This window comes from Pithys albifrons, chromosome 2 (genome assembly GCF_047495875.1).
Source record: "Pithys albifrons albifrons isolate INPA30051 chromosome 2, PitAlb_v1, whole genome shotgun sequence".
NCBI classification, from domain to species: domain Eukaryota; kingdom Metazoa; phylum Chordata; class Aves; order Passeriformes; family Thamnophilidae; genus Pithys; species Pithys albifrons.
Genome location: NC_092459.1, coordinates 13966233 through 14038321, shown reverse-complemented (window position 1 = coordinate 14038321; position 72089 = coordinate 13966233). Strand labels below are relative to the sequence as shown.

Below are 72089 nucleotides of genomic sequence, written 5' to 3'. Positions count from 1 at the left end.
ACTGAAGCAAGAGAGAGAAATCCCCAGATTTCCTACTGTGTGTAATTCTGCATAGCGTAAGGTAACCATAACCCCCCCCGAGATACCTCTTGGTTTTAGTCTTAAAATGGACCCAAAAAAGATACACATGCCAAAGAAATGAAAACTACACAAGCTTTAACTTTAAAGCAAGTAAATGCGATGGCCAAAGACATTAGATTTCAGCAACATTTTGTGACTTAAAGTAGCCTTCCAATCCAGAACTGGGAATAAACCTCAGTGCTGACTGCCCAGTTCCTGAGATGGAGTGAGTTACATTTCCTAATGAGTCTTCCTACTGAACAATCAGCTTCTTCAGGGTGAGCAGAGATTTCAACTGAAGGATAAACAGGAAACTGTTAATGACAGCCTTAAAAGGTTAGATAAGAAAACAGGTTCCAAAGTACCTTATATTTATCTACTTGGCTTTCACCTGCAGATACTTGTCACCACTTACTGCCTCCTCGGTGGACTGGTAATGACCCACCATATTGCTTACAGAAGCCTTCACGTAAGTCCTTTGTGTGAAAGAACTGTAAACTCATATTTACTTGTGAAAAAATGAAAATCTTCTCTTAAAGGCAAAGGAAACAGGTTACTTCTCTTACCTATAAATGGTAATTTGTCTCTGCTGAAGCCATTCTCTAGTAATATAAGCCTGTACTTGTCAAAAACAGTGACCTGCATCTTAAACCCAGGAACCCAAAAGTTCGGCACACGTGCTAAACCTTTAACATTGATTTCTAAGGGATAGTGTTTTGTTCACAACATCCAGAAGCTCAGAAAGCTCTCATCATGACATCAGCGCCAATTCAAAACTCAATGCAGACAAAACATATTGATATTGCATCTTGCAGCTTTCCAAACCCTTGTGCCATTTCTGCAGACAGACAAGTAAATCCCGGTCAAAACCAACCTTCGCCCACAACTATGTCAAACTGCAGTTTCAAAGAAAATGCCACCATTTTCCAAAAGTGGGAAAGAGAGGGTATCTGCACAGTGAAAGATTTTCTCAGCCTATATTTCTAAGTACTTATAGCCGTGCTTCTGAAGTCCCCTTCTTCTATCAAGTGGAAAATTTCTGAGATTCCAGAGGCCCACATGTGACTTTGCTAAAAAATGCAAGGCCCAACCTTTTAGCACACAGGCCACCCACATGAAGAGATCACTCACAGGACCAGGGATAAGAAGTTTGAACTCACAAATAAATCAGGAGTTTGATCCTGGGTGGGTTTAGCAGAGCTTAGAATCAAGTCTAGGCAGATGAATGCCACCCTGATGCCCAATCCCATCAGATCTCGGAAGCTAAGCAGGGTCAGCCCCGGTTAGTACTTGGATGGGACACCTCCTGGGAATACTGGGTGCTGCGGGTTCTAGTCCTGAGCACTTCCCTGTCACCGTCCAAGTTCACTCGATTGTGACAGATGAACCTTAGGAGTCAAAGTGTGGAGCCAGTTTCACGCATGCTGTGCCTCACCTAAAAAATCCACTGCGCAGGCTGGAAGGGCACACCCACATGGGAAGAGCCCTTCCCAAATCTTCATTCGTGAAGCTGAGCCATACAGAATCAAATCTAGGGAGTCAAACAGATGTGAATACTGTGGTTCTTTGCTACTAAAGCATCCTGATAGGAGAAGTCAAGGATCAATACTGAAGAATAACTCAGTAACAGGAAGGTAGAGCATTGACAGAGGTACCCTGGAATATTAAATGTTTCAAATTGTTGGGGAAGAGGAGATGGGAAAACATAATTTCTCACCAGAGGAAGGAAAATTAGAACAGAAATTTAAAAAGTAGTGGACAAATAGCACACTCAAATATAACCTGCTGAACTGAGAGGTTCTCCATACCTAAAACATAGAACATAACTAAGGTGTTGTGATAACTTGGTTACCACGTCATTTTCTGGTTGTCTGTGAGTTTACATAGCTGCAAGGCAACCATTTTCCCCAATAAAATCATTCAGCAAGCTGGTTTATAGTGATTCACTCAACTTCTAAAATAAACACTATCACAGCTGATTATAAGCATTTGTCCATGCTGTAACTGCTGTCATGTTCAGATACACAGGAGTACAACACTACCTTCAATAACAATACCAGAAAAGTGACATTCATTTTCTAAGTCAAGCAAGGTCTTACTTTCAGCTCGAGGGCATTCATCTGTCTGCCTGTAATATGGGAACTTTTCAATGTCATCTCCAGGCAAGCCCAATGTTCAGGAGAAGTTCTACAAATCAAAGCACAGACCATATGATTTTGATGACAACCCGTTCACCCAAAGAGAAAAGTGCAGCATGCATGCAATCCCTTGCCTCTCCCCAGTCAAACTAATACCTTTAGTTCCCCCTGCAATGGCTTATGTAATAAAAAGTAAAATAACAATGGCTATTAACCATCTGCTTCTTACCCCATTATAGGCTAAAATGTGGTCAACTGAATAATTTACTTCTTTTTGCTCTGCTTGGGAGATAGGACTGGTGGGAAGGAAAATTGTGTTCCCAGCTCCTAGTACAGAAACAAATAAGGGACCTTAAGAGAGATAAGAAGGAGCCTATTTTCTAGTATCCATGGAAGTGGGAATATGCAAAGTGTGAGAAGGCAAGCCAGCAGCCAGCAGGAATGCATGAAGAAGCAGTAGATGGGAGAGAAGCCTGGAGAGAGCCCACAGAGAAAAAAACATGACACAAGGAGGTCTCAGCTGCAGAATACACAACACACAGTGATTTTCAATAATATTACAATTTTCTGAATGTGGCTAACAGGGTCCCACTGACAGCCTGAGAACTTTTTATGAGCCAGATTTGGTGAAGTGGTTTGAAATTAATTCATGAGACATTGGACTTTCTCTGTGTTGTGAAGAGCACTGGATAGGCAGAAAGAGATGGGGTAGGCAAAGGTGCAGGCTGACTCTCACACCTGGGGACAGCCAAGGATCACAGTGCTGGCCTGCACATACACTGCTGAGGGCTGGTGCCTGATGACAAAGAGGCAGTAGTTTTACCTTAGGGTAGCTAACATGCACACCAGCTACCTTGAGGTAGAAAAATTGTGACGATGAGGCATTACAAATTTTACCATGAGGTGACTTGCCAAGAGTGTTGTACCCTGCCTGGGGTTGACCTGAGGGAGTTTAACTCATGGCAAACTAATGTGTGTTGCCTTTGCTGAGCTTTCTTATTCTAACAGTTGACATGTACCTTTGTTACCCTGAGGAAAAAACACTCAGGTTTTTCTTACAGTGAAAATATGACAATTCACATCTTGGTGTCTTGTTCAAGAAACTGAAACCATTTTGCACTGGCTCTGGATGTCATTAGTAATTTTTCTTCACTTACTTTCACTTAAAAGCATGTAATTTGACCAATACACAGATGCATATGCTCACAAAACAAGCTTCTGCAAATTTTGCAGTGAATTTTTTCATACACCACAAATGTACTTTACTTTATTTTCATTTCTGCACAGAGCCTAAGCATTTCACCATGTCATTTTCTTGCAAATAGTTAAGAAGAAATTAATACAACACAAATTAAAATTTTTACCACAATCACTCTGGAGGAATAATTCATCTTCTTCCTTTAATTAGAATAAACCTTATTGTTCAGCATTTAAAAAAAAATTAAAAGTCAACATGCAGGTGAAAACCCTTTCATGCATACAAACCCCCTGATTATTCTGCTCATGTGCCAGTATCGCAACACACCCAACAAATACATATTAAACTTTTCACAAACATTAATTATTGAGAAGAAAGCTAAATTTTTGCAGGAGTCCCATATTATTAAAACATTATAAGAAGCTTCCACACTAAACACATTGGGGATCAATTTCGTATTCCTTGCATCCCCCCATACATATACTGGGCAATAACTGTAAGCAATTCAGGGCAGGGATGGCCTTTCCTCATTTAAGAAATGGCCAGTACCATATGTAATTTTGCTCCTAGTTCACTGTACACAATGATCAGTGACAATAAGTAGCAATCTTAATGATTTGTAAATACTATATAAAGGATTTTAGAGAAAAGTATTTTAACAAAAGGTCTTTTAATTAAAGCAATCTTGGACTCTCTGCAGAAATATAACACAGAAATTGGATTGATTTTAATGTGCCTCATTCAATCAGTCAAGATAGAACAGGCTGGTCAAGCTTCCTCAGACCCTCTTCCACACTCTCCTGCTCCAGTCAAACGACCTTTCCAATTCCATGGTACCACGAGCAGCTGGCAGATGGATACAACTGGTGGATACCCCCTGTTAGAAAACTCTAAAAGGTTGTTCATCTGCACACAGCAGTCAGAAACACGTGGTGTGCCTGCTATAAGCATTTTGTCAGTGGTAGATAAGCTCTCAGCTGCTACCCCTGGCATTTCCCACAATGATAGCAGAATACTTCTGCAGGCACATCCGACACCTCACCTGCAGTCTGACCTGCATCAAGGGTGCCACCATTTTGCGTGCCTTTGCCCTTTGCATGATCACATTAGGACTTCAAGAATGTGGAAGATCTATGAAGCTACATTAGTCTCCAGGAAGCTTGGTCACATACCAGACAGGAATTAAGCAAGCACACACAAACATCTAGCTTTGGGCTTAGATACTCCTCTCAACCCTCCCAATAGACTAAAGCTTTCTAGGCTTCCAGCTACACGAACACTGAATGCCTATGTAGAAATAGTTTTGTAGTCACAACTACTGCAGCCATGAAAAACACGCTGGTATATCCATCTCCCAGAACACTTCAAGGATCAGAAGCATTTTCCCACTTGTTTAGTTTGTTTTCACTACAGGACAAAGTTCTGGATTACGCAGTTGCTCTGAGTTGGGACATGCAGACAGTATTAGCAACCAATGCCTTATACAATGCAGTAAAAGATGGCCTGGGTTTTCATCTATTTCAGGGGGTTTGATTGTGCTTCCAACCCTTATTTTACTGCTAGAAGGGCTAAAAAATTAGTATCCTACTGAGAGCCAAGATTCTCATGACCATTACCTTTGTCCAGGAGCTAGAAAAGCATCAAATATTGCAAGAATCACAATATAAGTCACAAGGGAAAACAACAGACAACCTAAAGGAAGATCAAATCACCCATGCCACATCAGGCCAACTGCTTCTGTCTAGCAGCCCACTCCTACTGGAGTATTTACTGACTGCCTCAGATTTAGAGAAAGACAATAACCCCATATTGCACCTGACCAATTACAAAATGCTGTATATGGATAAGGGAAAATCCTTCCTGATCCCTACAGAGACTAGCCAGTGTGCTGAAATATAAGATTTAATTAAGCCTGTCTTATTACTTCAAATGCTACCACTGTTTATTAAATTTTATAGGACCTTTTCAGTCCAGCACAGCACTCACACAGCCTTCCGCAGCTCAGAAGTCCACCAGCTCAACCTCACTTTGTGAGGCACCTTCTGTGGATGAATGAAATTTACTGGCCCTTTTGCCTTATTTTCTTCATACAAGATGATACCAGGTAGAAATCTATAGTTTTTCTGATGTCGTCATCTACCTCAGGCAGTCACCTCCAAGTCCACATGAAAGTTGGCCGGATGATAGAGCAGGGAGGGTGAGAGGAGAAAAGGAAGCCAATTGAGGTCCACCAGGACTAGCAATACAGTTCCTTCTCAAGTTTGCCTGAGTTTGACACTCTGAGTTTGCCTGACTGTGCAAAATTAAGATTATATCTATAATGGTGCAATTACTAATAAAACCAATAATTAATTAAATTATTGTTAATTTAGCCTCCCTCCTTGAACATCCTCCCTTCCTGCCTCTGCAATTCCACAAAAATTTACTTTTAACATGTTGAAAGCAGCAGATAAGAGAGAAATGCAAAACCTCAGGTACAATTATAAAGAGAAAAGGAAGGAAGAGGGAAAGCAACAAGTTAATAATTGTTCAGAATCTGAAGTCTGCAGTAAAGAGGGAAATAGTTTTGTTCTACTAAACAAACACCTCACTAATGACAGGGTCTCCTGCCCACTTCCCACAATCCTCTAGATAAATTAAAAAAAAAAAAGGATTTGTAGGTTCAGCCTGTGTCTTACTTAATGTCAGTTCTGAAGAAAATTACTTGGAGGGGGAAGGAAAAAGGAGAACTAAAGGAGAAGTCAATTCAGAGAAGAGAATGTTGTGTTTTTGGAAATTCTCCTCCCTAAAATTACACAGTACTTCATTTTGGAAATTCCAGACTAATGTTTCAGCAGCGCTGGAACTGAGTGAGACCCTTGGCAATGCCAGCTGACAATCTGCCCCAACCGCGGCTGCAACGCTGCAGAGCCAATGCGGCCAGAAGCCCTACAGCCCATTATTTGAACTGGAAAGTTTTCTGCAGGGAAAACTGACATTTCCAATGGAAATTTTTTATTTTGAAGGAAAATCTGTAAATCTTTATGATGGCAAAGCAGCCTATCAATAAACCAGAGTGGCTTCACTAGAACTCCACCAGCATTGGAGCACTTGCCCCATGAGCAGGGGCTGAGGGAGGTGGGCTTGTTCAGCTTGAAGGAGAGATAGCTTTGGGAAGACTAACAGCAGACCCCTAGTGCTTATGATAACCATCCAGGAGGTGGAGGCAGGTTCTACACAGTGGTACATAGTGGGAGAACAGCAAGTGTAAGTTGCAAGTGGGGTTCAGACTGGGTCTGAGGAAAAATATTTTTTCACAATTAAAGCCTTTGAATCAAGCAGAGGAAAAGGTTGCCCGAAGAGGTTGTGCAATTGCCATTGTTGGGGGTTTTCAATACCTACCTGGATAAAGCCTTGAGCAACCTCATCTGAGCTTTTAGCTGACCCAATTTTGGGTAAAAGGTTTCACATGAGGCCTTCAAAGGTCTCTTCTAACCTTAATGATCTCATGATCTTAAAACTCCCAACCTGCTCCACTAAACACAGATTTAAGAACTGAACCATCTGGAGCAGATTAACTCATTCAGGTGCAACCCACACCATCCTTTTCCATCTTCTCTAAATTGTGTTAGAAATCACTCAGCTTATCATCATCATCATCTGCAGTTTGTGTGACTAGAGAGCTTGTCAAGTGCTTCTGTTATCTGACACTTGTTTATAAATCTTTCTACAGCATCACAAATGCTCTGCAAACAGTGCGATATCGATATTGAATCAAGGCTTCTGGAACATCCAGAGCACACCCTGCAGCCACCAACTCCCTATAAGGCTTGGAGAGGCTCCATCCCATCCTTTTTGGCTGTTTCAGTTGTGTATCTTTATGAATGATAACACCTGTGATACAGAGGGGTCTCTTTGCCCTCCAGCATGCTATCACTTGGCTTCACTTTACTGTCGTTACCTATCTAAAAGTTTTGAGGAGCAAGCAGAGTAAATGTAGCAACGTCTTTTAGGTAGTAAAGCTTTCCTTCCTGTTAGCATCATGCTTGTGAAATTTGTGGATATCAAACAAACCACATAGTATCTAATGAAAGACTTTGACAAGCTCTCTTGTCTTGAGATCAGTCTCTGAAATGTGAGGATGTTCAGCACACAACAATAAATACATTGGTCCACATGGGTCCTGAGGTCATTAAAGCCCAACACAAAGTATATGAAGTCACTGCAAAGATTCCAATAAAACTTTACAGGCTTTGGAACAAGCAAACAGGGCAGGATCAGCAGATTGCTATTATTTTGGATTGCTTTGTGATTTCCCCCTGTTTGGCAAAGCAAAATGTCAAGAATGGGAATCCAGGGAACAACAAAAGTACAGACTTCAAACTTTTCACTGTCCTGTACAACCACAGTAATTGAGCACATCATACTCACCAAAGTACTGATCTCTGCAACACCTCTGCAAGGTAAAAACAGCATTCCTGTTTCACAGATGCTGAATGAGGCACTGGAAAACTAAGTGCTATGTTGAAAACCATACAATGAACAGTGAACTGAATCCAGGTCTCACAAATCCCAGGCCAGGGTCTAGACCTCTAGACATTGTTAATATATATTTTCTTGCAAAAATTAGTCTGTTCTCATCCTCAGAACAGGTCTGCAAAGATTTTTGAAAACTTTTCTCCCAATTTACCATGAGTTCAATTTGCCAGAATTTAGACAAACACTTGACTGAAATGCAGCCCAGTAAGTATTCAAACTAGATCACTTTCAAACACGGTGAAATGAAATTACCTTGAAAATTTTAAGTGCTTTTCCTACCTTTATTATTTCCACTTTCGTACAGTAACAAAAAGCCTTTGCTGGTTGAAAGATTCAGAGACTGGGATCGTGGTGGCTAGAAACTACAAGATTAGACAAGTAAAACCTACCACAACACCTGCTGCTCTTCTAGATGCCCCCCACACAGCACTTTTAGCAAAAATTACTGAATCAAGATATACCTAATTAACACTTAGTCCTTGTGCTTTCTGCATCTGACCCAGGTGCAGAAATGAATATGCTAGCTGAAGTTTCAGTTTTCTAGCTTTCTGTTTTTAATGAAAAAAACTCATTTTCTGTCAAGCAACAGTTTTAATGGAAGTTTTTTTGAGCAGTCCCAGTGCCAAGTGCTCTCAATTCACTGAGTAAGGTAAGCGCATTTAGTATCTCTAAGTGCTCAATACTTTTGTACTTGACCCTCTGGGATCAACATAACATGATACTCGGCCAGAAAAGTAGTTCCAAGTAGCACAAAACCTAAAAATGTTGATGCACATTTGCTGGCAGAATTAACTGGGATGGATGAAGCATTTACCGTTGCCAGCTGTCGCCTCTGTCCCTCTGTTGAACCATCCCAGGGAGGATTTAGCAGAACAAGTATCCCCTCTTGAGTCAGCAGGGTTTACAGCCTGAAATCAGCAGGAGCTCAGAAGAGAACAGCAGGCTATCAGCTCCCTGGCTGGGGTGCAGGCGCACACCACATCCCACCGGCTCATGGCAGCGTCCCCAGCAGAGGGTGGGGAGGGAAGAGAGCTGGGAACCATTTCTATTTCAGCTGTCTCTGACTGAACTTTCACCAAGCATGAGTCAACACCCAAGGCCAGTTCGCGGGCTGCTGGTTTTTAAAAGGGAATGACCCTACAAAGCAGGGCTCAAACCTTCAGTCTCCACATCTGCTTTTTGAGACAGACTCTAAGGTCACTTTGAATCACAAAATGAAATGTATGGCTAATGAAATCCAAGAAAAATTACTGCCTTTCCCCTCGTGTCTGAACCTTTATCTGCTCATCTGAACATTTTGCAAAAAAACAACAGAAAACCTGTTACAAAGATTGCTGGTGCATGAAATGATTGAGAAATATTTGCAGTTTGAAAGCAGTTTCACTTCCTGCCTGATACCACAATGAAGCTTTTTAACAAAGTTAACATCACTGTTATTTTTTTTACATCTATGTCCATATGTGTATATTTTAGATTTCTTGAATGCTTCTGATAAAACAAAAAGCCCCCACATCTCCTAAAGTCAGAAGTTCCTGGGTTTTCATTGTAAGCCACATTGCTGATAATGTAATAATGTTTCTAATAATAATACTTTGTGCTTACACTGTAAAGCAGCTTTCATCTAAATATTTCAATGTGTCCTACCAATTTTAACTAAGGTACCTAAATATAAGCAAACCATTTAACAGCTGGGCAGCCTGAAAGATTTTGTGACCCCTCTTTCCACACTCATAAAGGCTGAAAAACTAGGTTATGGAGTCCTGAGTTAAAATGCTCCAGGAACCATTAAACTATACTGTCTGTGCAACACCTATTCACAATAGTTAAGCTCCAGAGCTGATAGAATACTAATTGAATTAATTTTGCAAATGCTTCTGTGCTGCTATTTGTGAGGTTGTGTTCCAATATGCAGACAAGCTGTTAGATAGTCATAAAATATATTTGTGAGTCCTGAAAGTAATGAATTTCAGCATGAATAACTAGTTAAAGAACAACCTACAAAATAGAAAACATAACAAAAAGCTATCGTATGTTCCCTACTATTATTTTTGGTTACTTAAAATGTTTCAGCTACCCACTCAAAAAGCCACGTGAGCAGTATCATAATCTTTCAGGTTCTGTCTCTTTCTAGAAACCACTTGCACTGTGTCCAGAATTAAAAAGCTACATTTGTTCATTACAGTTTTAACCAGTACAGTTAAACACAGACTCAAATATCATTCTGACCCACAAAGGAATTGCCACAGTGAGGGCTGGCCAATTGTTCTTCCTTTTAGTTCAAAAGGAGACTCACCAGCTTTTGTGACAGCGTCCTCCAAAGTAGTGTAATTGGCAGTGGCAGCGTGGCCATTATCCCATTAAAATCACACGGATCAACTTTGCTAATACAGTAATGGTACAGACCATGCTCTGCATTGCCTCAAAGGTGATGTTTCTTGCATCTTCTTCTGAAGCCATCTGGGGGCACCTGTTGGCTGGTGGACTTGCTGGACTCTGGGCCAGTTCTTGCAGGATAATGGACATTCTTACATAACTAAGTAATGTAACAGATATGTGAAAAGCCTTTTTTTAACCATTTTCTTCCTAAGCGGAAAGTTAGACATGTATATTTAAACTAAGGGCTTTTATTTTTATAGGACTAAATGAGCTACAAGACCCACAGCAAAATGTGATTATGGTTAGTGACAAATGTGGGAAAAATGCAGCAAGATATGGTGTGAAGAGCAGGAAGCAATGATGGTGTCTGGGTGATTCATGTGTGCCTCTGTCTTCCATACACAAATAGGATAATCTCTGAGTGAGCTGGTGTGAAACCATCAAAATTAGTATATTCCTCCTGTGTAGCTAAACCTGTGTAATGCAGATCTTTCCAGTGCAGCACACTGGAAGGTTTATGCACCAGGAGCTGAAACAATTGGAAACAGCAGAAAGGCTAGAGAAAAGGGTTTTTCTGATGTGCAGAGGTTTCCTTCCCCTTGGGGAGTCCTGACAGCAGTCCAAGGTGTTTGCTGACCTTGGTCTAAGCTCACACATTGCCCACTGCCCATCATGCACCAGGAAAAAGCTGAACAGCCATTGGGCATGCAGGATTTCCATCAGATGTTTCTGCAGTGGACCTGCAGAATCTCCAGTGCTTTGAAATTCTGCTTTTTTCTTTCTTTCTTTCTTTCTTTCTTTCTTTCTTTCTTTCTTTCTTTCTTTCTTTCTTTCTTTCTTTCTTTCTTTCTTTCTTTCTTTCTTTCTTTCTTTCTTTCTTTCTTTCTTTCTTTCTTTTCTTTCTTTTCTTTCTTTTCTTTTCTTTTTCTTTCTTTTCTCTTTCTTTCTTTCTTTCTTTCTTTCTTTCTTTCTTTCTTTCTTTCTTTCTTTCTTTCTTTCTTTTTTCTTTTCTCTTTCTTTCTTTCTTTCTTTCTTTCTTTTTTCTTTCTTTCTTTTTTTCTTTCTTTCTTTCTTTCTTTCTTTCTTTCTTTCTTTCTTTCTTTCTTTCTTTCTTTCTTTCTTTCTTTCTTTCTTTCTTTCTTTCTTTCTTTCTTTCTTTCTTTCTTTCTTTCTTTCTTTCTTTCTTCATATAATTTCTTTTTTGCTCTCTGATCTGGACCATGCACTCAAAGACACAGAGATCATAGGTCACCAGAGGCAGGACTGGGTTGGCAGTAACCCTCTGTGCATGCAGACCTGTGCACCCCCACACCTGGCAGAATGACCATGTGTCAAGAAAGACCCCAACAGTGGACAACCATTCAAGTGGAATATATGAAAGAAAACTTGGAAATCAGAGAAGAACTTTTTCCTGTTTCAGCAGGAAAAAATAGCGGGGTCAATTTATAACAAGGGACAAGGTTTAATAATGATGGAATTATCACTGTATGATACTTTTTTCTGGTAATTCCCAGCATTTCCAGTGTCTGTGCTAAGCCATCTTCTATACCCATACCGTTATCCTTGCACTGCAACCCACTAACCTTACTCTTTCCCCAGTATCTTCATATCCACCACTCCAGATTCTTCTAACAGTAAAAACTCCATACAAACCTACATTTATGGAACATACAGAACACCTCTACCTATGTTCTTTTTCATTGATAGGAAGAACACTTAGGCAACACTCTCCACTTCTCTGAACCTCCTGTGTTCTTCAAATACTCTTCTCTGTATTACCCAAGATTTAGGACAAAATCTTGTATCTCCTCTTAGAAATAGACATAAGCACAAACTGCAATATTAAGGCTGCTGGGAATTGCATCTCTCCATATCTACTTTCCACTAGACCTGAGTACTTGTCAGTCAGGCTACTGGTCTGGCATCTCTTGTCTGCAGAGAAGTCAGGCTGTATTTGTTTTTCGTGTTTGACTAACATATACAAAATATATTTGCATCCATCACATGAAGAATGGATGTTACTATGTTGATAGGTACTGTAATAAATAACAGGTTACACAATAAAACAAAACAATCACTCATGTCCTAGGAATAACAATTGCTACACATGCTGTCTCCCTTTTTATGGAGCATTTCAGATTTTGCCTGGGTTTTACTACAATGCAAGCAAGATTTGCTTTGTGTTAGTTTACTCTCTTATTCTCTTTTAAAATCAATGGAGATTTGTTCTATAGTTACTGAATTTTTATTATTTTATATACCACTCCGCTATTCATTAAAATGTAGCAGGATCAACTGGTCAAGTGTGACTAAAACAGTCTTGGAAATAACAGGAATAAAGTGATATATTCCCCAGACCTCCCTTGAGCACACAAACAAAAAGTTGCTAAACAGTACAAGCCAGCCAGCATGGAAATCTGCAGCATTGTTCTCTTCTTGATCTTGATTTAAAATGCAGAAAAATTGAAAAATGTGGTGAAAAAAAAGGGATAGACAAGTACAGTTATAAGGACAAAGAGAAATTTTTATGTATGGCATTGTATCATATTTCCAAAGCTTTTTGTAGCATACACAAAACACCTCCTCATTGATTCAGCCAACAGAGAAAATACAGTCTATTGATCCAGTTAGCATAGCTGCAAGTTGTATGTGAGTACACAAACATGTATTAAACACATTTTGGAAATAAAAAGTAATTTTTAGTACATCACCCCTCTCAACATGGCTGTAGCAATGCTGCCAATTGTACTGCAGTTTGATATAGATTTCCTATGGAAATTAATTCCACATGCTGATGGCTTACTAGTTAATGCCTACAAGTTACTAATTTATCTGTTTCCAATTTATTGACTGTCAATGTCATAGAATACCCCCCACCTTCTCTTGTTATGAGACAGTGAATAGTAGCTCCTCATGTTTCCTCTATTCAGTAGTTTCCAAGCCTTATGCTTCTCAAGGAAATTTTACAGTGTATTATATGTGTTTTTATCCAGGCCTCTTAACTAGAATCATTGCACTCTTATTTAGTCTTTTGTTTCATACAACATTTGTAAGGCAATCAAATACCTTTAGTATAATTGGCAAGCTCCTAAATTTGATATTGTTAATATTTTCCTTATAAATCTATTTCTTTGCAGATAAAAAGCAGTTGTTAGGTAAAGACACATAAACATCATTACTGAAACAAGAGAGGATGAGTTGTGTATTTGCTGTCTCCATATGATCTCATGTAGGGCGGACTGAGCATGGTAAGGTTATAGTTTGGTTTGAGATCTAGTTTTGCAAGGAAAGCATTGTTAACCAAGGCTGGATCCTCTTACCCTACTTTTCATTCTACTTTATTCTACTCCAGCACGACTTTACCTGGTAGATTTGCAGCTCAGAAACAGCCTGAAGTCATTGTCTTCTATTAAGGAAGCATATCTAGGGAGACCAATTTCCCTCCATATTATCAGCGCTCTTCTTGTACGTGATAATTATAGGTCAAGACATGATTCTCAGCTTAACACAACAATTGTGAAACTATTAATGTCCAGTGAGTTGCTCCAAATACAAAAGAGATTTCCAAACCCTGCAATCAGTTAAGATAAATATTACTATTTTGTAAAAGCCCTTCTGTGGATCTTGGTGACCATATGCTTGAAATTCTAACATGCATACTGAACATAAACATCAGTACATTATTTTCCAACAAATTGTGAAAGTGGTTTTGTTAAAAGCAACATTTAATAAAAAGTCCTTCAGTGAATTAATTTCTGCACTTAGCAGAAAGCAAGAAAACAATTGTTTCTTGTAATTGGACAGTTTGATTAGAGGCAGGTGGTGAGAAAACTGGAGCCATGAAGCCAATTTTAATGTCAAGTACACTTCCTTTTCTTTAGGATCCAGAAACATAACATGGAAATTGCTTTCCCAAAAAAACCCCATGACTTTTAATTCCTATTTATCATCCCTGTTGGTACTCTATCCATAGTAGAAGTTTGCAGTTTGAAAATAGGTGCATACTTGATGTTCATAATACACAATTTATACAGGGATAAAAAGAACATTGACTTAAGAGAAGAAAAAAAGACAAAACAAAAACAGAAAGACTTTAAGATTTCCTTCAAATGGTAGGCAAGAGATATGGTGTTGTGGCAAGTATCTTTTCAAACTATAGCTTTATTACTTTTATTACCAGTACACTGGAGTCCAGTGATGAACCACTGCACTGGGCAGCATACAAAACAGCACCTTTGACTGCAGTAGAATTAAATTTCCTTCAGCTCTTGCTGAAATTTCAGTTGGTATCAAGCTCAATTACTGCACAAGCAAATAAAATAACCAGGTCTACTCAACCAGCCTCAGCCCACATTAAGCCAGACACCATATCTAATCAAGTTGAAACTAAAGTCCTGCCATGGGATGGGAAAGAGGTTGACCATTTTATACAGCTGATTTAAAGTATACAGAATACCGAACACTAAACAGAGATAGAATTAATTTTCTTCTTCATAGCCCACTTCATATTGATTATTCATAAGAGTATGCTTTAAATAACTGAAGGATAAAAACCCTAGGGACAAATTTGCTGCAGTGTAGACCAGCATACAACTTTGATCAGTATTTGGTGTAAGAAATAAGTCTGAACAAAGGGAACTTCCTCCTCAGAGGATGACAGCACACCAAGAACTGTCAGTGCCACCAACCTCTCTGGAAGCTGACTTCTCATGCGCTGAGATGGGAGATGCTCATCACTCCCGTTCTGACACGGTACAGAGGACGTGACCTCATCCCACCCGCTCCGACCAAGAGGCCGCTGCACATCTTGACAGCAGGCAAGAACAGGAAAAAAACCCTGCGCTGGGCCCTGCGCGTGGGAGGAGGAAGCCGTCTTGGTTAGCTGTCACCCAGCGCAACTGCGAGAGATTGCACACTCCCACTCCCACCACCTGCATCCTACAAGTGAGCTACACATCTGATCTGGACTGAGACGCTGTGTGAGCACAAATTTACCACCCCAGTGCTGCTGGGAAGGGGAAGGGGAAGGCCCGTACAAATGGCAGCACTAAACCACTAAGCGTGGTGAGCAGTGTGGTGAGCAACGCAGTGGCAGGAAGGAGCTGAGCTTCTCAAGTGCATGGCAAAACTTGCAAGGGCCACTTCTAGGCTTGTGAACCTTCTCTATCACACTGCTCACAGCTGAGCCAAATTTCCCCAACTAACCACAAGTACAGGAGTGCCTTTGCGCAAAGTGTCATCCAGAAGCACTGTCTGGTGAAGTACATGAGTGAAATGCACACAGCTTGGATCAGAATCATCATTAGTGGGACCATGGGGACAGCTGACATGGGTGGATGACTTACAGGGTAGAATGAACCTCCCTGGTTGGGGTTTGAATGAGACACAACTGACACATGTGGATATGTTGGTACTATTACAACAGTAATATTTTCACAATAAAGTACTGAACAATATTTTTACTATAGAAGGCACAAACTTAGCTTCAACCAACATCAGCCATTCATGACCTCTTCTCCATCTATTCTTTCCCTCCACAAGGTATTTATTGAAGGCAACACCAGGCCTACTTGTATAGTAAGTGACTTTTTGCGTCAATACCTGCATCTTTTGGATCAGGGTAACATGTTCTATATTACATCTCAAATATTTATAAATTAGGATTAGTAATAACACAAGACTTAGTGACAACAGGTATTCCAAGGGCTTGCTTAATGCCAGAAAAATGCCCTCTGTGAATGAAAGTTACAAATTCTAAGAGTGAGAGAAGTGAGGCTATATGAAATTCAGGAGTATCTATGTGTCTCTAACACATTACACAGTGGTCAGTGCTAGTAACTTGATAGTTGAAGCTCAAAATATCCTGATTTTTAATTAGTTGTCCAGAAATTGGTTTTACTTTGGCCATTAACTCTTCCAGAGCAGTCCAGTCAGGACCCATCAAGATGACTGTGACACCTGTCATTGTTTCAGTTGTGATCAGACAAAAAGATGTGACATAATAGGAACAGTCATTACCAACAACATGGGAAATGAAGCACTTTTTGAACATCTCCTAGAGCTCACACCTTCTTTGGCAGGTCTCCAAGACACCCACTAAGAGGAGAGGGAAAAGATGAGTTCTGAACATAATACTCTGGATGCTGGTCCGAAAGAAGTTTCCTAAAACTAGGAACCTGCTCCTTAGTGCTGAATAAGCTTGATCATCCTCTGTAACATTTGTAATATCCAATTGTTCCACTCTGTTAAGTAAAATTTTAATCACAGTATCAAGCCACCAAAATTCTTTGCATTTCCTCAGAGAAGTCAAACAAAATAAATTCTCTTTGGTAGTCACAGTATTTCTCGGGCAATCATGCTGACTATGGATAATCAAATTGCATTATTCAAGCTGTCTTACTGCACTTCTCTTCAGGTTTTCCAGCCTTCTCCACATGGGTATGTTTGTTTAACATCTTTATGAACTATTTGGATGAGGGGATTGAGTCCATCATTAGAAAATTTGCAGATGACACCGAGTTGGGAGGAAGTGTTGACCTGCTGGAAGGCGGAAGGGCTCTGCAGAGGGACCTTGATAGGCTGGAGAGATGGGCTGATTCCAATGGGATGAAGTTCAATAAGGCCAAGTGCTGGTTCCTGCACTTTGGCCACAACAGCCCCATGCAGCAGTACAGGCTGGGCACAGAGTGGCTGGAGAGTAGCCAGGCAGAAAGGAATCTGGGGGTTTGGATTGACAGAAGGCTGAACATGAGCCAGCAGTGTGCCTGGGTGGCCAAGAAGGCCAATGGCATCCTGGCCTGTATCAAGAATAGTGTGGCCAGCAGGATGAGGGAAGTGATCCTTCCCCTGTACTCAGTGCTAGTGAGGCCACACCTTGAGTATTGTGTTCAGTTCTGGGCCCCTCAGTTCAGGAAAGACATTGAGGTGCTGGAGCGGGTCCAGAGAAGACGAACAAGGCTGGTGAAGGGGCTTGTGCACAAGTCCTATGAGGAAAGGCTGAAGGACCTGGGGTTGTTTAGCCTGGTGAAGAGGATGCTCAGGGGAGACCTTATCACTCTCTACAACTACCTGAAAGGATGCTGTGGCCAGGTGGGGGTTGGTCTCTTCTCTCAGGCGACCAGCAGTAGAACAAGAGGGCAGAGGCTTAAGCTCTGCCAGGGAAGGTTTGGGTTGGATATCAGAAAGAAATTCTTTACAGAGAGAGTGGTCAGGCATTGGAATAGCCTGCCCAGAGAAGTGGTGGATTCACCAATCCTGGAGATTTTTAAGATGAGACTGGATGTGGCACTTAGTGCCATGATCGAGTAATCAAAGTGGGGTTGGATTAAGGGTTGGACTTGATGATCTCGGAAGTCTCTTCCAACCCAGCTGATTCTATGATTCTATGATATTGTCTCTTCACACTACAGTATTTACTTCAGTGATGTAAAGCACAGGGATACACTGTGCAATTGCTAGTTGGACAGAACTCGAATAAAGTCAACACATATTTTAAAGATGTTTAAGCATTTAGCTCCCCTGGCATTAGGAACAAAACATCTCACAAAATCTGATTGTTAGACAGGGGTTGGAACAGAACTGCATTCCTCTGTACAGCTGGAGTCTGATGGTCATGTTTGAAAAGGGTCTTTATCACTGAAGCAGAGAGAAAGCAGGCACAAATCAGCTGGACATAAGGTCAACAGCTTTGCAAGGGAGGAGTAACTCCTGTCCTTATTTTTCTAAATCTCCAGCAATTCCAGTCTAACCAGGCCTCATCCAGGAGGAACTGCTACTGAGAAATGCAGTCTCCTCCCTAACCCACAATCTTCCAGTTCAGGCACAAGCCACATTTCTCAGTGCATCCTGTGGAAAAAAGTATTTTACAATACACATACTAATAACAGCAAAAAAAATGCTTCTGAAACAAGGCCCTCCAAGACACACTGCCTCTCCCACAAGGAGAGGCTGAGAGAGCTAAGACCCCATGGCTGTTATTACTGAAGGTGCTCAGATACTCCAGCAATGAGTGTGATGCAGAAACACACATAAAATAGAAACCACTCAGCTGACAAGGCTCTACTGCACTGTGATTCTCTCTAGGTCATCACTGACATTACACTCTTACCAGTCTTCCAGCACCTCCCCGGTTTTGTGTTGTCCCAATTATCTCAATTCAGAGAAGCTGGTTACCTGGTCATGGGTTATATCGACCTTGAGAAATTGAGTTTTCAGGCATTTCGATTTCATGATCACCTGTGCAGGTCTGATCCTGATCTTCTCTAGTAATTCTCTTTTCTCCCTTGGGAAATTTCTGCCATCTGTTCCCTTATTCATTCCTGAAAATGGACGTAAAAATACAGGTTTTAGCAAGACCCTCAGTAAATGCTTTCACTTTCTCTCATAGGCCCCATCATTCCTTTCAGTAGCCTGTTATTCCAAATGCACTACAAGCAAATACATTTAATTTTATTTTAAAGTGAGCAAAGGTTTCAATTACCAGTTTCATTCTTGTCCAGCTCACATATTTATTTCAAACACTTATGCATGTTTCCTTTCATTCTCCATCTGTCTTTTTTTATTTCCATTCATTCTTTCTGTTGTGAATTGTCATCTAATGTAGAGCATTATAATGGAAGTCAGGTCTTCTAATTCATCTGCTTATCCTTCAAACTCGTGGTGTGACCCTGTGTGTGTCATTAAGCCTTTATAAGCCTCATTTCCTACCTTTAAAAAGGATGTTGTCTATTTGAATCATTATATTACAATTGTTTAATTTGATCAGAGTAGTAATACTTTATAAATGAGTACTATTTCCATTTCATGCCAATCATGCCACCCACGTTAACTCTTTTGTGTTTACTTCTGGGCTGATAATGCCAGAATCTTCTTTCAGGCTCTGGGTCCACAGTGAACAGATAAATTTCACTTTATGGTGATCTGTCTTGCTCCTGAAACATTTGCCTTCTTGCACAACTTTCCTCCAAAGATTATTCTTCATGAAATCATGCAGAGAAAACCTGTTAAAAAAACCCTGAGTTTTTAAGCTGAACAACAAATAATGTAAATACTTTGGTCCCCTACTCTGCTAATTGTTCTCTTTTTTTAGAGGTTTCATTTCAGTAAGAGTACCTGAATGTATGCATTCACCCAAAGCATTTTCAACACAATGCCATCGCATTGAAATGAGGAAGGAAACCCTACTATAGATAACTGAGGGATGGATTCCATCTACTTATTTGCAGCTCAGAGTGGTGCCGAAAGCCCATAACACTCAGATAATGGCAATGAATTGAAAAGTGATACAAAATGTGTTTTGCTTTGGTTTTGGGGGGGGGGTGTTTGAGTTTGGTTTTTTTAAACTTCAGTATGATATTATTCAAAACGATTGACAGAGACAGTTTTGTCTTTGTTTTAGTTTTGAATGGCCTTGTTAATATACACCTCCACAAATTCTAGTTTCTTTAGCAAATCAAAAATATCTTTCCTATGCAGAGCAACTCAAAAAAACCTGATTTGGTTACTGCCACTGGAACCTTTGCAGTGTAAAATCTGGGTGGCCTCTGTGCTTCAGGCAATAATTTGCTAACACATTTTACATGTCAAGCCTCAGCTACATTCCTGACATGCTCAAAACTCCTCAAAACATCACTGGCATGTTAGAATATTCAAGAAATACAGAATCAGACCCAAGGACTGCAGAGCATGTGTTGTACAATTTATTGGGATAGAAACATCTCAATCATCATTTGTCCTTGCTTATAGGAGATTATATTAGCTCTTTAGCTCTGGTTGTTCTAGCAGACAGAATTGTCTATCAGTTGCTTTCTATTATAATGTCAGACAGCTCCTGTTCTGGGCACCTTCAGTAACACACATTGGTGGGAGACAGTTCCTAAGTGGAAAAGTGTGAGGATTTTCATTACTTCTTTGAAGTATGAAGGCTTCATCAATGGCTTGATCCTAGCCATTGAGAGGACTGGAGCAGAGTTGAGTGCCTATTTCATGTCTGATATTTCTCTCCCTCTGATCAGATAAAAAGGAATAGGGAGAAAACACAGTCATCATGCTTTGCCTCAGTAAACCTGTCAGTCAAAATAACTCACAGCAGGAGTGTTCCAAGAAACTTGAAAGCTCTGCAAATCACAACTTCTTCTCCAAGATGCACCTCACCTCTTTTGGTTTTAGTGATTTTTTTAGGGATTCCTGGCTAGTCTGTTACAAAACTCATAGTTTCCATATATTCCTCCACAAGGATGCAGCTACTTTTGTGCCCTGGCCCCTTAGACATTTCCCCTCACCCAAAATTCATTACTTTTGTCTTGCATTTTGCTTTCTAAAACTTTTCTTCTCCCTACAACAACAAAGTTATCTATTCTTTAGGTCACCTGGTGTCTCAAGTGTCCATCACTAGTTTCTCCTTCTCTGATTGTCTAAACCTCCCCAGAGATCTCTGCCCACTAAACACTATAAAAGAGCAGGTAGGGGCTGCAGATGATGACATTTCTGCAACTACTTTATTTGTTCTCAAAGACTAAGTGACTACTATTTTTCATTCATGACCTAAAGAAAATTTTACACATTTACTAGCCAAAAGAGTACTGCTACTCAAATACAAGTGTTAATGTTGTACAGATTGTTACATGTATGCAGGATGAATACCTGTTCCTGCTGTCCTCTGCAAATTCTTTCTTTGACTTCAGGCTTTTTCCTTCTTCCCTACAAAAGGCTATTTCCCCCTGTGCTCTGTTTCACAACAGTACAGCACTTCCCAAAAGATTATTGTCTTGGGTTGAGCTGGCAAAATGCCAACTGCCCAAGACAATTATGAATTTATTTGTCAAGATCAGGCTCTTCCACTCCATCTTTGCCACTGGTTCCTCACCCCTAGAGATCAGTCATCAGCCTGATGTGACTTTTGCCCCACAGGCTGCTCCATCTCCAGTCCACTTAGCTGTCTTCTGCTCCCCACATCTCTACCTGAAAAGAGTTGAGTAGCACAACTTGCTCAAACCTCTCACCTTTGCACTGATGCAGCTTTGGTGGCCTTGTCCCAAGGTATGTTTCCCTGCAGTGCAATACCCATTCCCTTTAGATTCACACCTTGCAAACCAACTCCTCCTCAGAAAAAAAAGGAAAGGGCTTATCTCACCTATAGCCCTCACAGGCCTAGCTGATCCTCTGGTAGAGAAAAACATTTAGAATATGTATTGCTACCATAAACTGTGGGTAGTTAATCCTGTGGAGATATCCGAAATCTAAACTCAGACAGGCACCAATCTAAAATAAACTACAGCTGATGTTTCGGCTTTTATTCTGCTGCCACCAAAGGCAGATGGCACAATTCCCATTGATTCCAATTAAATCGTAGACTAGGTCCTCTTCTTACTCATCTTTCTGTTTCTGATGCCTCTATTTGTCTTTCAGTAGTAAGTTTCCCTGCAATATCATGTAGCTCTCAGGACCATAAAAAATTTCTGAAAGAGCCATACAAGTGCAAATCTTGGTACTATTTTTTAATAACAAAGTAGGTAAGATTTTTTAACTCCCCTAATTAATGGCATGGAAGAAAACACGGCATGGTTTTATGCTAATGGTTTAGTTGGTTTCAGTTTGGTCTATAATCCACCCCAAGAACCAACATACCTTCTGTACATCTCTATATTTAAGGAAAAAAAGTACTCTCTTATGACACAAATGCTCAAACATAACTGTTAACCGTTTTGCAGTGAGATGGATGTCTAACCCTTTTGCATCTAGCTGGACCTTGACATGCCTTATCTGAAAGCAGATCATGCACACACTTGTTTTTATGATGTGCTTCGCACACGTGTGTACAAAGCTGTGGTGACATCAGTGCATTGGTGCTGCCATTCTTGTGGGAGTTGCACTGCCACAAGCCATGCAGCTTTTTGCTTTACTCTCTGTTCTTACAAGGACAGCCAGAGGGTCTCCTGGTTTCCACTTCAATGGTGACAGAGAGCATGACACTGAATCTATGCTGTGAGCAGCTCAGCTGCAGCTGTTTTGAGACACTTGGGGGGTAAAGTTTCAGGGCTGTCAGCTTCTGCACTTTGCTGGGCTGCCTGTCCTCTTTCCTGGAGGTCTGTCCTTGAAACTTTGGCCTTCCTGGTTGCAGAGAAAAGCCTGAAAACATGGAATCTTACAGTATTTTGAAGAGTGACTCATGACTTTTTGCCACGAAGGGCACATACTACTGCCTGCTTTCAACTTCCCTTTGTCTCTTTGCATGCAGCCGCACCTGCAGATGTTCAGGGAGGAGTGCCTGCACTCATCCACCCTAAAAGCAGCTTCTGTGTATGCAAAAGTCAGCACCCGGGTGCACAGGTGTCACTATTCCCAAAGGGCGGGTGCAGAGGTTCTGCTTGACAGGGTCACATGTGTACAAGCAGTTGCCCCTTTGAGCAAACTAGACTCTGAATACCCCATTTTAGCAAAGTAGCAAAGCTTCTTCCATGTGTTCCATCCTCAGCACATTTCTTAAAGTAGTTTTATAGTGTTAGATATACAGATGTCTATCTCAGAATGTTTTTTCCACTTGTACTATCTGACCTTCACAGTTGTTTCACACAAAGCCCAGAGCTCACTTTAACTCAGTTTCCAATGGCTGCTGCTGAGAGTGTTCAGTTCACAGAGGGGGAAGCAGCCCAAAAAAATGACCAGGACAGACAGGCTTAGAAATGCCCATCCTCATTACCAGTGGCCCTCCTCAGCTTCCTCCAGGGCTTGAGGGATGCATGGTCTTGTCCCATAACCAATCTGTCTGGGATGCTGGCAGGCCAGGCAAGGACCACACCACTCTGCCCTGTAGCCCTCTCCCAAAGGAACATCCCTCCTGACTTCACAGCATGCCAGGGTCATGCAGCAACACAGAACCAAAAAACTTTGTAATTTAAATCCATCTTAATACAGATTTTTAAAAGACATACCAACAAAAACATCAAAGAGCTCCATCATTTTGCTTCAAATACAGCAAAAAAGTTTGATCCTTCTCCAAATCAAAAGGCAAGTGCCCGGCCACCCCAGCAGAATTCCATCCCGGGATTCTTACAGCAAAAGACCTTCAAGTTGGCAACAACTTTTTATATCAGACAGAAATAAACTTTTCATATGAAGGCAAATCACTTAAAACCCTTACAGCTTTCAAAGCACGACAGAGGGAGAACAGATCCTTGTTTCTCTTTAAACTTCCTGGATCATTTCATCAAGAAATGACAGTAGATGATGACATTGACACCATGACAGCCCCAGGGGAACCTGTCCAGAATGGCCTCAGCCACCTTCAGCAGAGAGCTGCCCAAAGAAATCATCACTCCAGATACCTTTAATAACAATGCCTATGACTCAGATAGCACTTAGCAGCAAATGTGGAAGGTAGCTGAGCACCATTACCCCATACAGATGGGGAAAACCAGCCCTGCTGGGCTAAGTGATTTGCCTGCAGCCTCACAGCACCTGGCAGACCTCAGAGCAGGAACTAGGGCCAGGGACATGTTGTCCTAATTCACTGCAAAGCCTATGTATCCCACCTGCCTCAGAGGGGTTACAGCCCACTCTGCATGCATGAGGTGAGTGTGACCCCACAAATTCTTCTGTCTGGAGACATGATGAAATATAAATTTAACAGCTTGGTTTTGCTATTAAATGTGTTCCACCAGCCTAGTCCCACCATATTAGTATACATGAATACAAAGCCAAACAGAATGTTAAAAACAAAAGTGTAAGTGGGTGAACTCACTAAGCCAATAGGTGCATTCAACAAAGTAGCGTATTTGTGATTATGGATTTTTGCCAGACACATTTTGAAGATAACATCTTATTTGTACAATGAATGGTTAGGCTAATCAGTGCAAGGGTTTAAATAGTCTTAAGTACATTAGCATAATCACTCATGAAGCACATGTAGTTTATAAATGAATTAACAGCTACAAATTAAAGAAGTGTCTGCTTTTTAAAGCATCTGCCCAATTTTAAGGGAAAAAAATTGGAAAGTTGGGCATTCTGATTTTCAAATGCTCTCAGCCTGTGCACTGTGGAAATGTCTGCTTCCATCCTCCACTCCTCAACTTGCCCAGTCCCACATGGAGCTCCAGGGGCAGCTCAGAGGAGGTAGGACTCCATACATGAATGAAGCTTTGCAGACCCCAGTCCACAACTCTCATCAGTTCTAACTCACTCAAATTCAGGATTTATATTATGTTGGCTTGGGGTTAAACTGTTGTAGGTCTTTAGAGTCCTCAAACTTTCCCAGAATTTCAAAAAGGTGTATTTTTATAAAGAGGAGGATTTTACAGACCTATTGAGCCTGAAGTCAGAAGAATGTATGGTTCCCACTCTGTGATCCCTCATTCCTGCACCTCTTTCACATGTTAAAGAGGATGACTTCCGCTGGCCCCTGAGTTCACATACCTCAGCCAACCTGACTGCCCATTTCTCTTGGAACTGAAGAAAAGTGCCTACATGACTGCTCTGCAGTCAGGGATCATGCCTCCTCTAAGCCTATACTGAAGAAATCCCAGATGGAAAGACACTCTGTAGCCCCGTACCACAGCCTCCATTGAACTTGCAAAGGTGCACACATGATAGGAGTACAGAAGTTTTATTTCCTGGAACAGAAACTGAACAAGTACGGATTCTTGAAAAAAGTGACATATGAAGGGGAATAAGAAATGCTCACTGAGAACAAGGGACGCAAAATAGAAATAAGGTGGCAGAGCCAAAGTGAGGAGAGGTTTATCTCAGCAGAACTGGTAGGTAAATGGAGAACTTTCTGGCGAAAGGACATTGTGAATAATACATAGTTTCAAGATGCAGTTACACAAATTAACTAGACATACATCCATTTGGGTACTAGACAGATACCTCTGTGGCATAGGAAGGCAGGAAATTTATAAGGAAATATTCCTGCTTTTGCCCTGCATACTCTTCCCTGGGCATCCAGTTGCCCATGGTCAAAAGGCAGAGCTGGATCAGCCATTTTATGTTCTCATATTTTTAACTCTGGAGTGGCACAAGTAGAAATTAAGAACTGCATTTTCCAAAAGGCAAAGCACAGGGGAATATTTTATGTGCAGCATTGGAGGGAACGGAGAGGGGTCTCTGCTTTCCCCCTTTGTCGGGGGTGGGGGGGTGGGGGGGGCAGAGAAAGGAAACAGAGACAAGGAGTCCCGGCAAAAAAGCCTTTATTCCAACAATCCCTGAGGTTTTGTTAAGATATCTGGGGGTAGATCCCACACCTGGGGGTGGATTGGGTGAAAACTTAGGAAGGGGCAGGGTCTAAGGTCCATTAACCAATGGATTTAGGACAGGCAGCTGCCCCCCCCCCCCCCCCTCAGCCACGAGGCACAAGCGGTGCCTCACACGGGACCTCCCACCCTGGAACAGCGGGGCAGAGAGGGAAGGGGGCACCTGCTGGCCCTCCGATCCCTGGGGCTTCCCGTGGGGGGAGGCGGCTGTGATGTCCTGGTCCAAGGGAGGGGAGGCTGTTGCCCGGCCTGGGAAGAAACAATAACATGCTCAACCTCAGGTTCGATGGCTTCGTTTGGGGAACAAAGGGCCTCCGGGAGACACGAAGGAGACAGGGAGGGGTAGATACAATACAAGGCGGGGTGTGGTGTAACAGCCCCGCAGGGGAGCTGTAACAAACCCAGAGAGGTGACACAAACTTTGCAACTAAAAAACCCATAGCAAGTAAGAACATAATTTTAAAACTTCAGTAACAAGTCTTTCAGTACGTATTTTCTCAGGTTCGATGTGCTTCTCTAGCGCAGCTCTCCTTGGGATTCATTTCAGCATTTTCTACAATTTTACCCTAAGTAGGCAGGCTGTTCCCTTAGTCTCTTGCACAAGATCACTTGAACAAGCTAATTTACCTCCCATTCCTTAACACCCGACCCACCCACAAAACACACTGGCAGTGGGTGTGTTGGGGCTGTGGTAAACACCTCTTGTCCCCTCACTGCCCACCCCAGACTTCACACAGCCCAAAGGGAGGAAATTAACAGGTTCATTAGTCCTTCTCGTGCTACAATTTCATTGTGGCCAATTGTCAACTACTGCAAGTAGAGCAAAAATTTAGTAAACACATTTATCTTTGGGCTATGCTAGTCCTACTTCTTTTTCCCCTCCCATACTAGAGCATACTTATCCTTTCACACACACTAAGTCTTCAAAGGTGAATTTGCCTTTTATTTTGGGTGGCTTTTTTTTTATCTTCCTGACTGACTAGGAACCACTTTGAGGCAATAATCAGAAGCCTTGCACTAGAAGTCCAACGTTCTGGTTTGACTCCCTAGTAAATGTACTGCTATTTTCATCTTAGGCTGAGGGCAGCCCAGTCTCCACTCACACTGAGAAGTATTAAAAATACAAAATACTTCCCTTGGTTCTCAGAAAGAGAATAATCTAAACTCTTAAACTAACTGAACTGAAAAAGAGAAAAAAAAAAGAAAAGAAAAAGAATAAAAAAGAGGAAGCCTTAGCGTGAAGAGCTATTATTATGTCTTTTCACATTTTGCTGTAGCTAAAAGCATGAGTTGTATATATAACTAATGCACCACCCACCCAAGCAAAAATACTTGCTTGAAAAAGTAAAGGCATGCCTGTCAGAACTCATCCTCTTCCATTCAGTCTCCATTGTGTATTTTTGTTCCTGTGATAAATTAGCCCACTACTTCTCAGGTGATTCTGGCATTTCAAATTTGAACACAGGACATGCTCAAGTAAAATAATCTAGTAACTTCACTGAAGAATGAACTCTCAGGGCAGCTAATACTCAGCAAAGCAAAACTGAAATGTGAAGGTAATGGGGTGAAAGTTTGAGGCCTGCCCTCCACTTGCACTCACACACATTAATGTTTCCATCCTGGCAGCTATAAACACTGTTTACCATTAGACACCTGCAACAAATTTCCAATACTCTCATGCTTTCAGTCTAGGTTAGCATGTAATCTGTTTTGTATGCTAGTGAGCACCAGAAACCTGAGTTTGCCCTGGAGGGTTACAGTTTGTAGGTGGAGCTACCTGGTCACATCTTTCTTCTTAGTGTTCTCATTTCTGTCTTTCTCCTTCAAAGTTCTAAGTCTTCTTCTCTGTGTCAGTACTGACTTAAATTCTTTCTTTCATTAAGCATAGCTAACATCTACATCGATGTAAGCTGCAGTCATTTTCTGGTTTACACAGGCAGACTTTCCAGACAGTGAATAGGAACACAGAAAGGTACACTGACACACCTCTCAGTCAGTAAAATAGCATCTTTGCACCAGCATCTTGCAATTTTAGCTTTTGAATATAGGGAGGAAACCCAAGAAATTTTACTCTGTCTTTTCACAGAAAGATGGTCTGTGACCAGCAATGCTTTTGGAAGGCAGTGGTGAAAAAATCTTGAAATTTCGTTGAATTATAAAACAAGATTGAAAACTTCTAGACAAGACTCCAGACACTCAAAATATTTAGCAACTTTACAGGGAGTTTTACAAGGATATTCCAGTAGATCTTGGGCCTCTGCTCAACACCATTACTAATATCAGGATAGAGAGTAGGTCTTCTCACTAGTTCTGCTGCTTTCAGAATCTCAAAACAAACTGAGGTTCAACATAGCTGGCTCAGCTCCTAACTTTTATGCAAAAGAAAACTATTATCCTGTAACATAATATCCAGGGAAAATCATAATGTCATGGACTAGGTCACCTCTCCAGTCATCATATGTTTCTCCGTCATACCCATATGACGCACCCTAATTCCTCCTTAACAACACACGAAAGAAACCTGGGTAGAGTGGGCTGAGAAGGAATTCTATAATTTCTAGGGCATCTGTTCCTCCAGTACATCTGATATATAGAGCAAGGCTGCATGTGCTTCAAGGAAGAATTTTCATAAGTATCTGAACTTAGTTAGCCAAGGTGCACAACGTGAGAGCAAGATGCTCCAGCAAGTACCATTATGCACATATTTTGCAGCTTGTAGCTGAGGTCAGCATTAACGGGTTGACATACACTGCTGGCATGCAAGGACAGAATAAGACATTCCAGAAGGTCTCTTCTAAGATGAAGTATTTGAGTGTGGTCTCTAAGCACTGCGTGGTGTAATTGCATTCAGGTATTTATGAAGTTCATAAAGTTCAAAGCCATTCCAGACCTTTTCTGGATCACAAACAGTGACAGATGTGATGATACAGTAGAAGAAAACCCTGATCTAAGACTTGTGTACAGGTTTGATCTGAAATCACAGACATAGCTCCACTCAACATGGGAGAAGTCCTTGGGATTTTTCCTGTGTATAGTTTTGCCATAAAGAGCCTGTTTCCTAGCCGTGGGGTGCACAGGAAGGTCTACCTGCTACTGAGCCCTTCTGAAAAGTGGGGTATAGTTTCGCCAGGCTAATATTTCTATGTTTGTTATAAGTTTAAGGATTTTAAATCATGCAAATGTGTCTAGAGATTGCAATGGGTGTGTGTTTGAGAAATCCAAAAATAAAATAATGTAATGCAGCCAAATACTTAATTACCAACATGTGCATCTGTTGTCAAACCATACGCTAAGTGAGTGGCACTGCTCATTAGTTCTGCTTTCAGGAGCTACCAGGCGTTCATGTCATCACTACCAAGAGTCTTCTGAGTCTGAATCATCTCCGGAAAGGACAGATTCTGTCACTCATGCAGTCGCTGTTAACAAGAATGCTGATGGCATAGCAGGTGTTTCCTCCACTTCTCTAAACCTGGAAAGGTTCTGGCACAGCTTCCCTCCAATTTTCCCTCTTCAGAAAGGAAAAACAATCTTTCTCTCCTGGCTCACACAAATAGGCAGGAGGCATGTTCCAATAACTCAGGTATTGGATACAATTGCTCCTATTCACTCCGTTGCTTACAATACTATGTGATTATCGTGCTGTGCTAGGTCCTCAGGAAAGAATGTTAGTTTACCCAGTCCAGTCCTTTTCAAGCAATAAAACTCTGTGCCCAGTGAAACAGAAGGGGGTCTGTGACCCACAGCAGTAAAAAAGGTCCACTCACTATTTAGCTGATACATTAATTTGGCAGTGGGTTTGAAATGCTCTTGCAAAGTCACTGACTAGCCCTTTCAAACTTTTAAGGGCATATGATGTTCTGAAATGGACTTGGAGAACTTCCTGCGCTTTGTCCACAACAAGCAACTGCCAGCTGGGATCTAAAGAAAAGAGAAGAGCATCACTGTCAGCAAAACAGCACACAAGTGCCAAAGAACAGTACGGGGGGAGGAAGAATCTGAGCAAGCCCAAATATGGGTCACAGCCTGATGAAACATTACAGTAAAAACTCTACAAAACTGGCTTCTCCAGTAGAGACTGAATGTAGCTCCTAGGTAGCTCTTGCAGTACTGACAGACTAGAGCTCAGTCTCTCCTTCCTAGAGATTGCACAGAAGTGGGGCCGATCCCCATGGCTCATGCAGTCATTGTAGCCTCCTGTGGTTTTGGGTGGGCTGCAGAAGGGCACTGCTTGCCTCACACCTGATTCTGGCTACTCTACTCTGGCAGCTATCCACCTGCCCTGGTGTGCAAGCGCTGATCCAGCCCACACTGGGGTTGCAGCAGAGAACCAAGGAGCCATAGTTGGGCTTCATCCCAGACAGGGCTTTGCTAGATGCCAGTTACATTTCAGTCCAGTTCCACTGTTTTCTCACACTTTCTCTGAGCCAGTGAGGCACAACTTAGGTCTCTTCCCTCAGCTGTGAAATGCCTTGTGGCCTTTTAGACAGGGCTCTTTACAAAGGGAAAACTCAGCAGTTAGCCAACACTGAAGGTGGCCAAGCCCAGGCTCAGCTGTTGCATTTGCGTGGGCACAGCAATTCCAGGTTGCACTCAGGTGGCTGCTACAGAGCTGGAAAGGGCAGGGATTCTCCCTCCCTCCCTCCCTGTGCCCCCCTTTTCTGTACAACAAAACAGCCAAACCAAATCGTTTTACTTTTCAAACAGCTGAAGATGGCTCAGGCACTCGTTTCCACTCATAATAAAATAAACATTTTCTTTTCAGTACAGTGGCTCCCAAGAGCTAAAGTTCAAGCTGGAACATTGAAACTCACACAGCTTAAATCACCAGTGGGACACCTCTGTACCCAGCCTGGACCTGTTCAGGGTTTGGACAGTACTGTGACTCCATGCTCCAGAGCTTTCCTCTGCAAGCTTTCTTGTCCCTGCCAGCTGCAGCAGCCAACACTGCCTACAGCAAATGTGTCACATATAGGTAGGTCACTAAATATCATGCCCAAATGCAACATAGGACCAGATGCCATTAGGAGGAAAAAAAAAAGAAAAAAGTCATGTTGATGTAAGCACTATGCTTTTACTTCCCCAAGTCTGACAAGCCTCCTACACAGCCAGCAGCAAGTAGCTATTTCCCTTGTAATATCATCAGCCTTCAGTAATGTTCACTTGCCTGTTTTTAATCCCCTCTGCAGCCCTTCCTACCATCCCTTGGTAAATCCTTTCCCCTCTACCATTTCACAACTGGCCAGATCTTTTCCTCTTTTTCCCTACCACATCTGGCTTCTAGACCTTTCTCCACTTCTTTCCATTAACATTTTTGAAGTTCATCTAGGGCTTGGCAGATTTTTTTTCCCTTCTTGGTGGTGGGAGTAGGAGGAGGGGGGACCTGCTACTCAGATGGCTTTGGCAAGCCTGGGCAGCTTTAGCTGAACTCCCCAGCCCTCTGCCAAGAACAGTCTAAATAGAAGCACCAGAAACTTCTTTTAATGCCACTTGTATTAATTTTTTTTGAATTGGGCACACTTGAAATTGCTTTTAAAACATGAAAAAATAGAGAGAAAGATTAGTAACCATGTGAAACTCAAAATGTACCACACACAGTACTGTCATAGGGAGGTGGCGACAACATGATGAGGGTCTAAGCCATTTGTATTAAAGGACTTTTTTCCATTACTTTATTTAATAAAATTGTTCTTAAAACAAGACTGCTCTTAGTTTTTGGACAGAAGAAAGTATTCCTGTCTTTGCTCATCCTAAGCAATGTACAACAGTGTACATAAAAAAAAAACAAACCCTGTTCCCTCAAGGTATATCCAAAAGGAAAAAAAGGCAGACCAGGATGAAAGAGACCTATGTGCCTTTTCACCCTCCAGCTCCTTTCCTTACTCACCTGTTCTCCCTGCCAGGGAAGCAGGGTGGGCCTCTGGAAGGCCCCTGGCTTGCTACCTACTCCCATCATCAGGCCCAAAGAGCTCCTCAGAATTTCAGTCTGTGTGCCTTAACCTTGCTGCTGTAACCATCAGAGATTTCTCTGTACCCACTGAACAAGCAGCTTTAACGTCTTAGAAGATCTGATAAAGGAGCACTAAAGTAGCAGTTTTAAGGGGAGTTATAGCCAGCCAGATTCCTCGCACCTTCCTTCTCAACCTTTGGCTTCAGATGCATGGTAGAGCCAGCACTATGGGATGGACTCAAAAGATCATCTTTCGAGAAGCGCAATTGGGGTTTTAGCCTGGTTTTCTGATAGCCAAAGTGAGTACAGGCTAGGCCATGGGAATTTCAGGTATAAAGGAACTGGAGACACTTCTCGTGCTAGAAGTGGGGCTGGAGAGGGAGAGGGGTTGTTATTTGGACCTAGGACACTGCATAGTTCACAACTTAATGCCACCTTCCCCTTCTTCCTCCCATACACAGTGCAGCACAAAGGCTTCAGCCAGTGCTGCAAGGATGTCACTAAGTATCCCAATGACATAAAATAAATGCTCTCAGTCACAGAGGTCTGCCACTACTATCCTCAGCTTGGGTTTGTGTCTCCAGTATGATCATCCCTATCTCCACGCCTGAACTCCAGTCTGGATACAGCCAGCAGGTCTACTTTGGGATGGTCTCCACAGCAACTTGCAACCACAAGTAAAAAGCCTCCTTACAATAGCAAAACATAGGTTTTGAAGCATGAAAGGAAGCAAAATAATCTGTAGGAGTAATCTAGATATATATGCACACTTTAGGAGGGAAAACAGATAAGAATCTTCCAGGTGAATTAGAGGGCATATACTTGCAGAAGAATAATGCTTCTTGAGTCTACAATCATTTCATGATTAACATCTGGTTCCTTGGCCAAGGAATGCTGGTTTCTGTTTTTCCATAGCCCAACCCTTGTTCCAACTTCTAGATGGACTTTTGCATTTTAGATATCTCAGTAGGAGACATCATATTCAGTCCAGCTCAGTTTGCATATAATAAATTTCTCAGGCTGTTATTTGTCCCCTTAAATATATTCCATCTCATTTAAAAATTACAAGGAATTGAAAATTGCTAGATTTCTGCTAGACTTTTGATATCTCTCAGTTACTATTATCAATATGGATCACAGGACAAATATTCTCATAGGCAGAAGAGAACGAATTATGCATTTCACAATGATTTAGAAGTCCCCTAAAACTTGAAAGAGAACTGTCAAAATCTTTTAAATGTTTTGGCCTCATATTTTCATGTCTCCTTTCTGAGGAGAACCTTTCTGAGGTGCTTGCAAGACTGGAAAGTTTCCTTTTTCTTTCATCACGAACACCTTTCTCTTAAAAACAAAAGTTACCATATAATAAGTGGGGGTTTTTAGCAGGTTGGTTTGGGATGATGTAAAATTTGCCTTTGGCATCTATGACAAAAGGCAGTCCAGTTCTGGAGATAAGTTAAGTATATGCTTCGTTTACATGTGTGACCTGATAATCTACAGTACTGAAAAGCTTTTCTTTCTAGGAAAACAATAAGGTTGTACATTCAGGCCTCTCCTCACACTTCATAGGAACTGGGAGAGCTTAAACATGAGTGAGACAATCTGCAGTTCCCTAGAAAGCAATGGGTTTGAGAGGTTTTTTCATATATATCTGTTATATGCTAGAAGTGACTATCATTTTATATTATATAATATTTTGAGTTGGTTTTGTATGCTGTAAATTCTTTTTTCTGTAAAACAAGATCTGTGCAGGGAATTTGATAAAGTAATTTTATGTTTCCTACTCATTGCTACTGCTTTCACATGCTGACAAATTAAATTCCAGTCATTTGACTCAGCCTCTTATTTTAGATCGTCATCCCATTTTCCCAGTGTTTTGTCAAATAAATACACTTGTATGTGTAACTACACACAGAAACCTACAAAAAATCTACAGGGCACTGTCTCACTTTGCAATTTGGAACAAATTAGTTCTTCTAGAATAAGTTTTTTAGGTTTCATAATCCCTTTCCATCCCACTATTCAAAGCTATAGCATTACCAAACTTCTATTGTCTTCTACATACAGAAGAGATTGTATTAGCTGACACCCACTTCCTTGCTTCAAAGTTTTAACAGACTAAGAGGTTGGCTATGAGTGGGAAATGACAGCTTGGAGAAATGCCCTGTGAATGCATCTGCACCATGGTCTGTACAAGCACTAGTGTATTGAGGCAGGGCACTGACCCTTTTACTCTTCACACACCATCCAGCCAAGCATAGAGCCCTGTGCTTCCCACGGTGCTGAAGGACTGCACATCTCCCTCTGCTCATTAAGCAGCCAGTGATGGGCTGGGTAAGCTGACCCACTCCAGAAGGCAGATCCGATCCCGGCAATGCTGTTCTGAGGCAAACAAATAAAACAAGAATTCAAGCCAAGAATTGCAGGAAGGGCTGAAGGAATGGTAGGATGTGTCCAAGAGTCAGGCATATGGGCTATCTGCACTAGGCAACCAAAGAGGGCCAGGGCATGGGCCCAAGCACTGGCACAGCATCACCATGCTGCTCAACTCTCAGTGCTGTCCTTGGCACAGACTCATCCCAGGCAACCAGCTCTCTCTCACACAATGCCTGGACACTTTCAGCAATAACCAAGGACCATTCCCAATACACTGTTTGGATGGGCCACCCTGTTGGGGTGGGAGAGGAAGAGAATTTATGGTCAAAGCAATGACAATCCAGCTGGCCTTATGGCCAGTGAGCAGTTGCCTGGCCTATTTTTTTTCACTAGTGTAGAAGCGATCTTGAATACCACAAGTCATTCAGCACAGAGAACTTCCCAGAATAGGTACTGCCTCTTACTAGGACTGCCCCAACTACTCCAACATAGCAAACTCAGCCTCTTTGTGTTCTTCTGCTGCCTGAGATATTTCTGTAGAGTGTATTTAATCTCCCCAGTCTTCATGCATTGTCTGGGCTGACTTTTAATTGACGAGAAAATTAGATGACTGCATCTATTAGGCCAGAGCGCTATTTCACCTTGATTTGACCCTCAAACTGAAATTATAGATTGCATATCCAAGCAGCAATCTACTATCTTACAAAACCCTCCTCTCTCATGGTCATTCTGCCCCTGAATCTAAGCTTCTCCTACTGGATTCAATTCCAAATACCTTAAGTACAAACTAAGATCAGCAGAGGTAAGTTATAGGAAAAAGATCCTGTTTAAAAGAAAAACAATTTCTGATTAAGTTAACGCTACTTAACAGTTTCTATTTTCAAAGTGCATTACAAACATGAAATAATCTTAACAATACTCAAGGGAGTTAGGTATGGAAGCATTTTTATGCATCTTTTGTGGATGAGGTAAACAAGAGGAGAAAATCACCTGCTAACTTAGGGTTTCTTCATTTTTTGAGCTGTTCCATTCCAAACAAACCAAAGCATCTCACATTACAGGCTATATTAAAAACACGGCTTTTTTACACTTTTCCATGACACTGTAACACCACTGTCCTGGCAAATGTTTCGACTGCTTGAAAGGCACAGAAAACACAGAACATGTTAGGAAATTGATGTCTTCAAGCTTAATTAGCTGTCCCCAGGCTGAATCTTCCCATCTTTTCTAAATGTAACTGATGTCATCAGATAACTTTTACAAAAGGAATTGATGTAATTTTCAAACTTTTTGTAACTAATGTCATCAGATAACTTCTACAATAGAAGTTGCTTAATAAAGAAAAGAACTTTGTGTTTCAAGCATTGAGTAAGACTACATCACACAAATAAATGTACATTAGGTATGCAGAGAATATGTATCAGCTAGACGGGTTCATATAAATTCTACCGTATAAAAGATGTAATTTTTTACCCCTTGGTGTGCTTGATTTGTGGAAACCTCCACCTTGCAGCCTGCACAAAATAAGCCATATATCCTTTCTAAACTAGGCTCTGTGTCTGTGTTTAGAGAGCTCCTAAAATCAGCTACAAAAGGAACGAGGACAAGACAACAACCAGGACTTGCTGGCACTCAGCCTACAACTCAAACCACTGGACGGCGTTGCTTCTCACAGCTCAAAGAGATTCACAGGTCCAAGGGGAGGAAGGGCAAGTGTGCACAAGAGCAGAAATCTGCCTGCTGTGGTACATCTGCATTAGGTAAAAGAATAGATATGTACAAACAATGAGAAAAGCAACTGGCTGGACAAGCAGTGACTAATAAAGATATGTTTCTGTCAATGCTGTCCAGGTGTTCTTTGAAAAACTGATATAGGGACTTTCTTATAAAATATAAAGGTGGAAGAATGTTCAGCTTATAATGTTTTTTAGGAAATGCAGATCTGTCAGTTTTCCTCCTTGGGTGCTTATCATCTTCCCTCTCTGTGGTTGCAGTGACTCCTTCCACTGCTCTGCTACCTTGTCCCACCTCAGCCCCACAGTTCTGCTTAACTCTGCTGCCCTTATCAGTCCTGGTGCAATATGGTGTTTGTCACCAAATGAAGATGACCAACACAACCAATCTTCCTCCCTTCCCTTCCCTTCCCTTCCCTTCCCTTCCCTTCCCTTCCCTTCCCTTCCCGCACCTTCCCGCACCTTCCCGCACCTTCCCGCACCTTCCCGCACCTTCCCGCACCTTCCCTTCCTGCACCTTCCCTTCCTGCACCTTCCCTTCCCTTCCCGTACCTTCCCTTCCCGCACCGCACCTTCCCTTCCCGCACCGCACCTTCCCTTCCCGCACCTTCCCTTCCCTTCCCGCACCTTCCCTTCCCTTCCCGCACCTTCCCTTCCCGCACCTTCCCGCACCTTCCCGCACCTTCCCTTCCCGCACCTTCCCTTCCCGCACCTTCCCGCACCTTCCCTTCCCTTCCTTTCCCGCACCTTCCCTTCCCTTCCTTTCCCGCACCTTCCCGCACCTTCCCTTCCCGCACCTTCCCGCACCTTCCCTTCCCTTCCTTTCCCGCACCTTCCCTTCACGCACCTTCCCTTCCTGCACCTTCCAGCACCTTCCCTTCCCGCACCTTCCCTTCCTTTCCTGAACCTTCCCTTCCCGCACCTTCCTGAACCCTCCCGAACCTTCCCGAACCTTCCCAAACCTTCCCTTCCCGAACCTTCCCTTCCCGAACCTCCCCGAACCTTCCCGAACCTTCCCGAACTTTCCCGAACCTTCCCTTCCCGCACCTTCCCTTCCCAAACCTTCCCGAACCTTCCCTTCCTGAACCTTCCCTTCCTGAACCTTCCCTTCCCGAACCTTCCCGAACCTTCCTGAACCTTCCCTTCCCGAACCTTCCCTTCCCGAACCTTCCCAAACCTTCCCGAACCTTCCCGCACCTTCCCTTCCCTTCCTTTCCCGCACCTTCCCTTCCCTTCCTTTCCCGCACCTTCCCGCACCTTCCCTTCCCGCACCTTCCCGCACCTTCCCTTCCCTTCCTTTCCCGCACCTTCCCTTCACGCACCTTCCCTTCCTGCACCTTCCAGCACCTTCCCTTCCCGCACCTTCCCTTCCTTTCCTGAACCTTCCCTTCCCGCACCTTCCTGAACCCTCCCGAACCTTCCCGAACCTTCCCAAACCTTCCCTTCCCGAACCTTCCCTTCCCGAACCTCCCCGAACCTTCCCGAACCTTCCCGAACTTTCCCGAACCTTCCCTTCCCGCACCTTCCCTTCCCAAACCTTCCCGAACCTTCCCTTCCTGAACCTTCCCTTCCTGAACCTTCCCTTCCCGAACCTTCCCGAACCTTCCTGAACCTTCCCTTCCCGAACCTTCCCTTCCCGAACCTTCCCAAACCTTCCCGAACCTTCCCGAACCTTCCCTTCCCAAACCTTCCCTTCCCTTCATGAACCTTCCCTTCCCTTTCCTTCCTTTCCTTCCTTACTTTCCTTCCTTCCTTTCCTTCCTTCCTTCCTTCCTTCCTTCCTTCCCAAAGCTGCAACCTTTCCTATGCTTCAGTCTTTTGCTCATCTATGGCTTGAAATCATTATGCACTAGTTGTAAACGGAAGTGAATAAATTAGAGTAATATTCAAATAAAGGGAACTAAAAAAGGAGTAACAGAGAGGGAGACTAGGAAACCAAGGAATAAATGCTAATTAATTCAAATAGATTGATTTGCCCTGTTTGCTCAAAAACTAATTACCAAAAAAAAAAATCATAAATTAAGAATTAAAAGCTCACAATAAGAGGAGCCAAAAGGTTTTCCTCTGGAATCTATTATGAGTATCTGAAAAGGGATTCTGTCTAATTAGACATTATTTTGCATCAAGATGACCTCATATTATAATTAGAGATATGCTAAATTACTTGGAAATAATTACAATGATTGGATATTCTCCATGATTGCCAGTTTGGGAGCTTTCATGTTCACATTGATTCTACCCACCTCAATTTCTTTTGGCTGCAAGTTGGATCTTTAGCAGGTATCAAACATCAGATGTCACCTTTTTTAGACACTTAAAAGGTCAAGAGTAACATGAAATTTTCATGTAATAAAACCATAATCTAAATATGTGGCAGGTACCCAGCATAGTTACTTGCATTCCTTGTATTTCCTAAGCAGGGCACTCACAATGTAAACAAATGTTGTTAATTTTTATCTTTACAACTAATATATCCAGAAACACTTTGGGCTCCTAAACATACTGCTCTGGGACTGAGTTTAATTTTGCATATTGCATATTGCAAAAATATTAGCCCGTGCTCTAACAAGGGTCAGTTGGTATTTCAGTCCTATGTCTGGCTCAGTGAAACAACAAAACTCCAGCTGCTTCAGTGGCTACAAAAAGGGAGGAAAGATGAGTCTAGGATGCTGGGCTGCAGACATGGTTGGTCAATGTGGTAAGAAAATGCTAGTCATGCTAGAAAACATTCACAAAGAAGCTAAGTCAGAAAGGTCAGTGATAAGGTGAGAAACTGGAGTATGCCAGAGAACAGCTACAGCAGATCCTCCTGTATTTTAGCATCTTTCTCATCCACACGGATCAAGATGCAGTGAGCAAAAGACACTGAGATAAACGTGACCCTGCATACCCTGAAGTGCAACCTGAGGAAGGGAACAGCTTCAAAGTTGCCCACTATGCTTTGAAAGGCACAAAGGATAAGGCCTTGCACAGTTACATCAGCCCCTGCATGAGGCCAGCTGAAAATCCAGGTGGACAGAACAAATACAGAGTCTCCTCCAGAAGGAAAGAAAAGACTGCATCAACCTTCACATCATTGTGGCAGTGAAATGGATGATAAGCAACTTCGGTTTTGTGGGAACAGTTAAAGATGTCATAGGGTAAATACAGCTAGTATAACATCTCCAGAAACACAATTACAATATATCTTCCTTATTAGTGTCTGCTTTTGAGCCCATTTCACCAGGCATGCATATGGATCTTCCTCAAGGCCAGCACACAAAGACAGCTGGCTTTAAAAGGAAGGCTTACAGACACTGGCTGTGTTCAGCTGAAGAGAAAGCAAACAGAAATGGTATCACATGAAATAGCTACCTACTGATGTGGCAACGAGGAGGATGCATCTGCTCAGTAGAGGGAGGACTGTGCTCTTCTGTCTGAGAGGCAGCAGCACACCAGGGAAGTGGGAATTACTGAAGCTGTAAGGCAAACCATGACAGAGAGTTAAGAGTAGAGCTCAACACTGGCTTTGAAGTTGAAGGGAGCACAGGAGGACCCTAAAAAGCTCCAGCAAACTAGCACCACCCAAATACTCAGTTAAAGTGTAAGTCCACACAGCTCAGACCTGCAGAGGTACCTGGTCACTTCAATATCCATGCTGTTCTGTGCCTTGCCATTTCAGTATGCAGAGCAAAAGGTGATGAGATTTGTGCAGTTACAAAACATGCTAGCATGTGAGCTGGGATGAAAAGGTCCATTTCCCACATCCAGGCCAACATTTGACAATCACAGGGCTCTGAGTCCCACCACTGACATGTGTTACTGTTGGGACAGCCCATCCACCACAGCCACATTCATTTTTAGAATGGCTCTCTACACCTTGGCTGCTGCAGAGGTTCAGAAACAACGCTTTTAATATTTTGTGATGTTGACTTAGCCATTCATTGTGTAGTGACATTAGCACCCATGAATAATCATAAAATTTTTAAAAAAAGATAATTAATATTTAACTTTGCCAGAGGGATGTACTTAAGGGAGAAACCATGTTTTAGAAAGAGCAGCTGATATTTGTCAGCTGGAGAACAGGGCTAATTGGATGCATCAGGCAGTGGTGACACAAAGTTGAAAAACAGCTTGTCAACTCTGAAATGACTTATAGCAAATGATTATATATAAAGATGCTTTGTTTTATGCTCATACACAGGTGTGTTCCTCATTTTCCAAATACTTCCTGTGCCTTTAATTCCTGTAGTTAAACAGGTGCAAAGCAGATTGCCCACTCACAGATACCCCATAATTATATTTTAGGTAGAGCAGATATGTGGTCCATTTCTTGTGCCTAAACCAATAAGGTGTTGAACACTGAAGCACCCTCAATTCTCACTGATTTCAGTGGAAGATGGTCAACAACTTACAGCATCAAAGGCTTGATGTCTGAACCACATAAGGAAAGTGATGAAGGGGATGAAGCAATGAACCAGGAGGCCAAATTCATGTCTATTGTAATGTTGGTTGACTGCAGCCAGACAGTTCATTGATCATAGCAAAGGATTTGCCCCAGGGTGTTTTAATTTAAAGCAGATTGACATTAATCTGAAGAACAAATCACCCAAATCCTAAACTCTGATCTGATGCAAGTCAGATGCAATATGACAGCAACTCAATCTCCTGGGCAGCAGAGCTGCTAGCTTCAACTTCATACTCATTTCCGAATGGTGTTTGTAAGTTCTTGAATGCTGCTGGAATAGGCCCAGCAAGGAATAATTTATCCCAGGTAGACTACTCATCCTTCAGGACATGCAAAACTACAAGGAGAGTGAAGCTTCAAGGCAGAACAGAGTGCAGGTACTGAGAAGGGGAAGGGGCCATTTTAGCAAGTAAGGGCTTGACTACTGAATGTGCAATGCTAATTCTGAGCAGGCAAAACAGAAGCTTAAATTCTGAGACACCAGTTAAATCTAAATTATGAAGTACTCTGAAAAGCTTATTAAGTTACCTAGGAAATTGAACACAAACTAATTGTTTGGATTGAGCTGCTCAAACAAAAAAAAAAACATTTGAGATGTCCCAGGAATAATTTGTTTAACACAGTATTTGAACTGTCAAAAAATAAAAGACAGTATTTTGGTCCATAACAAAATCACACCAATACACACACTTTGTCACAGAGAAGAATATTTAAGGCTGTACACAGCACCTGTAATATATTGCTTGTATTTATAGCTGGTATATGCTGGTATGGTTGGTTTTTAAAGAAAAATTATGTCCACCGACAGCATGTTTTGTTCCTTCTCATTACTCATATGCAAGAATGAAAGATCTGTTACAACATACTCTTCCTTCTACCTGTTTTGATGAACTGCTTCAAAGCTCTCTGGGGAGACTGCTGCAAAGCCTATGACTTACAACTTAGGCTCAGAAAGCAGATACTGGATTGCAAGAGCAGACTCAAAGGTCAGTTCAGAACAGTCCAGGCAGTAGATTGCAGTTCCATTTCTAAAAGCAAAGGATACCGCTGTGGTACAGGTGATTCCCCTCAAGCCTATGCTCTCACAAAGAAAAATCTTAACAGATCTGCCTTTAGGGACAAATGTAAAAAGTTGAACTTTAACACCTGTTTCACAGAGACTTCTCCAGATTGCATATTATTTTAAAATTGCAGTTACCTCAGCACCATTTCTCACTAAGTCAGTTAATGATTTTTCCTCTGCTCAGTTTTCCAGAGTGTGTTTTGTTATGCTCAGGTCTGTGTTGCATGCCCATCATTGTGATATTTCACCACCTCCCTGCAGTGTGACAACCCACTTCCCTGATGTGCATCTGTCACACATTGATCTTTCTTTTTTTTCTCTTCTCCTCCCATGGAGAAATCTTCATAGATGAAAATAAATATGAATATATGCAGTTCACTTTTCAAAAATAGCTATATAATGCATTTATACTTTCATATATTATATGTAATTTTTTTATAAAATAGTTTTTGATGCCTGCTATTACCTGTACTTTCAGTACTGAAGGCAGAGTTGAAGAAATGCTTCTTAGCAAAGTACTCAGGTTTCCAGTAGGTCATAGATTTTACTGAAATTATTCCACAGATCTGTGTAGGAACCTCAGAAGCAAAAAAAGGGAAATAATTGTTACAAAGCCTCAGACAATCTATTAGGTGTTCAGACAACACATGTTGTAGATAAGCCCTGAAATCTCCAACTGGACATAGCAGATACTCAAATTTAACAGCAAGGAAGATAACATCATGACTAATGGTGAGCTTTGCTCGGCATCAGAGGTGTGACCACCCTGCTTTGTTGATGGCTCTGACCTGGAGAAGCTGATTGCTTTGTCCTTCGTCACATGCCAGGGCACTGCACGGTTACAAACAGAAATTGGGGCATTAGGACAGAGCCTTGTGGTCTAATTATGTGGTAACCAGCCTCTTGCTTACACAGACTTACGTGCCTCTGCAAAGAGAGACGATTGACACACTTCCCATTGCATTTTTTGCAAGCACACATGCAACTGCATCACCAAATGTGCAGCACCTACACGTGGCTTAACCCTTTCAAGCATGCTGCTGTGGTTAATTATAGCTTTAGAGAGAAGCCTATGAAAACACAGCAGTGTATTTCCTAGAGATACAGAGGTTTCAATATACACATCTGCATAGCATTCATCATTTTCCTGAACAGTCCTGTACAAAACAGCATTTCTGTCATTACATTTTTAATGTAACAATTCCCACGGGAAACTGTTGATGAGGACTGGGATACAGATGACGAGAAAGCAGAAAGAGTGAAAGATGAAGGGCTGTTCTCAGCCCACAGATGAGTGATGGTTCTTGTAGGGGCTTATCATTAAATAAAGATGAATGGTAATTTCTCCCATTTTTAGTAAAAAACACTAAAACAAGAGACAGGCTGGATTTGATGCAGGTGTTTTTTAAGTGAAGAACTTTCTTGAGAATAAGAAAATGTTTCAGATTTCAGGTGTGGAAATCATCAAAGTTCATGCATACTTCTGACAACAACCAGAGCCAAACTGGCTCTTTTAGCTCCTTTTCCCATGACTTGATCTGCAGAGCAGATCTTGGAACTCCTACAGGTCAAATCACAGCGGGGAGGACTTTGACACTGGGGACACAGGGCCACCAGCTATCAAAATGCTGTGGTGGCCTAGGAAATCTAGCACAGCCATGGCAAGGCTATCCTAATGCCCCACAACATTGTTTCAGGGCAGTTTGTACTGTCAGGGTCATCATTTGTGAGCAGGAGCACGTATCCTGTGAGTTTTCACACTCCAGCTCACTATTGGTAACTCATTAACTCAAATGCTTGCAACTGTCTGCCCATGACATTATAGTCTGACCTTGGGAAAGCCACTCACACCTGATTCTGTTAATCTATCAATTGCTCCCTAGCAGGTGCTGATCCTCCTTGTCTTTTTCTGAAATGGAGATGTGGTGGATTCAGGTAGCACTGTGCCTCAGATTCTCCATCAGAAAAATGAAGATAGTAACATTTATCTACCTCAGCAAGTAGTTTGGATGCTTAATTAATATTTTCAAAGCTTCGTAAAATATAGATAAGAAGTAAAAAAAAAAACAAAAACAAAAACAAAACTTTTAATATAATTTTCACTGTGTAATTAAAAAAAAAAAGTTGGTTTTTCAATAAATAAGTAGCTGCTTAAAAGAATTCAAATCTTATCAAACTATTCATTACTTTAACACCTGGTAAAAAAGTAAGGCCCTTTGAGTAGTTAATCTGACCTTACATTTAAGTAGAACAAATTCAAAGGCAACAGCTCACTCCTGATTGAATAACATGGTTCCTGCCATTTTTTTTTATGAAGATCAGTCAAATTTCACATTTTGTAGTTAAAGCCTTTGGATACCTGAGACCCTGGGAAGCATCAACCTGTCAACCTCATCTCTGTGCCTGGGAAGATCATGGAACAGATCCTCCCAGTAGCTGTGCTAAGGCACATGGAGGACAGAGGGGATTCCAGACAGTCAATATGGCTTCACCAAGGGCAAGTCCTGCCTGACCAATCCAGTGGCCTTTTACGATGAAGTGACTACATCAGTGGACAAAGGAAGGGCTACAGATGTCACTTACCTGAACTTCTGCAAAGTCTTTGACATGGTCCCCCCAACTCTCTAAAAACTGGAGTGAAATGGATTTGATGGGTGGACCATGATATGGATAAGAAACTGGATGGACAGTCGCATCCAAAAGGTCATGGACAATGGCTCAGAGTCACAATTGACATCAGTAACAAGTGGTGTCCCTCAAGGATCCATATTAGGACCAGTGTTAATTAATTAATTCATTAATATCTTCATTAATTATGTAGGCAAAGGGATCAAGTGCACCCTCAGCAAGTTCGCAGAACACACCAAGCTGAGTGGTGCTGTTGACACATCTGGAAGATGGAATGCCAACCAGAGGGATCTGGACAAGCTTGAAAAGTGGACCTATGGGAATCTCATGAAGTTTAATAAGATCAAGTGCCAAAACGCTGCTCCTGGGTCAGCACAACCCCCGGTATCAATCCAGACTGGGGAATGAACAGATGAAGAGCAGCCCTGCTGAGAAGCACCTGGGGATGCTGGTGGATGAGAGGCTGGACATGAGCTGGCTATTTGTGCTTGCAGCCCAGAAAGCCAAATGTGTCCTGGGCTGCATCAAAAGCACCATGGCCAGAAGGCTGAGGGAGGTGATTCTGTCTCTCTGCATTCACAAGACCCCACCTGGAGGGCTGCATCCAGCTCTGGGGACCCCAGCAGGGGACAGAATGATGGTGACCTATTAGAGTTAGCCCCAAGGAGGGCCACCAAGATGATGATAGGGATGGAGCTCCCCTCCTATGAGGAAAGGCTGAGAGAAGTGGGATTGTTCAACCTGAAGAAGAAAAGGCTTCGGGGTGACCTAATTGCAGCTTTCCAGTACCTGAAGGGAGCCCACAAGAAAGATGGAGAGGGACTTTTTACAAGGCATGTAGTGATGGGACAAAGGGGAATGGCTTCCAACTGAAATTAAGTAGGTTTAGACTAGATATTTGGAAGAAATTCTTTACTGTAAAAGTTTTGAGGCACTGGAACAATCTGCCCAGAGAGGCTGTGGGTGCCCCATCCCTGGAAATGTTCAAGGCCAGGTTGGATGGGTGTCTAAGCAACCTGGTCTAGTGAAAGGTGTTCCTGCTGACAGCAGGGGTTGGAACTGGATGGTCCCTTCTAACCCAAGCCATTCTGTGATTCTGTGAATATAGTTTAACAAGAGCCAGCTCGATGATGACTTGGACAAAAGCTGCCTGCACCAGGAACTGTCACTGAGACATGGTGCTACCAACATTCCCATATAGTATGCAAGATATGATGTGCACCCCGGTGGGATGTCATGGGGGTGGACACATCAATCATTTGGTTAGTCAAATTCAGACAAATTGGTTCAACTGGGATCCACAAGAAGGACTTATGTATGCAAAGGGAGATGGTTACAGGCTGTCTACCCACAGAAAAGGCTGTCATTCAGGTCCATGCCTGAATTGCTCTTCACAGCAATAACTTCCATCCAAGAAGTCTTGGCCACAGTAGGAAGTGCTGAAGGCACACACAAGGTCCTTTGTGTAAGGGTATGTGGGGGGAAGCACAAGAAGGGAGGCCATAATCAGTAGCACTTGCCCTTTGATACCGATAACTTATATAAGGTATTAGTTGTTAATTATTAATATTTAAATATTATTTAACATCTTTAACAGTAACACTTCTATAGGTATAGGGGTGGAACATAGTTAAGATATGAAAGCCTTTGATAAAATTTTGGTTTTATCACACATATACTAGCACAAAGTATGGCTGTGTAAGACTGAATATGAGACAACACTGTAAAAGTTTCAGTTTAAGAGAAAAGATGGCAGGTGACTGTTGTTGGAGTAATAAAGAGGTTTAACCTTGTAGTGCCTTAATGCAATGGTTTGAGTGTTAGCAAACAAGATAAATGTTTTACTACTGTATATCCTCAGGCTCTTTTTCAGTGTATTTATACTCTAAATGTTTGAGCATCCAGCAACTTTGGTGACATTACAATGTGACAGAACTGCATATGTGATGTTCACCAATCATCACTATGTTGATCAAAATACAAGATAAAGCAGCTAAATGATGGCTATAGCAACACAACACCTACAACATTAATGCATTAGGAAGTTCAAGGGGTTTCAGAAATATTTCTGTTTCTTCCATAGGAGCAGCCAGTTTTGTCCACAATAACTTTTACATACCTTAGCAAAGAATTTCAAGCCTGGACTTAACTAACCTAGCTTTGGTTCACATCAAACATCATCTTCATGGTACCTCTCAGTAGGAGAAATCATGAATGAGAGAGGACAAGGAATAGAGCAAACCTTCTCCTTCTTCAGGCATCTATCTCAGATAATCCCATTTCTCCAGCCAGGTACCTGGATTACAGAATCCATTTTGGTTTGGTTTTTTATCAGTAATGTTTCAGCTTAGAATGTCCCATGAATGTTGGGCAGAAAGTTGATAATATAACTGATAAGTGATTAAGGGATGCCTGTATGTGGAAATAAAAGCTCAACCTTAGTTGCAGTAGGAGGGACATGATGCCAATGGGCCCTAAGAAATCTACAACCTGCCCTAGCAGAAGTCGCCCTATGACTTTTTAATCATTTCATACAAGTGCAAAAAAAAAGTAAAAACCTCCTGTTTACATGTAAGTTTTGAAGGTGTAAATGAATCCACAAAGCTTGTGGCACTCAGTACTCATGGCCTATATATTTTTTATTAGCTACTATAATATATAAAAAATATTTTACTTATTTGACAGACTTTATTAGTACGAGGTTAATTGCCTTTCTCTGACACATTTTCACTGCCTACATCTGTGTCACAACATTATTTGCTTCATTAGTTTTTAAAGTGGAACAGCTAAAACTCAGGTTATTGAAATAATAACATGTCTATAACTGTGCTCCTGCACCACACTATCTGCTTGCAATTCAGCTGATGAATCACCTATATTTCAAGCAAAGCTGGCCTTGCATTTGGAGGAATGCCAGGAAAACAGGTCAGTGTTATCAGCTGTAGGCACTGCTACCCCTTTTCATTTCCTTTGCCATCATCCAAAAATAGTTCCTTCCTGTAAGAAGGTATTAAGAGTTAAGATGACAGCAGCTGAAATATTCCTTTCTCTTTATTGTGAAGCTTTATTTCTTATTGCACCTATTTTTCAAGTTTGATTTGTGGTTTTAGCAAAACACAAGATTTGGCTAGAAGTTCTGGTCTTTAGGCCATTACTCAGCGGAGCACATTGGTGCTGACTGAATGATTAAGTAGGAAAAGGATTAGTTGTTTGTGCTGAAAAATCTCCAGAAACCTCAGACACACACCAACACCTACTGAGGAAAGGACAAAACAGAAACATAGGTATCCTGCTGTGAAAATGTCCCTGTTCCAATGGAACATGTCTACCTTGCAGCCCTTGTCCAAAAAACCTGAAGTGCCAGTGTGATAGTCTGTGTGATACTGTCACACCACAGCAAACGAGAGCACAGGACCACTGCTGCCCCAATCCACTAACAATCCAATTAAGGCAGTAACAGAAAGCAGACATACAGAGAGCATAAGAAAACGATGAAGGGACATGGGCATAACACTGCTTTTTTTGTTTTTTTAAGATTGTGCTTGATCAGGAATTACAGGATACGATAGCAGAGACTGAGCACACTGTCCCAGGGGTCTCTTCCTGCCCTCTGTTCCCATGTCAGATGAAGGCAAGAAGTCACGTGCGGTGCAGCTGCTGCCCAACCATGGCTGCGTCTCTTATAAAAGGGATCACTCTCACGCTGTGGATGATTGTGTGAGTCAGCCAGAGCATGTCCTTTCACTTTCTATCCTAAATGTGCCTCTGTGCACAGCTCACTACCTAACTCAGACACACGTTCATTGAGTATAACGTCCCACAAAAAATCGCCCTTCAGCACTGATCATAAAATGCTTTTTAGCACTCCTAACTTTACCACCTTAATGACTTCCTCATCATAGCTTACCTTCCTCCAATAATTTCTTCTTTCTTCTCTTCCTCACTGTGTTCCCTGTTCAATTTAAAAGGGACTCTAGAAACATTTCCTGACTTTTTGTGCTTTCAGTAATGTGGGAGTACAGAAAAAAAACATCTGGAGGAAAGACCAGATGCAAAAGCCTCAAAAAGGTGTTTCCAGACCATCCATGTGGCTTGTTCTGTGCAGGTCCTGGAAATGCCCAGTAACAGCTCTGTCCCAGTCTGCTCACCCCAGGCCTGCATCTGACAGGAGAGCTAACCACAGCTGAGGAGGACAAGTCCCCCCACTCCTACACCCACTCTGTACAGACCCATCTCACTCCAGAGCTATCAGTGCAGATGAAGCAAGCTCACCAGAATGACTTCACTCCCAGCAGCATGGGTGAGTTGGCCTGCTACAGCTCCCTGACCAGATGGGACTTACTCCCTGCTGGTGGTCACAAGGGTGATATGCACAACTTTGAAATGCCACTAGCCAGAATGTCAGTGGTCTCATTCCAACCTATGCCACTGCTTGCATAGGCAGCCCTGAGCTGATTTTGTGCATGCTCACCACGGCACAGCCTGGGAGAATCCCAAAAGAGCAGCAAGGAGCTCACTGCAACCACCTGCCCAGCTTTGTTCCCAGTTCCAAGCAGCTGAGACACAACTACACATTGCTACGGCTACATTGTGTTTGATACCCAGCTCAGGCACAGCTAAAAGCACATCTCCAAATCACAGGATAAAGCCAGAACAAGCTGCCCATCGGCAGTGGCTGCTCCCTGTGCAGCTATTCCCCTGCACATCCTTTCCTCCCCCTTCCATTCACTGCAGAACAAAATCACTGAGTACAGTGCACACAGGCAAGAAACATAATTACACACACACACTATCTTGAGCCCTTCATAATTACATTTTAAATTGGTTTACTCAGAATCCTTGCAGCTAATCATTTTCACCCAAGTCTAATCAACCCTAAGCACTAAAATAAATATATAGCATCTTTACCTGGTGTAGCCCCTCTCTTCTGCCTTAGGCCCTCATGCTCTAGTTTGTTGGGCTTTGGGAATTTGGATTTGGTATGTTTTAGGTTCCACTTTCATTATGAGCAAGCCCCAGACTTTCATTCTAAGCCACCAAAATGCACGGGCAAAATTCACACGTGCAAACTAGTGGCAGCTTCCGCCTCTGTGGAATCCCACAAATATTTTCTTCACTTTCAGTTCCTGTGCCTCTGGATAGCTCATAAATGTATGGCTGAAACAGAATGCAAAATCTTGATGCAAACAGATGCCTGATTCTCATACAGAATCAGTAAGTGGCTTACTTTCCTTCACAACTGAGTCTGAACCAAAGATGGCCAAGCTCGGTCTGCTACAAGGGAAGAACTTCACAGCTTCTTACTTGCTATGCGAATGTTCTTACACACACAACTGTAAAATCTGCATTTTCATGAGCAAGTCAGCATTTCTTTGAGCTGTCTCTGGCCTATACTTGCCTGCATGTAGCTTGCATTCACAGTTTAGGAAAGGAGGCTCAAAAATTCAACCCAAAGCGTCTTCAATTTAACTCACCAGAACTATGTGTTTCCCACACCCTTCTAGCTGCTTCTCTCCCTTACCTTTCTGTGTAAGTCTTGTGTTGGCTGGAGCCAAGCTGCTGGTATAAAACCCTCAGGACTGTGAACGAGAAGGGCAGGGATTTTTCCTCATTTCATACACACCCTTACTAACTCTCAGCACAGCAGTGTGAATCCAGCTCTCAGCAAAGCTTTAATAGCAAAGCTGAAAGTGTGAAGCTTCATTACATTTAAAATATACTGCACAGTTCTGCATGTTCACTGATATACATAATGCTTCATCTTACAGCACAGAGGGCTTTCCAGCCACCAAGCCCAAGCTTTACTCTGACCAAGAAATTAAGTTTCCCAGAACTCTGTAAGACTGGCTGCTATTTTTAGCTTCTCTTTGTGGGTGGTGAGGGAGAAACCAAGAGGTTAACTGCTTTGCTTGAGGGCTTGGCATGGGCATCGTCATCTACCTCCACATGACTGCCAACAACCAAACCCAGCAGGAGTGTCCCAGTCCTTAATGCCAATTACTGAAGTTTCACTTGTCTGGGGGACGTGGGAGGAGAAGTGGATTGCTGTGCTCCTGAGACAGAAAAACATGTCAGTATTTTAATCACTGGACAGAAAAACAAGTAAGGAGGAAATTAAGTTTCCAAAATACTTTTTTTTTATCCACATCATGAGTTGCCTCACCTGCTACCAGCTGGCTCACAAGGATTATTTGCCCTTGGTCTTTACCTTCTCTTGCCACATGCCCTCCTCAAGCAGCTGTGACCACATCGTGCTCCCTTCAGCACTGACTCACTCCCTGCCTCTCCACAGGACCTGAGCAAGCTATTTGCCCTCAGTCAACTCTTGTTTATGGGTTCTGACACAAAAGACAAGTGTTCATGTGGCATACTGTATCTAGGAAAATGTCATGCTTCATACATTCAGTTATCAACCACTATGCCAAGTGCTTTATGTTATCTACAAAAAGCAGACTTCAGAGGGAAATGAACTACAGCAAATCAAAGTCTATTACTAGGAAAGAGAGCAGAGTTGTAAGCCAGGCTTGCAGCATTCTTCCAGCTGCATAACTTTCTAAACTACTTTACCCAGCTGAAGAGTTAATAAATGGTCACCCAGTTGCAATCAAAAATAACAATTCATCTACTGTTACTCAGAAGGGCTTTTCTAAGCCCCTGGGGCACAACTGCAGCAGACAGCAGTGCACTGGTTCAGACAGTAACAAGGGTGAAAAATGTCTCACACCTCCCCAGCAACTGGAAGGGAAGTAATGAGAAAGTCCCACTCATCCCACCCATTGTCTCCAGAAGCCACTGCCACCCACCTCCAAACTCCAAGCAGGGCAGCACTTCAGCTTTACCCTCCTACCTGCGCTGTCCGGGCTGAGTGCTGCTGCAAGTGACTTCTCAGCAGGACAGGGCAGGAATGTACTCAGCCTCAGCCGTGATGTAATGAATTCTTTTCTCCCAACTGTTCCATTATTTCCCACCCACCCTTATTGATACACACTGCAGCAGCACCTGGACGAAAGCTGCTCCCTACCTGCAGAAATACCCCAGACTCTGCAGTTTTCAGTTCTACAGGTTTGAGCACTGCATGGAGAGCAGAGGATGACCAGCCCCATCCACCAGCCTCTGTAGCCAAGTCCATACTCACCATTCAAAAAATAACATAGGTATTTTTGTCGTAGTACAAACCAGTTCATTTCTGGTTCATAGGGGGGGAAAAAAAGAAAAAAGAGGGATTGTTTTTTTTCTGATCTTGATTCTGAAAAACTGAGAGCCACTGAATAAGAGGTGCCATTGAAATATGCCAGCTATTCTGGAATCAGAGAAATGGGAGATGAAATTCAGAAATTAAACCTTAACTCAAGCTTTATAGCTGCTTGTTTGTATTGGGTCAAGACAAAATCAGGGTCCCAAATTTGGACTTTGGACTTGCATCTGGTTTTGACAGAGTAGGTGTACATATATCACCAGTGAGGAAATTACCATAGGAAATTAAAGGCACCAACACACAAAACTGCAGCCAGTAAGAACAATAAAGAGGAACTGTTTCAATGTATCAGGAACAAACAAAATCCTAACAATGGGATAGCTCCAAACCTAGACAGGAATCTCAGAATTGTCAGTCATGATTCATAAAAGCAGAAATATTCAATAAATATTTCAGGTTTGTATTTGGAAAGTAGTGGGATGATGTATTCTTATCTCACAGTGATAAGGAAACACTTTCTATTCCATCATTTACTTAGGGGAAAGTTAAACAGCCACTATCAAAACTCAGTATTTTTCAATCAGCAACACTTGGTAAGCTGCACCTCAGCATACTAAAGAAATGTGCCAGAGAGTTTTCCAAAATGTTTTTGTTGATTTTTCACACTTCCTGGACTACTGGAAAATGTCCAGAGGACTGGAAAAAAGCTCATATGGCATCACTATTTACAGAGGTTAAAAACAAGCCATCTGGGCAACCATAGGCTGGTTAGCCTAACACTGAACAAGGAATCAAGTGGATTAATGGGAAGGGTTAATGAGGTGACAGTCTTTCCCCCCACCCCCATATTGCTATGACTAGTACTACCCAGTGCAGCTCCTGTCCTGAAAATTACACAACTCCAAGTCCCCTCTGCCTCCATGTCTCATTTGCACTGTACCTTCATCTTGCTCAGATGGATGGGTTAGAGTGTGGGTTAGAGTTGAAAAAGGCTTAAAGAGGGCTGTGGATAAGGGTAGCTGTGTCTATGGCATGGGTTTCAACATCTGTGAGGCATTTAATGCAGTCCCACATGGCATTTTGATTAAAATAATTAGTGCTATCCAGAATTAATGTACCTCATATTAAATCGACTAGAAGCTGGTGGGCCAAAAGCACTCAAAAAGGCAATCCTAACTGAATCATCCCCATCTTCACAAGATGTTAATGGGATCCCACAGAAACCTCTTGGCCCAGTGCTGTTCACTATCCTTAGCAATTACTTGGAGAAAATGAAAAGATGTTGCTATTGAAAGATAGATATAATTTCAAAACTGCTGGAGTAGCAAATGGTGGGGAGAAAAATAGTGATACTGACAGATCTGCTTCACTGAGGCAAGTGGATTCACTGGAATCTGAGTTTAAATCAGCCACATGCACCAATGCCTTAAAATCTGCAACTTACTCAATACATGGCAGATGCCCACAGCAGGCACAGAAAGACCTAATGGGTAATTTCCATCTTAGCATTCTGTGGTGCACAGTTGGACTGGATTTTCCCTAGCTATGTGAGATTAGCACAGTTGGTTAAAACCTGATGCTAACAATGCCAAGGTCATGGGTTCAATCCCCTGTATGAGCCACTCACTTAAGAGTTAGACTTGGTGATCCTTGTGTGTCCCTTCCAACTCAGAATATTCTGTGATTCTGTAAATTGACCAGGAGAGAAGCAGGCAATAATGCTGAATGTTGACCCCAGAGTATTCACACATGCTGGTTCTAGGACAGTGAGACAAACCTCTCCAAGCATCCTCAACGTATTGTTGAGATTGACAGACTCCACCAAAAGGTGTTTCACAGCACAAACACAACCCTCATCCACAGCTATCATCATTAGGTTTCAGAATGAATGTTGAATGGGAAAGGATGGACACAATCCCTCCTACCAGTTGCTTTTCATTTGAGAGACTGCGTCATGAATATTTGGTCTCTCAGAAGCTCAGCAGTAACTCCACTGTGCGAGCCAAATTTCTTCCCCTTGATTTTTCCATGTGATCTGCCTCAGCCTTTGGCCTAAGCACTCCTGTTTCCAGGTGTGCAGTTAGACTGCATGGTTGAACAGGACAAGGTCATGGCCTTATCCATGCCATCCCTATGCTTGATCACAAAGGACACTGCTACTGATGGTATGCATCAGAGCTTAGCAAAGAGCATACAAGAAATCTCAGGAACTCCCACTCTGCCTCATACCCCAGTATAGGGTCTGTTACATCTATTACATTCTGGCTCATAAACCTCATAAAAGATTAGGTTGTTTACTTTTTTCTTTTAAAAAAAATACTTCGGCAAGGCTTTGAGCTCTTCCAATTTCACTGTTTCAAAGCCATTCTTTTTTGATAGGCCAGAGCCCCAGAGTTTGGGGAGCTGAATCCTGCCCCACTGAACATTCTTCTCATTTGGGCCCACTCAGGTGCTCCAGGAAAGGAGGTCCCATGCAGGGGAAGTCAGGATAGAGAACAAACTCTCATTTACTAGCCGTGAGCTCCACTGGCTTGGTTCCCTCAGAGCAGGTGCTTCCCAACATAGCTCCAAACAGTAAACCTAAACCTGCCCTGTCAGGAGCAAGAGGAGCAAGGGACACATCCTTAATACTGACCCTCCACAGCTGCTGCACCCTGCTGTGGCAATGGGGACACCTCCAAACTGAGCTCAGCACATGAACCACAATGCCATCACCTCAGTCCCAGCTTGGAGAACAAACCATTTTCCAAAAGGCTTAGGCAGAGGAATTAGGTTCCTGTAAAATACCAAATTCTGGATCCAGAGCAGGGACTTGTGCCCTCAGCTGCTTTAATATCTCTGTGGAACAACTTGGCAAAGGAGGGAAGAATAAGACCAAATTCTGGGCTTTGTGGGCTGATGAACTCAGTTATAATTTTTGCTAGAAACAATTTTGTGCTCTCCAAGCCTCAGCCATAACACTGCAACAATGCAAGAACAGAAATAAAATTGATACTGTGTGATAAATAGGAGGTGTATTTCTTAAGAGTGACATTCTTTAATTGCCATGATGCTACATACGAAGAAATCCTGTATACAAAACTGCAGAGCAGCCTTTGCAGAATGTACATCCAAGAAATAATGCAGCACAAGGCTCATCAAGCTCACCATTGCCTGTGTGCCTGGCGGAGCTGACTAAAAGACCAGTAGCAGCTGGCAGGAAATGGGTAAGAAAGCTGACCACAGATAAACTGTAGGATGCTAAAGAGTAGCAGAAGATATACTCTGGGAGAGGAAGCCAAGCTGTCAGGTCACACTGTAGTCTAGTACATACAGTACATACAGTCTGCTATTGAAGTATGCGGCCACCAGATAATGGTCAGGGGACACAGCTGTCAGGCAACAATGAAGTAACTCCAAGGAGCCTAAAGCAAAGTGTGGTACAGCTGCGGATGTTTCTGTTGAGCAGGATAAAGCCTGCCTGTCTCGAGGGTATCATAGCAAATTCAGTATCATGTGAGCAGCATTAAATAATTAGGTTCACGATGCTTATTTAAATCAGCATTGATCAAAACAGCATACTAGTGAAAGCTCCTCAGAGCCAAGCCTGATCTGAGCACACATGGGAACACACAACCACTGCATAGCCTAAATAAAATAACTTTCACGTTTCATACTCATTTTGCAGGTAACGCTGCTGGCAGTGTCAGAGAGGGGATTTTTTCTGTGCTGCAGATTTGCAAGTCAGTGGCTGCATGGAGGCGGTGGGGGATTCACCTCCACTGCAGCAGGAGCAGGACAGAGCCTCGGGTATCACTTAACATTGGAAGGCTGTGCTGGGGCTAGGTGCTTGAGTATCTGCTGTAGAGATACTGAACTTTCCTCATTATATGATGAAGGTAATTATGGACCATTAACCTGCTGGGTCACAAACAGTGTGGCGAGCTGAGGGGAACCAGGAGAAATGTGATGACAGAGCAGAGCATGTTTTGCTGGTTTTGCCAAATAGCCCGAAAAAGGCTGCTGGATCATACAGGGATCAAAGAGCAGGAGTTTAAAATATCCCACGTAAAGGCTTATAAACACTGACCTTAGTCATGCAGCTCTCCAGGAGGTTATTTCAGATGATCCACTAGCTGAAACATTATTTCAGGCTCAGGAAGCTTCAAGGTGGAGGAAAAGAGCCTCATCTAGACCCACAGATATGTATTTAACAACAATGGGAGAAAAGAGGCCCTTGACAGGCCACACTGGCCTTCAGATGGCTCCAGGAGACACCTACACTCACCCCCAGCACCCGAAGGAAGAATTAACTATGCTGCAGCTGTGCAGAGATGTCTCAGCACAAGGGAGACCCACTGCCTCAGCAGCACCACTGCAACGAGGGACGATGGGAGGGCCATGAGCCCTGCAGCCCGTCGGGAGCAGAAACTGCCCTTCAGCCTGGAAGCAAAGGCAAGCAGGGAGAGGGATGACTTCTTCCTCCTCACTCTGCACAACAAGAGGTGTCGATGCACTAACTGGTCTGACATTTGCCTTGGTGTTGGATTCTTTTTTAAATTCCAAGAGTACTCTAAATAATGGGAACAACGGGACTCTGCACCTGGGAAGGCCGTTGTGCATTTCTATCTGATAGGCAGGATATCAGGGTTAGCTAAATATGAGTTCAGCTGCGGGACTGACTCACCGCTTGTTCCTGGAACTGTCTGAAGGAGGGGAGGATGCTGTGGGCAGGCTCTAACTGTATCATCTGGGTTAGGGCCGGTAGCAGATGGTCCTAAAAACATACTTCCATGTGGGTTTAAAATAGCGCAGCACCCACAATCAGCTGAATGGGGAAATGTGAAAAAGGCTTGTCACACAAGGAATGCTGCTGTGAAGATCTGCAGTCAGGAGGGGATCCAAAGCTTCACCAGCCCTCGCTGCATAAAGTGCCCAAGGCTGTCTCCTTGCTCATATCGGCTCACACCACTGCCCTCTCCCACCAGCCCTGGCAGGGGAACTCTGACCTTCCCATCATATTTCATGCAAGAGTACAATCTTTTTTTTCCCCCACCATAACAATAAAATGAGGAAACTTTCTCCAAAAGCAGCTTTTCTAGTTAAGCAGCACTCCCTGTCCACTGCATAAGCTTAAGCCTAAAAAACTCATTTAAAAAAAGGAATCCCTTCTCCTTTGTGAGTCAACCTGCTGCACGCGTTGGTCAGCAGCAACGACAGCCCTAAACAGTCAGAGACTATAGTTACATCCTGCCGGCTGCCCTGATGCCACACACAGAGTACAGGAGGTGGTGACAGGAGGAACCGGCAGACGGCTCCCGAGGAGCCACTCAACCGCCCGGGGGTCGGCAAGGAGCACGCAGGGAGCGCTGCAAAGATCCCCCCACCCCAAGCCTTACGGTGAGTGTCCACACTGCGCAGCAGCCCAAGGAAAGGGTCTGGCTGGCCGTGGGGTAGCGGAGCAGCGCAGGGAGCACTGCAAGGCTGCTGCCCTCTTCCTTGTCCCAGCCCACCCGAGATCCACCGGGCAGTAGCTGAGCTCACTCCGCAGGTGCTCATTTCCTCCAGCTCCCTCTACAGCCAGCACAGAGACCCCTTCCCAGGGCACACCCTGGGACCCTGCCAGCTGATGTCTTCCAGTTGAAGAGAGGTGGGGTGCCTTATTTCTCAAGGCTCAGGTTAACCCCAAAAGTCCCAGTGCCTGAGGGAGCGGGATGAAGTGACACCCGAGGAACTGCATTGCTGTTTGTGTTCCTGGCATCCCCAGGCTGATGGGTACTGAGATGCTGGGAACAAAAGAACAATCTTCCATTTCCCCAGCCTTCCCCCTATCCTCCGTGCTATAAGGGCTGTCACTGGCAGCAAAAAGCCTGATTCCTCCTCTGGCCCCGTATTTGTGTCTCAGTAGATGTGCAAATGCACCAGCAAAGGTTTCTTGCTTCTTCCCCTCCTCCCTGTCTCCTGCCTTTTTGCCATGCAAGCACCAAGAGCTATCTGGGCTGTAACCTTTAGAGGAGGAGAAATAGCACAGGCACGTCTGTTTTTACAGCTAATTGGCCACTATTTTTGAAATGGGCAGAAGTGGCTCAGATGAACAAAAAGAGGTGCCCAAGAAGCCCTAGCCCCTGTGGGGGCCTGGCTCTAGCTCCTAGAGCTGTTCATGGCAAATGTCCCACTGACGCCAGACAGATGCACCAAGGCTTGCTTCAGATTGCACCAACTCCTGGTGCAAACAGGTCCAGCCCCAGCTGCTCTGCTGGAACTTGCATGACTACAAAGTCACTACTCCTCTGTTTAAAGCATCTTTCGAAAGCAAGTTTTTCCTAGACATTACCCCGGTCTTAAAAAGCAAACACATGCTGTCTGCACCTTGCACTTTGTTTTCAGCATTTCCTGTAAACTGCTCTTAGCACTGCAAGAAAGCATTTCAGAGCACATTTTAAAAAATATTTTCTCTGTTTGGCTTGACTGGGGTTTTATCAGCACAAAACTATTAGTACAGCACTGGCTTGTTCCACGCTTACTGCCAATACAATAAAGGCTGTAATGAGAGATGTTTTAGATGAAGAGTAATTATGACTGCCAATAGTTGCAGAGAAAGTACTCATTTGGGCAGAGTGGGAAGGCAAGGCTGTTCTGGTGTTCGCTGCAACCTTCACTCATTACCTTTTCCAGAAAGCATTAAGCTTTCCGCCTGCACTTGCAGTACACATCCCACAGTTTTACCAGGAGGCAGTTCCTACAATCTAGGCTGAGAGTTTTAATAGATGGGAAAGCTATCTGAGCTCACACAGGGTTGCCCTTTCCACCTATGTTTTCACATTTTGGTTCTAGCCAGCTGTAACAAAGGAGCTTCCCTTCACATTCACCATTCACTACCCAACCCCACCAAACAGACACCATTGCACAGAAATGGTCACTATTCTTCTGTTCAACCTAGAGTTGCACAAATTGGGCAGGGCACTTTCTAGATGTAGAGGAAGACACAAAAGACACAGTCTTAAAATATCTGAATAGCACTTCTGTTTCTGCCTCCAAGTACAGAGAAGAAATTCTCCAAAATCAATAAGATAACCTCTTTCCTTATTGCTTATTTAAATTACATGCCACTTTAACTGGAAATGATCACCTCCCAGGACCCTGCTTATTTTTACTACCTCTCCATCTCTATCCAAGAATTCAACATACAATAGTGAAATAGCAAGCCTAATATATGCCACAGTCTGAATACATAATATTTTGCAATAAATATAAATTATACATATATATGTAAACAGAAAGAGCGTGACTGTGAGAAAGAACTACTCTACCTACTTCCCATTCATGTTATGCAAACACCTTTCACATGTGTCTTTGCTCACTGAATGCAAACAGTGAGTATGCATACAGATATGCCCACAAAGCATGCGTTCCTCATTAAAATCCATGCAATAAATTTGTATCTGATTAACTTTTAAATCCTTCACCTTCCCACAACTCCATCTTCCCAAAATCTAGTGGTCCAAATCCTGTTCACTTCTTCAGGCAACCTCTTGCAGTCAGGGTCTTCAGCCTCCATTAGTGGAAAGCATCCTCCCATCCCTATGGATGTTACTGGCTTGAACCCCAGGACTGGACACATCCAGTCTCACACCATTGGCAACAAAATGAAGAGGTGATACATGGAGTTTTGTATCATGTAAAGGGAATAGGCTGCACTTTCCAACAAGGCAATATTTTTATGGAAAATCAAAGCGCATGAGGACATTAACATGCTTCATTTTCACGTAGAGGAAAATTTTTCTCAGATTATTTTTAGAAAGATTTACTGGTTTTAATTTTGGTAGTTGGATCCTAAAAAAGGAAGCATGGCACATGGCCTCTTAAAAAGTTGCAAAACCCGCTCTCAATAAAATTTAATATGCCCTGACTTGGCTTTTCTTTAATGTGCACTGTGTGAAGTGCAGTGGTATAACATTTTTAGCATCAATCATTTCAGCACACTCCTGAGTCATGTGACTACCTCACATCTCTGCAAATAGGACATTTATTCAATGCCACTTATTTTCTCTGCACTATATGCACATCTGCATACCCAAACCCACGTGTATCGCTGGTAACTTTTCCTTGATTTCCAACATTACTGCCCATTGGAGGAGTCACTAAGTGCATGGAGATCAAGAGAACTGTGCTGGCACAAACACACTCTAACAGACCAGATTATCATCCCAGCAAAACACAAAGTCTGATGAGTACATGCTGGTATGTACTCTGGGTGTGCACTGCTGCATGTCTGTGTGCATGTCTATGTAAATTTCCCATCCATTAATTTTTGGTGGAGCAATAATGGCCAAATATGCTGCCTCAGTGAACTGATGGAGTCCTGTGTAACTTGACAGAGCTGTAACAGGTTACACCCACTGAATGGTTGGCTGAGATGCTTTGGCAAGCTGCTTCAGGAAAGAATTTTGCTGCCATAGCTATTATGTGAAAGCAGTGCTACTATAGATTGTATTATTTATTGCGTATTTTATGTCACTGGTGCAGTCAGGAGGATACAATGAAGAGGAGCAAGACCATCTAGCTCACCAAGTCCAGTTTCTCTGAGATTAACCAAAAAGATATTCTGCCCAGAATGGCCTGTGAACACTGTGAACATTTTCACCAACACCCCCACACCCCCACGCCCCACCTGAAATACATAAAAAGCCCCAGAAAACATAGGAGAACAAAATGTCACCCATATTCTAGGTCCCAGAAGTAATACAGAACTTCCTCCCATTCCCTAAAAAAGTCCGTTCAGGTACTGCAATATATCCTGGATGTCCTCTAGAGCTTTCACTTTGTGAAGTTGAAATATGCACAATATGGGAGCACGCCCATTACGGCTAATTATTTAGTCAAGGAGATACTGATCTCTAACATTTTAACTCACCACAGAGACCTCCTTCAACAGCAAGCCAAACTTTTTACAGAAAGGGTTAAATATCAAGACTGTACAAAAGAGGACTTCGAGAAGAAGCTCTTGTTAGTCAGCCTGCCCCTTGTTACCCTTGTTAATCAGCATGTCACTGCAAAACATATAAATAAGCTCATATTCTCCCATGGGCAATATTATAAAATGACAATGGGAAAAGTACTACTGATTTAAAGCAAGCATCTCCACTTTCCTAAAGCTAGTTTTCCTCTAGGGAGCGTTTCTCATAAAACACAGAGATCCAGCACATTTGGGTTTTTAACAGGGACAGTCAGATTGGTACAGCTTTGAACTCTCATGTGAGATATTCACTAAGGTTTTTAAAGGAACGGGTCAATTTGAAAGCAGAATTAGACACTTCATATTTAATAATCCAGAGTTATTGTCTAAAACTGATTTTCAAACAATTGGATGTGAAGTGGCCAGAGGACATAGTTAAAAGGAAGTTCATAGAAAAGAGAGCACATGAAATCTAGAGTCAAAATACATATGGCCTAATTTAAAAACAGGATTAAAGGAAATTCACAAAGTCATTTTGCTGCCAGATTTAATTAGTATGTTTAATATGTGAGATCACCTGAATCTACTTTTACTTGTTTTGTGTCCCATTAGGAGTTTCACAGGAGCAGTAATATGATTGAGTGGCCCCTGTGAGGGATGAAGCTTAGGCTGCTTTGAAACAAATTGAATTAATTTGAAATGATTCTTTCCAGGTATGACATTCTTGGAAACAGATGTGGGGATAAGGAGGGAAGGCATCAAAAGTACAGATAGATAGACCTATAACAATACCCACCTTTTGTATATTATCAGCACTTTTTTAAATATTTCCAGAAATATTGTAACATAAGAAAGCCTGTTCACATAAGATTATGACTGATCATATTCTATAGAATTAGGATAGTACTTGAGATAGTACAGTGGCAAGGGTCCTCACACAAATTTTTCATCTCTACCAGTTCTCTTAAATGTTAAAGTTGTGTGGACTGGGTCATGGGGCTTTTTTTGGGAAGATATTAGAGAGTCAATTTGTACCCAGACATTTCACAGGGAGTGAAACAGGCCAGATTTCAGGTCACTAGTGGATAGAGCCATCATGGAGGAAAGGGGGACTTATTTTGAGTGACATCCAAAGCCTTTGCACTAGATTTCACTGTTGTTGACTAATTTTACATGGAAGTCACACAGGAGTTTTCACTGTTGAGTAGCAGTGCAAACCTCTAAATAGAATAGATAGAGCAGATTTTACACTGTTTCCCAAACAAATGGTGTCATAAATACTTTAAATAGTATAGTTTCATAGCTAAAACAGTATATAACAGCAGAGGAGGTGGAAGCAGGGGCAGTAAGGATAGTACCAGAAGAAAAAAATGTTCTGAGACTGATTTCTGGAGGCTCAGAATATCTAAAATTTACACCCAACTCTGTAAGCTACAAGTGCTCATTTTGCCTGAAAGAAGTCCATGCATATGCATTCTCATTTTAACCTGCAAAAACATTTCAAAATCCAGGCCCCGATCTGGCAAGATGCTGAATGTTTTCCCTTTTCATCAGACAAGCCTCTAAAGAGATACTGAAGCATGCATACTGTAGGAGCCGAAGCACAGCCACAAAGGCTAATTTACCCAGCCAAAAGGCAGTCATTGCTGCCACTGCTATGCAGACATACCAACTCCCTTCAGCAGAACTTCAGTGAAGACTGAGGGCACTTGTCACTTCACAGGGAGCACTCAGTGTCTCCCAGGCTCACGTTGGGTCTACATATGGATGAGCCGAATATTTTTCACTACAAACACTCTTCCCCTTCCAGGCCTCCTTCACTTTCAGTTCTGAAGGGTGAATTCATTGAAAACATCTGCACTACTAGAAACATTCTGTGTTTTTTCCAAACCTCATCCCCATGGTGGCTGCGTAGTAAGGGAGAATAGACAGAGCTGCATAACACAAGCCTGCAAGCAATGAACTACAGTGGAGAGAGGACACCGAATGCTGGAGCTTTGTCTCCTACACCTAGGCACTACCCAGGTTCTTCTTACCCTCTGCCCTGTATTCTGCTCTCTGCCATATAGCCAAAAGGTTTCCAGAAGCAGCTGTCACATCACACTGCACCACTCTTACCTCCATGATGTGGAACACCTCTTAAATGAATTTCACTCATCAGTCTGTTACCTTCTGCACACCTCTGAGTTCCTACATGCTTCCCTCAGTATCAAGGCCAATTCTGGAGTTATTTTCAAGGTATCTTACATAATTTGTATCTCTCCTTCTTTTGTCCTATTTCCTTATTTTCTTTTAACATTGCAAACTTGTAGCACTGAGGAAAGGGCTCTGTAACCATGTCACAACAACGTAGTAGAGGCACAAGTGGGACTGATCCTGTGCCACTCACAAGCAGCAGCAACGTATCTGGGATTAGAGTGCAAGAGCATGTTTATGGCAGTAAACTTTAATGAGCCACATGAATTCTTCAAAAAAGGGAAGGGAAAAGATGCATTTTTGTTTGGGGAATAAGGGATGTGGACCAGCCTCCAGCAGGCCTATCAGGAAGGCATGTGTAAGGGCTTGCGTGACCATCTGTTTCTCCTCCTTATCAGAGCTCCAGTGCCAGCTGCCTCTGTGGCTGAGCCGTCCCACGTGCAGGTCCCCTGCCCGGTGCTGTGCTGCCTCTATCTACTCCTTACTAATCCCACATAACTCTATGAGCCTGTTTCCTACCAACCCTATTTGGCCCCACCCCTCTGTAAACCCCTTATATATAAATCACAGAGGGGAAGCTGGCATGTCCTCATGGTGCCAGTTAGCTGTGCTGCTCCCTTCCCTGACCTCCTTCTGAGGCACATCTGAGTGGATGCTGCACTCGCCTTACTTCCCACGTTCCTTAGCCTGCTGAGCCTCCATTTCCTGCAACGCCGTGAAAGTGTGGTCCAAGCCTGAACAACCACAGGATTTATGTTTGCTGACCTAGCACCCACATCCCAGTGCTACCGTGCCCAAACTGCAATTAAAGCTGCAAAAGCAGCCCAGAAGTCGATACCCCAGATAGATAGGCAAGATAAGAACCTAATAGCAGATAGACAAGCTGATAGGCGAGTTTGAAAGCTGCAGCCACCTGGGAGCCACGCATGGTGATGCAATCCTGCAGTGGCAGTTGCCAAAGTCATTCTGACAGCAGAGGCCAAGGGTGGGCAGGGTGCCCGCAGGGGCGCTGGGGAGGGGAGCTGGGTCCACAGAGTCCATCTGCAGAGAGGTGTGAAAACAGGCAGAGCTGCAGCCAGGCTCCCTTTGGGGTGTCTTGCAGTGCTGGCAGCACAGCACTCCACTAAGCCTTGTGCTCACAGACCATGAACAACTGGGATTGAAAAAATATGTGTAACCTGGCTAAAGGACAACAAGCTGCTGGGGGAAGGGACGGGGGAAGCAGGGGAGCGTGGTAGGCTGTGAATATCTGGAGGATGCTGACCCCAATGAGGGCGTGGAGGCTGAGAGAGAGAAGTCATCTAGGATGCTAAGTTTTGCATTACTGCTCCCTGAATGAAATGCTGGATGAAATTAAGAGAAGAACAATGAAACCCAGCCAGGCAGGACAGGCTGGCAGACGCACTGGCAGTTTGTCTCCTTTGCATTCCAGCACCTCCATAAACAGAGTAACAGGAAGGAAGGCATGGTGGTTGCTCCCACAGATCACCCCAAGGCTCATAAGCCAGACCTGGCCTTCTCAATTCACTTGCAGAGGTGGAGGGAATCCATCTGTATTGTAATAATATCTTTCAGCCCAGGAGGCACGGCCACGGACCAACCATGAACACAATACAGAACAAAACAATGATGCCACTCCCCAAAGAATTTCCCATTGATCTCAGTGTATGAGAAGTAACAATAATTGGATGTGGTCTCCCCGCCAAGGACTTAGAAATTTACAGTGAGTTGCCACAGCACTTTCACTAGCTTTTCAGCCTCCTCTTGAGCTTTACGACTTCCCAGCCAACAAATTAGTCTGTACAAAATCCAATATTGAATGCAATTTTCACTTTAACCTACATGTTGAACTTCAATGTCTTCAGTGAACCCAGGTGAGAGATGGACTAATGTACTTTCCAGAATGGGTTTATAAAGTCAAATCTGGCCCAGATTATTACAAACTGTTATTATTATATCTGTAATAATAACTTCATAATTTAACTGTTTGTCTCCAAGTACACTACACAAAGGTTATTTCCTACTAGTTCCCTAGTATTGTTACCACCACAGCAGGATGTAGCTTTGTGACAGACTTCCATAGGAAGACCAAGGATGGAGTTGGACTGACAACTGAAGTATAGCTAGAAGTAGTTTATTCCAGTGTTGAAGGATCAAGCATGACAATGGGGCAAAGGTCACATCATTATCACCAACAGTGGCTTCCAGAACAGAGAACTTCTCTTTCCTGGGCTGTCCATTGGACCAGTTATTACAAATCTTTGACTATGTCTTGGAGAAGAATCAACAGTCCATACAACTTATTTCTCATTTTGACTCGTAAATGGTGATTGTTATTATAAAACAAGCTATGATTCCAGCCCCCTTGTGCTAGGCACTGCACAAAGGTTTTGGGGAATTTTTTTGTGAAGGGAACCTAGAAGCTAAAAAAAATGTTTAGCAAGAAATGAAACAGAGAGCAGAGGAGATGTTCTATCACTGTACCAAACCTAAATTTCTATTGAAGAATACATTCTCACTTGAAGAAGTGTTTACAAAGCCTACTAGAGTTCTTGGGAATTTTACTGAGATTGAACACTAGAAGTATGAATTATTTGAAACAGACGGGCTAAACCTTCCTGACCAAACACCCTGAACAATGTACAAATGTGGATTTAAGTGAGATATGCATTCAGACTGGATCCAGTCCAATGAGGGTCAATCCCATGTCATACAGTACAAAGCATAAATCTGAGATTAAAGAGAACTGAAAATAAATCCTTGTTCTGCTTTGGTATTTTTTATTTACAGAGATGCAACACACAAATATTTATAAACAATATTCTTACAGGGCTTGGAGGGTAGTCTTCCTTTCAAATAACTAGTGTTTAAAGAAATTCTCACCTCACTTAAAATGAGATGCATCATGTGTGTATGCAGAGTTTTGCTGAAGAAAATAAATACTATTAAAAATGAAATTAGAGTTGGAAAACCTCAGGCACTAATCCCCACCAATCAGCCTGACAGACTTGAAGGGAAACATGCAAGAAAGGCTCAGATAATGCAATGATGCAAGATGTAAAAGAATCTACTTGCTTGGTTAAGATAGAAGATCACTATCTAACACCAAGACAACACCTCCAGGCTCTCTTATTTAAGTACTGGACTAATCTGACTCGGTTTAGCTCACAAAGTCTGTTGGGACCAGATGATGATGAAGTCAGCAGCAAGATAACTGGAGATTAAACTTTGCAGATATTTCTGTTCCTGAAATTACTTCCCTTTCTATACTCTGCTACTAGCTCCCAAGTTTCTTATTCCCTCTTTATAAAGTGTAAAACAATTCACCCAGCTGAGGATTGGGCCCTGAATTTTTGTTGCTCAGTTAGAAGAAAGTAAAATTAATGGTGCTTATAAAGCCTCCAGAAGGTCAGCAAAAAGTGCATGGAGCACCCTGTGACTTTGTGTTAAAAGAAGGAAATTCCAATTCCAGTTTCTCAACCACCTTAACTTCAGAGATACAGGATTCATATGCACACAAAATGAGGAGATGTATGTGATGGACTGCAGAGAGTAAGTAGTTACTCAACAGTACAAATTATAAGACAAAGAGCTTATAAGTAGACCAGTGGAAGAGGTGCTTTAGAAGAGCAAGAAAATGCAGCTACAAACCCACTGAAATATTGGTACTGTCTGCACAATTCTATGGCGAGTGTTATTCTGAGGAGGTGAGGAATGCAAGGCAGGGGGTCTGTGGTCTATGATTTGTTTCTCCATCAATACATATGTCTGACTTCGAGTAAAAGATTAACGAGACAGCTAGCAAATGTCCTAGGAGACAAATGGGTAAAGTGCTGTTTGTACATGTCAGTTGAGGGAGGGCTCATTCTCATTTCTCAGTCTCTGAATGAATCTGCTGGGATGCACACCTGCACGAGGAAGATTTCCTTGACAAGGTAACCCTTTCCTCTGCAGAACACATGAGCATGTCAGCATACAGCTTACCTGACACGTACATTCTTTCTGTCACTGTGGTTTGGAAAGAACCTTCCACCTACTTTTTTTCTGCATGTGACGTACATTGCTGCATGTTACAGAAAACCCCCAGGTAAAGTAAATGGAAACTCTATCCAGCAGCTATGCACCTGGTGTTTTTGCGTTTCCCAACAGATACTACAGTTGCTGGAATGATGTGTGAATCTTCTACAAGTCCTATTGACAATTTAGTTTAGGTGTGGCATGAGAGAGATCTGAGTAATTGATACCAATGACCCACAGCCTGTTGCTAAAGAGAAGGAAGAAAGGAACTGATGGAATTTATAGTAAAAAAACCCAACCGAAACAAAACAAAAAAACAATGCAAAACCATAAAACCCCACAAATATTTACATTATTCTACTCCTCACACCAACCACTGTTACAGGCTGAAAAGACTAGAAATGTGTTGACACTTTCATTTTCCAGGGATGATCACGGCAGTGAAGAGAACAGTTAGACTGCCACTAAAGCTCGTTCTTCCTTGCTATCAGAAACTGTTGTGCTTTCCTGTCCTGTTGACTGTTTTACTGGTGATCCCTCAGAGCTGATGGTGTAATGCTGTTGGCATGAGTCCTGTTGCAAGGAATGCAGTGGCGCCCAGTCAACCACCAGTACTAAACACGATCTCCCTGCAGATATTAACTAACCTGGCAGCTCAGTTCTGTGTAGTAATGCCACGAAAAACAGAAGCACTTTTTCCTTTCCTCACTGCACTTTTTTTTTTGTTCTTTTTTAGCTCTTTTCTGGAAAACTCAGAGGGAGTTAAGCAAATTCCCTAAGAAGAAAAGTGACCCACCACTTGTAACACTGTCACAACCTTCAACATGGATTATGTGCTAATTTCTGCTTTACCTGAAACCTGTGAAGTGTGAGTCACATCCATTTCCCTTATGCCACGAAGAAGAGGAATGCTGATATGTGGGAAGTGACAAAGAAGCGTGAAGGAGCTGATGTTCACCTCTTAAACTTGATGAAATCTGCTGGTGAATCATAGGGTAAGAACTTGACCTCACCCATGAAGTTGCAAGAAGATTAAAAGAACTTCCTTGTACCTCTTTGCTGTGACTCTGACTACCAAATTTATTGTCAAGAGATGAGCAGTTAAACCACCCCACTAAGCTCAGGGAGAATGAGATCAAGTCTTGTCAAGGGCCACCTTTGACAACCCAGCTCAAAATAAAATAAGCTATCCCTTTTGATGAATCAAGAGCAACTGGTCCTGCTACTGGACATATCAGACAGATGAAGGCTGAGGAAAGGGACATACTCAACCATCCCAAACCTTTTCATATTAGTGACATCATACATATTTCTGTGCAAAAAGTTTGATGCCCTGAATAAGAAGGTGATCTTGCAGGAAATTAGGCCTCAGGCGATGTTTTTATCTTGTTTAAGTCTGGCAGCATGCAAGGAAGCACAGGTTAAGTTTGTCAAAAAAAAGCTAAGAAACACTTAGAAAATTATAAGGCCATCTACAGCGACAGCCGAAAAGCAGGAAAAGGGAACACCATAAAATGAACAGGATTTGTTATGAACTGAACAGCTTTCTGTATGCAAGGCTCTTAATCACCTATAGATTAAAAACATCCTAATAGGAGCTTTCTTTCCACGCCTGAATGCAGCTCTTGAACTTGTGAGCATTTGGCCCATAGGCACTGCCAGAGTGCTGTGTCCCTCCTCCCCGAGAGTGCTGCCAGAACGCAGGAAATAAGACACATGCTGGTCCATCCTGTACTGTATTCTTACTTCTATTTTTTTTCCTTCTTTGCAGCTGCAAAGTACAACTGAGCAAGTTAAAATTCCACTTCCCTTGAACACGGAAGCCAGCAATGCATTTTGTCACATGGTCATACCAGCAGACCGCAACAAGCCCAGTCACCTGGTGAAACAATCCACTCGGAGATTTGGAAGGAAAATTTCCTACGGGCAGGTGACACTGGACATCTGGCAGCCCTCTGCTTCTGTTCTGAGAATAACACCTACATCGTAGGGCATGCTGCCAGAAGCTGCACCCACCTGGGATGTAGCCAGCCCAAGATGAAAGGGAGCACCAAATCCAGAAGGGATGATTAGCATTCACTGATGTTCAGGACAGAGGTACCTGGGAACATGCTAGTTCCCCTTAGGTGTTCAGTACTGCATGGTAAAGTCAGGGAGCTAAGAAAGTTAATCAGGTCAGAGCCAGGCTTGCATATGCTTTCTCCACAGGAATTACAAACTACTTGCCAAATATTCTGATTGGGTAATTGCTACCTGGATTACTAAGGATATGCAGCCCAAAAGAAGATAATTGCTCAGAGTTTCTGATAGATTGCATCATTCCCTGCCAAAGTATAAGGCAGAATGAGAACTATCAACATATAATGGAAGGATACAAGCCTGTGTGTACAGCAAGGCTGAACCCATCATAGCTGAACCAGAAGAAACATTAACCCCCACACTTTAGAAAAGCAATAATTTAATTCTGAACTACAGAAGCATTTGTGGAATCCAGAGATTCCCTGAAATAACCTTCCCTTTCTTAGGACACAGGGGACAAGCATTTATCCCTGCTCTAAAATGTAAATTTGACCAAAGTTAATTTTACTCCAGCATCTAGCTATGAGATCATTGTTCTACCAGCACACAACTTTAGCCTCACTCTGCCACATATTTGATGACCAAGTGCAACTTGGAGCAGAGCCTGTAGTGGCTGTCAAGGGTGCTGCTATGTGATAAAAAAATCCATCACTCATTGTATTTATCTATAAACAAAAACGGTTAGGTATTACTAAGATTAGGAAATGGAAAGACTGGGTATACAAAATATTAAAAAATAATTGTATGTGAGAGTCTAAGATCCCTAAAGCTTTTTCAGAAGTACACTTTGTCTCTGCAACCAGGAAATAGAACAGAAATTATTTAAATTTTCACTCTATTCCTGTCAGCCATGCATACAATGCTGACTCAGGAGCAAACATTAAAAAGCAGGAGCCATGTGGGAACTTACAAATCCAATTGTACATCTCCCAAGGGAAGTCATTACAACAGTGTCAAGCAGGCCTTAAGCAGGAGGAATGAATAGGTGGGGGGAGATTTGACAGCAGGGGAAAACAGTGCTTGTAGGAAAGGTCCCAGTAGCAACAGGTCCAATCAACACACAGCCTTCCGACTGACCTGTGATCCTGAGGCTTTTAAGGAGGAAAGTGATAGCCCATATCAAAAGCAATTAAGGAAGACATGATGCAAATATAATGAGAGAGAGCACATTAAAATATCCAGTGCAGGGCCCACTTCTGTGTGCCATTAGAAGATTACTCCTCCTTGTTTTCTTAGGTTTATAACTGAAATAGATAATTTTAGACATGACCACAAACAAGCAAACAGACTCAAAACTACAACTCTAAGAAAGCTGGGAGTTAGTAATATTATTAGGGCTTATTCAAGGTACTAAACCTGGCCATAGATGAAATATTAATTAAAGGTTGCAATCAGTAGCTTCAAAAAACGACTATTCAACACAGCAATGGTGTTTTGCCGAATTGTGTAATGTAGTGTTATCTTACTATGCAATAAAGCTTAGACCAGAATGTTAGTGCAATATGATCATAGAGCTCTAATGATGGGCTGAAACTTAGGAAAGGCATGTGTGTATTAATATTTGACTTTAGAAAGTATGCAAATGACTTGAATAAACCTTGTTTGTCTTCTAGATGAAGTAATAGATGAATAGTCAACGGCCTGTCTTTCACTGTTGGGTGGCTCATAAAATTAGTGTCTAAATTAAGGATCCAATTAATCTGTATCAAAGAATTTGTCAATACAGGTAAAATCATTGCAAATTTAATCTAATCATGTTTCTGGGGGGTTTTTTGTTATTTTGTGTTTTTTCCCTCTTATTACCATTAAGAATATGGCAAATCACAGCTCCCTTAAACTGGGAGGTATCCAAAATTCTGATCTTGTAGCATTCCTCCCCCTCCTACCTATGAAAAAAAATGTTTTGTTATCTATTGTGAAAAGATTTTTTTTTCTCGAGACAGGAACTACAAATTCTACTCCCCCTATTCACACCAAAAAGGACATTACACCCCAAACAGCACCACTTAATCCAAAACAAACAGCAAGATATCTAAGATATCCTTTAGTTTACTAAGAGATATAAGATTCAGAGAGAGCATACCTTCTTCTTGGAACAAAGGAAGGAGAGAGGGTGGATTCAAAGGGGCTGTATTCAAAAGAGTCTAACTCATCTCCAAGTATCATGGTCAAATTTATGAGTATTTCCCCAGGAAAAAAAAGATCGGCATCCTGGCTTAGAACGCAGCAGAACTGATTCCCACAAGCCTGGGAGTGTTGCTGGTTTTCATGATGGAGCTGTTAATCTTATAATAAAGCAACTTTTGAATGTATTTTACACTCGACGATGAGCTCTCCTAGCAGTGACCTCAGTGTGAGCAGCCCTCCCCAGTAATAGGGCTGTGGAAATATTGCTGGAGGCAGGTCTTGCATTGCTTTCTTTTGTCTCTCCACTTAGTCTTTCCAGAAAGATACTACCAGAAGCACAGAGAGACTGTAAAATGAAAACATCATTTTAAATCAAAAGGCTTTTAGTGGTTGTATTAAAGGGGCTATCAGTGTTCCCAGTTGTGACTATAGCAATTACACAATGAAAACATCTAGGTAGGTGCATAATTTAAAAAAAAGGACATCCTCCCCCTTTAGGAAAAGTCAGGCTTTATACTTCATTAGGCCTGTTTGGCTAAAGAAGGAGAAGAAATGAGGACAGAGTGAGAGAAAGAGGAGTGGGATACAATTGGAAAAAAAAAAGATGAGAGTAAAGAATGGGCAGCAGAAAAAACAGCAGGAAAGGAGGATGAAAGAGAAAGATGACATCTGACTTGGACAAGGGGTGAACCACAAACCTAGTCATTGCCAGTGTCCAGGGCAAAAATAACTCGTTTGTCCACCAGCAGCAGAGCAGCTGCCAGTGCAGCAGGACAGCATTCTTCCCACACTGCCCTGCCCAGCACATCCCCAGCCCTCTTCCAGATCTGACCCTTTCCCTGTGCTGTCTGACAAAACTCAGGGTGTTCTTGCTGTCCCTGTGGTTGTGGTTAGGAGACTGCTGCATCTTGGGTCTCAATAGAAAAAGTATTTTAATACAAGAAAAACAGGAAACTCAAGCACGTTTTGGGTCTAATTCAATTTCAGTTCCCTGATTCCTTTATTTTCTATGGACAAAAGGCATGTAACAAAATTATGAACTGGGACATGAAGAAAGCAGAACTGTGCACATGACAGATAAAGCTGGCTCATTATGTGAAAACTGAAGCCATGCAAAATAAAAATTCAGAGCAGATTAGAGCAGCTCTCATCCAAAAACCAGTTCGGACCAGTCAAGCAAATCCCAGCACCTGGACAGAGTTTGAGCAGAACATATATGAACTGGCACAGGTCATGGTTTCACAAAAGTAGACTAGGTTATGAAGAAATGCAAGTATTCTTTCTTCATTTTAAGCTAAAGCAACCTCTCATTTAGGAATCTCTGGAGACAAGGTACAAGGTACCAGTTCAATGTCAGCTGCCTCACACTCTCTGCAATATCATCAGTGCACTTTAGTGCTAATGTACTAAAGCATGACACTAGCTAAAGATAACCACATTCTATTGAGAAACATAACAATAGAAATAATGGAATAAGCACTTCATGCAATTTGCTAGGAATGTAGTTTGGACACCAACAGCCAAAACAAACTAAAATGGCAAATGCAAGGACTCTATTTTGAAAAGATCTGCAAACAGACTCAGCAGCTTTACAGGGGGTCATATTTTCCACAAGGATAAACTGTCCTTGAACAATATTTTCAGTGTTCTGGGTACTAATGTGCTTTCTTTTCATATGGATTGTTCTCACCTCCGTTCTTTTTCCCTGAACAAATATTTACTATGACCAATAAAATTCTGCTCTGCATTTACGAGTTAAATAGCATCTCGTTCCCACACGCTGTTTTATATACCTATACTTAGAGCATACA

General features: G+C 42.4%; 2 long non-coding RNA genes across 3 annotated transcripts; one reads left to right on the top strand and one right to left on the bottom strand.

Annotated features, from left to right (window-relative positions):
• Positions 1-18471: 18471 nt before the first annotated feature.
• LOC139668275 (uncharacterized) lies at positions 18472-70270 on the bottom strand. 2 transcript variants are annotated; one of them, XR_011697016.1, is made up of 4 exons: positions 70235-70270; positions 41568-41679; positions 38946-39049; positions 18472-18608 (listed from the first exon to the last, which is right to left on the bottom strand). It is a non-coding gene; the product is annotated as an uncharacterized lncRNA (long non-coding RNA). The 2 variants fall into 2 exon arrangements; XR_011697015.1 differs by lacking the exon at positions 70235-70270 and adding an exon at positions 48638-48688.
• On the top strand, positions 56203-68359 carry LOC139668273 (uncharacterized). Its single transcript, XR_011697013.1, has 3 exons — positions 56203-56303; positions 66809-67067; positions 67844-68359. It is a non-coding gene; the product is annotated as an uncharacterized lncRNA (long non-coding RNA).
• Positions 70271-72089: the final 1819 nt, after the last annotated feature.